The 72,089-nt window shown below is 36.9% G+C and overlaps 1 protein-coding gene and 1 pseudogene across 1 annotated transcript; both read left to right on the top strand.

The window, feature by feature from the left end:
- Positions 1-7,173: 7,173 nt before the first annotated feature.
- Positions 7,174-50,840, top strand: ZPLD1 (zona pellucida like domain containing 1). Its single transcript, XM_028119210.1, has 10 exons — positions 7,174-7,282; positions 21,418-21,638; positions 24,900-25,081; positions 26,573-26,645; positions 30,152-30,249; positions 31,586-31,666; positions 42,933-43,104; positions 44,352-44,460; positions 50,211-50,240; positions 50,665-50,840. Exons 1-10 carry the CDS (start codon positions 7,177-7,179, stop codon positions 50,838-50,840), a joined length of 1,248 nt encoding a protein of 415 aa, XP_027975011.1. The 5' UTR covers positions 7,174-7,176.
- On the top strand, positions 36,678-37,526 carry LOC114221095 (mediator of RNA polymerase II transcription subunit 6 pseudogene; annotated as a pseudogene).
- Positions 50,841-72,089: the final 21,249 nt, after the last annotated feature.

Below are 72,089 nucleotides of genomic sequence, written 5' to 3' on the forward strand. Positions count from 1 at the left end.
CAAAACTAAGGTGTTATAATAAATGTTTACGCTAAACACTGTAGATCACTTAAATTCTATAGATTACTCAAGAAAACCCTCAACAGAAAGACAAATGAGAGAAGTGGGCAAAGGTAACTAAATGAACACTCTGTGTCAGAGAAAATTGGAGTGGGTTTTTCTCTTAGGAACAGCCTTGAGCATTCATATTTTCTCATGGTATACATCAGCATCTTTAATCATAAAATTTCTGAGTATCTTCTTGATAGCTAAACATATTTCCTTCTTTGTTTGAGGCATTATTCTGCAAGTACACGGTACATTTTATTCTTTGTTTAGCAAGACAAGGACGCTCTATGTTAAAGAATGTATATGTATGTAATAATGGATATTTCTGATGAAAGTTTTATTTTTTCACTTTCCTTTTAATATATATGTTTCCTTTAATGTCCAAGTGGAACATGGAAATAAAGAGTACAGGGTTTCAGTCTAGACATCCCATCAGAAAATATGTTTTTTCATTAAACGGTCGTGGTTTCCAGCACTTTAAAACTGATGATTGTGGAGGGTGAACTAAAAACTCCTTTTTCTAGAGGCAGAACTGTGTAACACTTTGAGACTTCACTGAGCAGGACAGTTGCCTACCTGTACAAATTCAGTGCCTTTTTGCCCCAGCTCTTCCCTGGGTCGTGGTTGCTTCAAAGGGCTTAATTCCTTTAACTTAAGCTTTGATCTCTGCTAAAATACACATATTTCTTCTCCTCCCCTTTCCTGGGAACTCTTTAAACTATTTCCAGTCATTTAAAGTATAATGAACTGTTTCTGATCTCTTCTGAGGGTCAGGCTTGGGTGGGTGATACAGAAGCACCAGGAATGAGGTTATGCCCCCTATTGAAGCCAACAAGCCTGTGCAGAGCAGGTGGCTGATAAATTTGGAGGAGGGCTGACAATGAGAGAATTAGGGCAATCACTGATGCCAAAGGCCCATTTCGTATTTTTAAAATCTGTGTGATAAAACGATCAGCTTTAGTTTAGTGAAAAAAATGCATCTTAGCGTGATGATTAAACATGTGACAAGATGATGTTTGAATTTCTCATTTTTCTTCCCAACTAGAACAGTATCATATAGATGGTCTATATGAAGGGAATAAAATTAAGGAAGTACAAAATGGCTGAGCCCATTGGTTTCTGTAAAACTTCTTGAGAGTAGATGAAAGCACTTTGAACATGTTCACTTTTTCTCAGGTCACAGGGGTGCTATTTAATAAATTACTTTTCTCAGGCATGAAGGGCCAACTTTATTCATTTGAAAAGGTTAATGCAGTTGTTCAAAATGTCCAAGTTTTTCCCAGAGAATAATTTATGCACTGAAAGTCTGTTTTATTTGGGAAATGCCTACATTATGTAAAAAAAAAAACCCAAAAAACTGAAGTACAAATTAAAAAGAGGTAGATCTGGCAGTTCATAACTAAAGTAGTTTTTTCATTTATATGTATTATTTGTATATCCCTAAGCACCCCATTTAAAATTTTAATACTCCCATCCTTCCACCCCAGAACTTCCTATCATTCTTTTTGCTCTATTTTTCTCCATAGTGCTTATCACAAATATACTCTGTATTTTACTTATGGATTTTGTTTTCTTCCGACTTCCCTTACTAGAATGTAAGTTCTAGGCAGACAAAAAATTTTCAGCAGCCCCCCTCCCTGGATAGTACCAGGCATATGTAAACATTCAACAATATTTAATAAATGAATGCAGGAATAAATCTATCTTGATCAAATTTACTAAGTGATTGCCATTTTTCCTTTTGAGTAGTGTAGGATTGTTTTCTAGAAGGAAATGCCATGTGATAGTTGAGGGTGGTTTCTGGAGTCATTGCGCATCAAATCTTGATTTTAATACTGGTTGTCCGTTTAACCTTGGGCAAGTTCCTTAACATTTCTGTGCCTTAGTTTATTATCCCCAGAATAAGACAAATAAATTACCTATCTAATGGTTAGATAACATGTATAAAGTGCTTAAAAAAACACTGTGGTACACAATCAGTCCTTAAAACTCACTAGTATTATCATTAAGCCAATCTGTGAAAAGAATAATATCCTTTATGGCACTCATTGCCTAAGTGAAATAGTCATGACAATTATGTAGATATTAAAAATATTTTACCTTAATCATCAGAATTGTTTAGTTCAAAGCATATGTTAAGCATACATTATTACTATAATTTACTTTCTGAAAATTATCAGAACATTAATTTTATTTATTTGACAAACTCCAGTTAAATCAAAGAGTAGTGTAATAATTCCAAAGGTCAAGCTTGGTTTTGAATTCTACTCCGTCATTTACTAGATCTGTGACCCTGAGCAAGTCAATGAAAAACTTTAGGCTTCAGTTTCCACATCTGTAACATGAGCAAAAAATAGATCTATGTTAGTAGTTGAATATTAAATACAGCACAGTGCTTGGCACATAGCAGATCTCAGTAAGAGGAAGGTCAAAAAAAGACAATTGAATACGCAAAATTAGGGAACAGTATTTATGACAGAACCGTAGCAATTTACATAAAGTTGAGTGAGAGTTGAAAATTAAATTACATTTTTCTGACTCATGTTCAATCTTAAGCAAATAAATCAGAATTTATATTTTGGAAGAAGTTACCATTTTAAAAAAGAAAATTTAATATGAGAAACATGGACATATTTGACAGCAAATCATTTGGCCCAAGATTTCCTTTGTATTGCCATGTATAAAATACAGAACCTTTTAGTACCAGTTTAAGAAATGTGTCTCTTTTTAAAATTAACACTTCTAAATTCCTTAAAATTCAGTGTCGTACATCTAAGTCTCCTCTCCCTCCTTTATCCCCATCAATTTAAATTTATGAAGATACTAAGCTAAGAAACACATGCAAAAACGCTGTGCACACTTATCTCCAAGATCTTTGTTATCTAAGAACTTGTTATTAATATTTTGGATTATTGGCTGTGTTAGGCAGTCCTGCACACCACTGTTAGCACCGAAGTTGGGGCATTGGTTGCTGCACTTAGTTATGGTAGAGAAGATGGGAAATGCCTTTGCTCAAGCAGAGTTTGCTGGAGCCACGATGGGAGAGCAAGCACCACATGTCACACCAGAGTGGACGATGGAAATCAGCTTCTACTTTGTGATGTGAAGCTCAACTAAGCTTTTTTTAGCCAGGCCAGGACTGGAGTACACTAGAGTCTAGAATTATAGCTGCCTAGAGCTAGGGAGCCTGAGCAAACAGGACTTTATACATGAGTGAATGTAAAGAGTCTCAAAATAGTCCCAAATCCCAGGAAATCCCATTTCAGAAAAGGACTTTAGGAGCTGTGGCAAGATAGCATTTCTAAGCTTGCCTCTGTGAGTTGATGTTCAGGGTCTCTGTGTGCAGGGGACATCATGAGATGGGATTGAGGGTGGGAAGTTTACATGTTAATAGTTCATCATTTTGTTTTAACTTGCAGATAGACTATAAAGAGCCTCCCAAAGTCTTGACATGTCGTAGGAATCAAAATGTGGATACCTGCACAAGAGATGTGGATGTCCTTTGAAAATCTCCTGTTTAATGTATCTTAATATTAACACACAGATCAGTACAAATGCCATTATAAATATAATAATGTCATCCAACTACTCAGAGCTATTACTCGCCCATGGGACACCTTTGTGTCGAGCAATCTAGCTCCAGAGCATGTAGCTTCGCCGAAGAAGCACAGGCCCTGTCACTATTCCTTTTTATTGGAGGTACTTGTGAAAATTTCACTTGCATATCAATATGTGGTGACACTGAAACTGATATTTCAGTGCCTTCTGTATGTCCACACTATGCTATATTCTTTTTTCCCCTTTTTTTAATTTTAATTTTTTTATTATATTCAATTAGCCAGCATATAGTAGATCATTAGTTCTTGATGTAGGATTCAATGATTCATTGGTTGTGTATAAACCCAGTGCTCATCACCACACATGTCCTCCTTAATACCCATCACCTGGTTACCCCATCCCCCCAACTCCCTTCCTCCAGCAACCCTCAGTTTGGTTCCCAGAGTCCAGAGTCTCTCATGGTTTGTCTCCCTCTCTGATTTCTTCCCATTCAGTTTTCCCTCCCTTCCCTGTGGTCCTCCGTGCTGTTCCTCATGTTCCACATACGAGTGAAACCAGATGATAATTGACTTTCTCTGCTTGACTTATTTCACTTAGCATAATCCCCTCTGGTTCCATCCATGTTGATGTAAAAGTTGGGTATTCATCCTTTCTGACGGCTGAGTAATAGTCCATTGTATATATGAACCACATCTTCTTTATCCATTCATCCGTTGAAGGGCATCTCAGCTCCTTCCACAGTTTGGCTATTGTGGAGATTGCTGCTATGAGCATTGGGGTGTGGGTGCTATGTTCTTTATGCACTTAGAGTTTCTAGTCTTGCGATCATCATCCTGATTTTCAAATGTCAAATCTAGAGAATGACTGGCAGAGGGTTGAATCCATATCTGGTGATATAAAAATCAATGTATATTCTGTTGAAACAAACTTCCTTCTACCTCTGTCTTCTTTTCACCAAAAATATTTATGAAGGGTTTTAATCTTCACAACAGTACTGTGAGTCCTATTCAAAGTGTAAGGGAGAGAGGCATGCCACTTTTGGACAACCTCAAATCTGATCTAAAGTTGTAAAGCTAAGACTTTGCCACCACTATTCGTAGGCTGTTTTAAATAGCATGAGTTTCTCTTCCATTTTTGGTAAACATAGATGTGTCCAGTTTAGTCTATAGGAATAATTCTCACAGTTTTCACAATTAGGGCCTTTTCTTCATTTAAAAAAATAATTTTCTCCCTCATAATGCCCATATTATAAAATACATCTTCTAAGCAGATTGCATTCACTACATAAGAATTTCTTTATCCATTTCAGATGAAAAGATCTGTTAAAAATCAATTAATTCATAGGGTGCCTGGGTGGCTCAGTTGATTAAGGGTTGGAGTCTTGATTTTGGTTCACGTCATGATCTCAGGGTTGTGAGATCAAGCCCTGTGTTGGGCTCCGTGCTGGGCATGAAGCCTGCTTAAGAGTCTCTCCCTCTCTCTCTCTGACCCTCCCTCTGCTCGTACTCTTTCTCCCTCAAAAAAAAAATCTATTAATTCATAAATTTAAAGAAAAATAACTGATGATAGATAGTGACCAAAATAATGCTCAATTTATTTAATAACAGATGATATTTAGGTAGTGTGTGCAGCAATCACTGCTAGAAAGACCTGGAGTTGAAATCTGGTTTCTCCACATGTTTCCATGCCCCTTAAACTTCCTGAGACTTATTTGTCTCCCTCTGTACATGGAGTAATAACTGCAATCTCATCCAATTATTATAAGGAATATGAATGAGAGACAATAGGCAAATGATCTGGCTCACAGTGCCTTCTTCGTGCATAGTGTCCACTTGGTAAGTGTTATTTTTCTCCTATGAAAGAATATAAAAGCTAGAAAATGTTTCAGAATAAAAATCACTCATCAGTGAAAATTCCTGACTCTGTGAATCCCGAGGAGTGGAAAACATTTCTAGATTTCTAGATTAGAAGACAACAGTGTGAGTCTAGAGTTTCCAGTGCCTTGTGGGAATCAGTGGGAGCCATCATGAGAAAGGCATGGCAGGGTGTATACTAAGTTTGTGTGGGATGTGATGTACTTCTCGAAGCTAGCTGCTCTCTTTCCTACCAGTATTCCAAAAACTCCAATAGAGCAAGGCTTTCTTGTCTATTTGAAGTGCCTTGAGGAACTAGAGGATGATGCTGTTGATATGGCCAAGAGAGCCCAGGGTCTGGATCAGCTATTTGTGTGAACTTTCAGTTTACCAAATGTCCTAGGGAATCAGAAGTAATGAAACATGTAGGTGTTCTCCCAAATGTCATGAGGTTGGTGCCTGAATAGCATGTTATAACGCTAAAGGAAGGAAGCTCCTGTTGAATTAATATTTTTTCAGTCTATTTTTGAGAGTAAACTTATGCCTTCCTTTCCCACATCCTTATGAAAGTGACTTTGTTCACCATAAACTTGTTATTCTAAAATGATCGTTCAAAAGCAAGATGTATTTCCTTCCTTTTGCTGAAGACTTGATTAATTATCTAAGGGCAGGTCTTTAAGGGCAGCTAAAATACCATCCCCCAAACCCCAAGCTTTTAAAATGCACTAAATTATTTGAGTAAACCATTTACAATTTTATTTTATTTTTGTTTTTTACACAGACCAAAACCACCAACCCAAAGGATTTTTTTTTTCAATGCACAAACTGCTCTGAGAATAAGTTGGGTGCTTTTGGAAGACGTTTTAGCTTTATCTGGCCAAAAAAAAAGGGCATCCAGGGGAAAAAAATATTAAACGCCACACTGACTGGTGTTTAATTATCAAAGCCAGTTTATATTTATTTGTTCAACATAAAATGATAATTTAAAAAAAATCACTTTCCATTACTTTGTCCTAAGAATTCAAGATGTTCATTTATCTGTATCATTAGTCCTATTTACCCACCAATGAAGAGTCATTGGTGGAATCATGATGTCAGTCCATACATAGTATTTTTCTATTCTTCCTTTTGCTTTATATCTGTGTTTCCTAAAAAAACAAATGACACACAAACCACTGATTTTGGGAAGTAGCACTAGTCTAGAATTCCTTTGTTGAGGGGAAAATTTTCCTGACATTATTTAGTTATTAATAGTATGGAGAATTCTTTGAGAATCAAGTATCGAGTGTTAAGTCCCTCTTAATTTACTTATATTGCTTTTTAAAGTGTAAAGTTGTCTCTACATTGGTCAGTTTGTCTAGCTATGCTGTTCTAATCTGTTAAATACATGGTTTGAGTTCTTCTTATCTATAATACATTTTCTTTTGCAAACTTTATGACTTATATACTAATTCTTCCACTACAAAAGTCTGGATTTGTCATCCTTAGCAAACTGATGCCAAAGAATGGAAGTAATTTTCAAATATTGTAACCAAAATTTTTGCCTCATTGCTGATAATTATTTCTCATAATCCTTAGACTTTAAATGAGCTTTGCTGCATGGATACAGCCTGCCAGCTTATCCAACAGTGCGTTCAGATCAGCCTCAGTCTTTCCAGCAAGAAGGAGTGAAGGCTGGTGATGGACACATGATAAGAATTCTTTTCTAGGTTTTGCAATGGAACAAATATGGTTGCTGTTGCTTCTAACAATTGGAGTGCTTCTGGGGTCTGCTCAGTTTAATGGCTACAACTGTGATGCCAACCTCCACAGTAGATTTCCTGGTAAGTCTGAACCTAATCTTTTCTCTAATTGTATCTGCAAAGAGTGATTATGTTTGAATAGTAAGGCCCTTAAATATATATGGAAAATGGAGGGAGGGGATATCCATCTACATTAAGTGGATATTAACAAATGGCAAATGACAAAAGACATTTTTTTCTGGAGTTGTAATTTATATTCACATTAACATACAAAGTGTTCATCATAGTTAATATTATTATAATGGCTGCTCACAAATGTGAAAAATATTGGTTATTGGGCGAGAATTCGGAGAGGATAATTTCATCAAAACTTGCCTAATTGATGCCCTTTTTTTTTCCCTCATAAGTTAATTCAGACTTTCGAAACTGCCCCTATGTGCTAATAGATTTAACGATTGTGAACTATTGTGCATTACTCAAAAATATTATTTCAATTGCATGTTGGTCATTACCAAAGTGCACAGCCCAGTTTGCCTGTACATGGCCCAGCAACCATCAATGTTGTGACTGATAGGAGATTTTGACCAGATTGATGGACAAGTCCTATATGTTCCTACAATCTGCACCGAGTGAGAAGTAATTCAATATTTCATTTAAGTATTCATCATTTTATATCAGCTGAAGTTATAGAATCACAGTTAAACATTCACAAAATAAAGATTAGACAGCCTGAAATCACTTTTCCAAGTTTGCCATGCAAATTACTTTCTGTCATGTTTTACATTTTTCACACCGACCAGTACTCCTGTGTTCGGAGCATGCCAGATCGACAACTTGCATAGAGTAATCACTAGGTAGTTATGTTGTTGATGTGGGATTTCTAATTCACCCAAAGAGAGGTAATCTGGATTTCTCCAGAATAAAGATCCAAGTGTGTAGGAATGCATTCAGGAGCCCAGACCTGGTACACAAGTGCTTGGCAGGTTAAGTATGACCTGGGGTCAGGATGGGAATGTCTAAAGATAAGTCTAGCAAGGTGTTCTAAGGCAGGGTTGTTAATGATTTTGAGTAGCACAAAGGAGGGCTTTTAAAAAATATTTTTTGTTATGGAAAATTCAAATATATACAAAAGTAGAGATGACTAAAACAAACATTTGTAGTGAACCAGCAGCTTCATCAATTATCAACACATGAATTTTTCTTCATCTGTCTCTTCTTACCACCCCCCTCTCTGGAACAATTTAAAGTAAATTCATTATTTATGCTTCAGAATGTGTATCTGATGGAAAAGAACTTAAAATCTTTATACTTCATGTATATGTCTAATAAATTTAACAATAATTACTTAATATATCATCTAATACTCAGCTAAGTTGCCTCTAAAACATCCACATGGTACATTTGTTGACATGTATCTTCAGTCTATTTTAATTTATAACAGTTTTCTGTCCCTTGCTTTTCTAAAATGTTAAGTAATGTGGTCATTTGTTTTGTGGAATTCTGCCTTTGGGTCTGGTTGATGCAGCTCTGATGTGCCATTTAACATGTTCCTCTTTTCCCGTACATTCTGTCAACTAATTAGAGCTAGAGGTTTGAGTAAATTCAGGTTTGGTTATTTTGCCAAGAAGACTTTGTGGGTTATTTGTGTGAAGTATTTTGTCTTTGTTTTGTAGGCGATGAAGAGCCATTGTGTCCTTTTATTTTTTTATTATTTTTTTTAATTTTGTTATTGTTATGTTAACATTGTGTCCTTTTAAACATATTCTTTTAAGGATCTGACCTGGTCACATTTTGTTTTAGAAAGCCAATATAGGGAAAAGTGAAAGATAGAACAAGTTAGAAGAAACTAGAGACAGAGAGAAATGTCATGAAGGCAGTGTCTGTGGGAGCAGAAGAAGGAGACAGCTCTTAAGAGATACTTTGGTGGTGAACTCAACAGAGCTTGAGAGCTGGTTCAGCCGGAGAGCTGAAAGAGAAGATGTTGACCATGTTTTAGACAATGTTTTGAACTCAGAAAACTGGATGGTGATATTGCCAGCTGACACCAAAATATAGGGCACTTGCATGTTTTAGAAAGAAAGTTTGGGTTTGAAAATAATGAGTTTGCGGAGCTTCTAGAATTTATAGTGGCAGCCTCTGTCCAGTATTAGAAAAAAATGGACCTGGGTTTGAGGAGAGAGGTTGAAACCAGATAGCTGTGTAGGAGCTGAATCCCTGTGCAGTGAGTAAGTGACGAGTGGGGGACAGGAAAATAAAAGGTAGGAAAATAGACTACTATTTTAGATAACGTCAGTGGTGAAGGGAAGAGGAGTAACCTGAGCCAACAATTTAAATAAGAAGAGAGGATTTGGGGGTTAGAGAACTAGAGACCATTTATATACATGAGTAAAGGCAAAGTATGCAGAGATTGGGAATAGCAATAAAGAAATAATTGATGTGATGAGGAAAGAAAATATGGAAGAAAGCAAAGGTACAGGTGGAGGAGTTAACTTCAGGGAATTGGTAGCTGTTTCTCTGATGTAGCAGAGAAGGAGAAACAAAAGACATGGGTGAAGAAGTTGAGGGATGCTCATTGTGACATGGGAGGCAGAGGCAGAGGCCCTTAGGAGAGTGAGGGCCCAGAGGCCTGGTGGGGGCCAGGGAAGGTAGTCAAGCCTTCCCCTGTTATGTGCAGAGAAGAAGGCCAAAATGTAAAAAGATTGCTCAGCAGAGAGGATCTACCTGATGTTGTACTTACATACATGTAAAGGTAAATAAAACGTGAATGAGCCAGGAAGTGGCTAGGACAGGGTAGGGAAGTATTTTTCATATGGGAAATTTAAAAATTATGTTAAAACACTCATTTATAATGGTGCCTGCTGACCACCTGCATCAAAATCACCTGGGAGAGCCGTTAAAAGTTATTTACCCCAAAACTGTTTACTCCACTGTTTTACCCCAAATATGTAGTGTCCAAATCTCTGATAGTGGTCCTGAGAATCTGTATTTTAAACCCTGCGGATGAGTCTAATGCACTTTTATAGTTAGGAACAACTGACATAATGTATACTATTATTTTCTTCAGTCCATTATTCCAGTTAGAAGCACAGTCATGTGTTTGGGGAATAAAATTAAAAACAAAACCTTCTCGCAATCCAAAAATGCTCTCCACGAGGAGGGTAGAGATGAAAACACTTATCATTGAGTAAGCATTAAACCAGAATGTGAGGCTTATCATAAACAATCCGTCAAGAGATTGCAAAGACAGAAAGAAATCTTACTGTTTTATATAGGCAAGCAGATGCAACCCATTACATATGTTTTCAAGATAAACAATAACTAGTCCTCAAATAAGAGGACTTGACAGCACCATTTGTCACATATAGTTCATGCTAAATATACCTGGTAATTGGGATGACCATCTGTGTTAGCATATTGGCTTTATCTAGAGGAAAAATAAACTCCTATCTTTACAAAAGGAAGTACTTTTGGAATCTGGAGATAGGCTCCTTCCAAAGTTAGGCTCCCACCCTCCCACAGAAGCTGTGACATAGGGGGGCTATTTTCCTTGATGTTTACATTTCCAAGAGATGGTTCCCTGATCATTGAGAAAAATTCCTGGGTCATAAAGATGACAGCAGACCTATCTAGTCTTCAGAGGATTTATATACATTTCAAGGAGAGGAGAAAGTACTTAGAATTACAAGTTTTCTGATGTAAATGATTTAAGAAAAGGGAGGGAGAAGTTTCTGCCTTTATTTTAAACAAGGAGAAGTAAACCTCTTATTTTAATTTGTGTTTGTCCTTATACATGTTAACACTTCTAGTATTGTCAAGCTTAGACAACAAATATCCAGACCTTCCAAATGTACATGCACGTGCACGCACACACACGTATGCACGCACACGCATATTATTGCAATGGAAAATCTATATTAAAAAAAAAATCTAAGATCCAGATAACTCAGAAGTCCCAGGAGAGGCTTTAAGTTTATATGGGTATTATTTTCAAGTAAGCCCATTTTTGCAGGTCGTTTGCAGAAGAAGAGCAGAGTGAGCAAATAAAGCATGAAAGGTTAATTGCTCACTCCCCTCTTGACTTGTGTCTTCTCTTCCACATCAGGATCACCCTTGATGTCATCAGGAGCTCCCCAAGCTGCTCAGATACTAAGCAATGGGATAGAATGAGAATGAGTCTGGCAAAGGAGAGGGGCTATCTAAATGCAAAGTAATGTTAATAATGATGAAAGTAATCATCTCACCCTATCTGACCTTTGCTGTTTCGTGACATTAGAACTATTTTCCTTAATTTCCATGGCATTTATCCTTGGGCCAAGGGAACTGCCATGGTTTAATTCATTTTAAATTTAAAGGGACACCCTTTAATTTTAAAGGTAGTTAACTCTTGGCTATCCAAGCTGATAGCAGGGGACAGACTTCTAACCCACTGACATTATGGTAGTGCTCTTCCCAGAATAAAATTCAAACCGCAGTTGACTTTTAGAGTACCACAGAATTATTTGGTCTAAATTAAATATATGGATAAATGCATTTGGCCTCTGTGACTGACAAATACCTTTCTGAAACTAACCCCCCACCCCTTTTTGGGAAGATGGTAGCATATAAGGGTTAGCCTCTAAGAAGTCTTTAATGATAAAGGCACAATCAAGGAAAGATTAGGTTTACAGAACCAGAAACTCTGTGGCTCGACGCTGTCTTACAGTGAACTAACTACTCATGGGAAACTGAATATAAGTCAGTGTTACACAACTTGTCATTTTGTATTCTATTTAAAATAACACTAATAAGGAAGAAAACAATGGGTTCCATGTATTGAGTGATATGCATATTACTAATTCTTTCTTGTGTTCCTTATGACAAACCTATAAACTCTTTTAACATCATTTTACAATGGGAATATTGAAGATTAGCATCTGTTTAATGTTGCAAAGCTAGAAATTGACAGAGGTATAAAACTAAGACTCTTTCCATCAAACCATGATGCCTTAAAGTGAATTTTGAATACTAAATTTAAAAGAATCAAAATGGGAATTACCACATTAAACAATCTGAAAAAATCACATAGTAGGAAAACTTGTTTAGCCTTTTAAGTACCTGCTTGACTAAGGAAATCTTTTTTTTTTCCAGTGATAAACATCGGGGTTCCACAGGAAATAAAATTAAGAATCACCAATTTAATTGAATTTATGGGTGGGTCAAGCAAAATGAACTCTCTAATCTTGTGTTAGGCTCTGCTTAACTATTGCATTATCCTGTGCCCAAAGTAAGAGTGGATAATGGAATAATTATTCAGGGGAATATGTTTTGGACTTTCTGTGATAAGAAAGGCCAACTCTCCTGCCTTCCTATGTAGTAGTAGTGTTTTGGTCTTCAAGTTGTCCAGAGGATGCCTGCCTTCCGCTTTGCACCTGGGCCATGACTGCTAGACCAGATGAAGCAGAAGAACTCATCTAGGCAGCGATTGCTGATCGCTTCCTGATTAATCTAAGTGATAAAATGCAGTGGCAGGAAAAGCAATTAGTCAGCAGGCTCAGTGACTTAATAATTCAGAGTCCATATCCTTCTTTATTTCAATAAAAAAATTCTTTATTGCACAAATTTTTCACTTCCTCTGCTTGTATAAGTAAAATCTATATGCTTTTTCCTGCCTGAAAGAGATGACCAATCTCTTCTGGTTCCAAAGAATGTAGAGCAGCTAGTGCGAATATAAGTCTGCAAAATTTGCCTCAGACTGCATATGAATTTCCTGCAGCACTAGAAACAACAGCTTGTATTTGCTAATGAGAAACAGATGTGAAAAACCAAGGTGGCTAGAAACCTGTTCCATGTAGGAGGGAAACTTGAATCCCTAATCCACCTTAAATTCTCCATCAGCTGCTGGTGTTTTGTGTGGATGAAATATCAATACCCAATATCAATGACTTCTTGCTTATTTAGCACCAAAATCCCAATATTGTATAAAATCTTGTTGAGAGGAAAATCAGCTTAAAAAAATGAGTTGAAACAATGAACATAGCATCTGTTCTCTAAGCAATTTTAAGTTTATATAGTGCCAAATATTTCTACTCTCATTTTACAGAGATAGAAATGGAAATGATATACAAGTTACTCATAATCTGCTAAAATGGCATAAATTAGTTTTGAAATGTCTACTGGAGCTCGGGAAGCAAATTCTTTTCAGGTGTGATTTCTATGGCACTACAAAGCAGACTCTTCAGCATAGTAAAGACTCCTCCTATTATATTTAATAGGTTTTGGTTCACACTATCAGTTTCAACTCAATGCTACTTTGAAGGGTGTATAATCCAGCCCATGAATAGAGGTGGAGTCATATTCACAGGATTACCTACCCCTGCAACCGACCCACACAGAGCCTCCATCGGCTCACAACAGATACCTACCCCCACCCCATGTCTCCTTTGGTTTGGGGAGAGTGCCCAGGGCATACTTGTCATTTGAGGTGCCCCTCCATTTATTAAACTGACATGGTTTATGCATTGGGGGAGAGGTGGGGGAAGGAGAAGACCGATCCTATTCCCAGCTTTGTTTCATACACGGCCGCCTGAGCACCAAGATAGATTTTTTTGGACTCAGGTTCACAAAGCTTTTTATGAGCCCTCTTTCACTGAGATTCAAAACCAGTTATTTCCTCAGACAAGGAAAGGAGTCAGGATTCATCTCCTTCATGATTCCTCCTCCTTCTCTCTCTCTCTCCCCCCCCTTCCTTCCCCCCCTCTCCTTTTTCTCTCATCCTTTTTCATCCAAACTTCGTGTCAGCATGTAAATCATACAAATAGGCATTTGGTGGGAGTGCTTAATCCTACAGATAGAATCCACCCTAAGGGTTAGCTTCTGCCCCAAGTATATAGGTGTGACTAAGCAGTTCAACTAAGAAACTTGCAACATTGGCATCACCTGGGGGCTTGTGAGAAACACACAAATCAGCCCACCCCCCACCAAGATCTCCTGAATCAGAATCTGCATTTTAATGAGATTCTCTGGTAATACATATGCACAGTAAAGCAATAGAAGTGCTGATTCGAGCATGGTACTGGTGATGTCTTGCTAGCTTTATGTTGTTAGATAACTACACTATGTATTTCGACCCCAGGTGGCTGTCATGCACTTGCTCACTATTGATAACAACAGGAATCAGCAAATCTATCACTGATAAGGGAAAATAATTAAAAAAAATAATTATTAGCAATGAGGCAAGATAATTAGTTACCAAGACTAATGCATTTTAAAAGGTTAAATACCTAAACAAAAATAGAAAAAATCTATTAATTTCATATTATTTAATGGGTTGAATTTTCTCAGTTGGAAGTCAGAAAATATGTGACATTAAAGATATTGATGTCTGACTAAAACTCTAAAAACAGGAATCATCTCAGACACTTGGCAGAGAACAGATAGGAAATATGAGTTCTGGATGAACGGTCAAGATGACACTGTATTAATTGCACACATATTTTCCTTGTGAGTCTTGGAACTTATTAAACGTTAGAAACCATGTATGCTATTTGTGAAGGAATTGAATTAAGCATGTTTTAATAGACATTTGCTGCATATTTGTTAGGTACCTGGTGAAATCCAGAGCTTTCAGTGGGATCATAATCTACTCTGAAAGCAAATATCCACTCCCAGACATAATATAAGCAGTTCAGTAGCTTCACAATTAAAGGGATGCAAGATAGAGCACAAGAGAATGATTACCTTCCATTGGGAAATGAGGGAAAGCCTCATTAATAGACAACTTAGATATTATTTTTCTGTTCTCGGTTCATTTCTCTTCTTACCTAAATGCTGTCATAGGTATTTCATCTATTATTATTGTTTATTAGTGATACATTGAGTGTTTGGTGATTCTCAGATTTATATTTTTTTTACTCTTCTCTGTACTCTATTTCTGACCACCTGTTGTACATTTCTCCTCTTTTTCTTTCCTGTGTCCCTTATCTTAGGGAATGACCTAGTCACCCACTAAAGCTAGAAATCTATCAGTTTGACATCTCTCTCTCTTCATGCCATCACCTAATCAATTTCTTATAAGTTTAACCCATTAGAATGATTTCATTTCTATGTATGTATGGATGGATGTAATCTCCACACCCAACATGGCGCTCAAACTCATGACCCCAAAATCAAGAGTCGCATACTCCTCTGACTGAGCAGCCAGGTGCCCTGGAACGATTTCATTTCTTCTCAACAATCCCTTTCAAACACCTCTCCTTTACAGAGGCATGGTTGTATACAACATGTATATAAGCATCTATCATGTCTTTATCAGGCTGCTTTATAATTGTCTAATTTTTCTGTCTCCTCTAATCAAACATGAACATCTTGAAGTAAAGGAGTGTTACTAATGCCTTTATCTTCAGAGTATAGCAAAGAGACTGACACTTAATATGGATACAATAAGTAGTTTTAAAAAATACTTTGTTGACATGAAGTAGCATATAGTTTAGATCTTGAAAATAAATAGGAACAATAGCCTCTAGCTTGTATAAAACTGATGGCACTGATTTTGTTTTAAAGACTTTATTTCAGACAGAGAGAGAAAGGAAGCAAGGGGGAGGGGAAGAGGGAGAAACAGACTCCCCACGGAGCAGGGAGTCTGACATGCGGCTTGATCCCAGGACCCTGGAATCATGACCCGAGCCGAAGGCAAATGCTTAATTGACTGAGCCACCCAGGCACCCCACTGATTTTGTTTTAAACTTCTGTGCCCCTTGCCTTTTTTATTTTTATTATTTATTTATTTTTTTTAAATGCACTGACCCCAGAGTTGCTGATTTTCATGTGGAGGTTTTTACATTTTTCAGTAGTGAAAGAATATTTTGAGCCCCTGCTCTTCGGGGCTGAGTACCAGCCTACAGCCCAATTTTTTTGGAGGTGTTGTCACGTTTGCATCACAGAATATGTGTATGCAAATTATTTGAATAATGTATTGCTCTGTGCTCTTATTATTCCAGGTAATAATTAGAGAATGTTAAAATAAATATTCTGATGTTAGTGAAAGTAAATGTAGATCTCAAACTTAACAGTATTGAGATGAGATGAAGATCAGTCTATCAAAAGCTGGGGATCTTTAGTCTTATCTGGATGCCATTGGATTTAAGCTAGTTGAGTGTGCAATTGTTGAGAAAAAGGACAAAGATATACTTGTTAGATATATGAATGACAGGCTACAAATATTTTGTCAGTAATTGTGTCTAAAGGGAAGAGTGTAGTTAGGTGTTCTAGGAAGGAACTTTTTTGGGAATGAAGAAGTAGAATGAGATTTTTATTCATATATATATAGAATTGGATTCATCCCTTCTTTATCCCCATTTTATGGTAACAATACTGTATGAACTCCAAATCTGGACACTTTTTTTTCTATGTGGTGAGATAGATGGTTGATAGCGGACAGAATATTTAAAATTTGCATAATTTAAGAAAAGGTGAGACAAACTCATGGCCTAATTGATAGGAGAGAGAAGTGCAGAGCATTTCTTTATTTTTACCTGAATTTGATTTAATGTTATAAATCAAATTCAGGTAAAAGTAAAGAAGCTTAACTTTAACCAAGCTTAGCTTGGTTAAAATATCAGAGGAGGGACACCTGGGTGGTGAAGTTGGTTGGGTGTCCAGCCCATTGTTTTAGTTGCAGTTGTGATCTTGGGGTCGCGGGATTGAGCCCTGAGTTGGACTCTGTCGCCAGAGTGGAGTCCACTTGGTACTCTCTCCCCCTCTCCCTTTGGCCTCTCCCCACCTCTCTCTCTCAAATAAATAAATAAATCTTTAAAATAATCAGGGGCAAAATAGCTATTTTGGCAGTATAATTCCACATAAACTCTGTAAATTGGCCTGTCATTATAAACATGCTTAGTATCTTTAAACACAAAATACTAGAAGTCAAAAATCTAAAGGTATTTATTCCTTGATCTTGTTTTTAACTTGTACTCATTGAATTGTTTAATACTCAAGTGTTGTTCAAAAGCATATAACAATTCAGACCAGAGATTGGACAATAAAAAGCTGAACAAATTTAGTTGTTGAGAGCAGCTGTTATTCACTAACTCTGAGAAAAAAAATCTCTTCTTTTGGCAGAAATTGTCCTTTGGAAACTTTTAAAGTATCTTTTCTCCCTCCTCAAAGCCTCACAAATGGAAAAGTTGTGCTGAATGGATGTCTTTAGTATCTACAACCAGGAAAAAATGTGTTTCTCAGAAGAGATGGTGAAAAGTCTTTAGAAAACTGGGTTAGGATGGATTTGAACAGATCTCTTTTCTTCCACTGCAAAAAGCCTTTAGCTTGTTATCAGATCTCCTAGTGGGATCAGCTTGTAGCAAATTCAGTTCCATTTCAGGAGTTACAAGTCTTCAGTTAAAAGTAGAAAACTGAAGAGGGCTCTACATCTGGACAAAGTAATCTTTGCCATTTATTAAGCTATTTTAAGTATCCACTAATTTCTCTGAAACAAAGGTGAAGAAGCTGAAGTCTTTAGTTGTTTTAGATTAAGGGGAATGATATTTCTCCTTTGTAACATATTTAATGATATGTATTCACTTCAATACATTTGTGATATTCCAAGTAATGCAGTGATACTAATTCTCCATTCCACTGGACAGAATGAGAGTTCTTAGTAAAGTCACTGGTAGCTAAGAATTTGATCTGACATTAAGGTAGATATTTTGTTACAGAGACCATTTTGTATGAAAAGGCTTCCTGTGATTTTGCCAGTGTGTTTGCCACTTGGCCTCCTTTTCTGCCATTTCCTTCTGTGTATTTTAAATTCTTTTTTTTTTTTTTTAAGATTTTATTCATTTATTTGACAGACAGAGACACAGCGAGAGAGGGAACACAAGCAGGGGGAGTGGGAGAGGGAGAAGCAGGCTTCGTGCTGAGCAGGGAGCCCGATGTGGGGCTTGATCCCAGGACCCTGGGACTATGACCTGAACCAAAGGCAGACGCTTAACGATTGAGCCACCCAGGTGTCCCTGTATTTTAAATTCTAGTGAAAACAGAACTGTCCAGCTCTCAACCAAGCCTGAGCATATTTCACACTTGTGTCGTTATTCACACTCCCCTTTGTGTTATAAAGTTTCCACTCCTTTAAATCGCTAACTCTACTGATGCTTCAAAACTCAGGTTAGGGGCATCTTCTCTAGGAGACAGTTCCTAACCAGCTGGTCTGGGTAAGGTTCACTTTCTGTACCACCCTATAGCTCTTTGCCCAATCATTCCGTCAAATTGGGCTACATCTATCTCCTCTTATGGACTATGATGTACTTGAGAACAGTTATCACTACTTTGTAAATCCTCAGTATAGTCTATTGTTCCAATGCTTCATGCAATTAATTAATTAATTAAATATTCACATCAATGACTATTATAGCTTCCTGCTTTCTGGGACTTTCAGTTTATAGAGAAGACAAATAGACAAATACATATATGATTCTAAGGCAATATGACAGCATAATAGAGTGGCATAATTTAGATTTGAGATCAGGAAAGTCTTTGAGGAAAGGACAAGAAATTTGAGCCCTGAGGAATGAATAGGAGTTATCCAGACAAAGACTGGGGGTAGGAAGAGCATCCTACACAGAGAAAAGAGCACTGATTAAAGGCCTCATACCAAATCTGTATTAGGCTTTTTAAAATGCTCACAGAATTTTGTTGAGGAATAATTTATATAAAATAATTTTCTATATTTGTACCGATTTTAAGGGTGCAGCTTGCAATTTTGACATGTGTATGCAGTCGTGTAACTACGACTCAGATCCCCTTAATTTAAACCAACTAAAAAAAAAACATTTTTATTGCCCCACAAATTTTCCTTGTTTCCCCTATTCCAGACAGTTCCACACAATTCCACCCCTGGAGGTAACTATTCAGGTTTTCATCACTCAATGTGATGCTTTCAAAGAACTGAAGAAAGTTCAGTGAAACAAAGGTAGGGAACAAGGGGTATGGTGGAGAGATGTGAGTGCAGAGGTGAGAAGATGGAAGATCATGGAGAGTCTTGAGGACCTGGTTCAAGATTTGAAATTTTGGCACAAGTGAAATGAATAGCTGTTGAAGACCTGAGCAGAGGTGAAATGATTGGATTCATGTATTAATAGCTATACTAATTAGAGAGGGTTAAGAGTGGAAATAAAGGAACCAGCTAGGAAGCTAACATAATATTCTAGGGTAAGAGATAATGATGGCATGAGCCAAGGAATAGCATGTGGATGGAGAACAATCGATAGATATAAGATCTCATTTGGAGTTTGTAGAGACTCAAACATTTATTAAAACATCTATTATTTTAGTAAAGAGCATCATTAAAAGTTATGTTTGCATTCAAACAGCTAATGTTTCTGAAAGTTAATAGAGATATTCTCCCAATTTTAAGTAGTATTTATTATTTCCTGTGTACTTCATAATGAATTCTACCTACAAAGGGAATATTGCTTGGAGTTTTCTATAATAACTAGCCTAATATTTGCCTTTTGACCATGAAAAAGATTTTCTTTCTTTTTGTAATGAGTTTAAAACCATAACCAAACAAATTTTCATTTTTACCTATTTACATTCTCAAAATATGACTCACTTTGCCAGCAAAAACTAGTATGGAGAATGAATACTTCAAAGAAAAATGCTGTTGAACACTGTTACCCTTAGATTAGATTTGAGGTATTTAAGCCAATAATACTACGCCAAAAAATCTTGAATGACATTTATGTATTAGGTGAACATCATCTCATTTACTAAAAATATCTTTTAGTTTGCTTCTTTTTCCTTTTTTTGAACAAATGGGATTTCTCTAAATAGCTTAGTCAGTTTTTGTTTTGTTTGTGTCCACATTTTGAAAACCTGATGCTTGTTTTTGATTCTTTCAGTGGTAAAATGGAGTGTTAGAAAATGGTAAGGTTACTTATTAATTTGATAAGACTACCATAACAAAACGCCACTAAAAGGGTATTTAAAACAACAGAAATTTATTGTTTCAGAGTTCTAGAGTCTAGAAGCTGAAAATCCAGCTTTCAGCAAATCCATGTTCCCTCTGTCCTTCCTTGGCTCTTCCTAGCTTCTGGTGGTTTGCCAGCAATCTTTGGCATTCTTTGGTTTATAGATGCATCACTCCAATTCTGTGTCTTCACATGGCATTCCTTTTATAAGGACACAAGTCATTTTGGATTAGAGGCCCACCCTATTCCAGTGTGACCTCATCTAAACTAATTACATCTACAGTGACCCTTTTTCCAAATAAGGTCATGTTCTGACAGACTGGGGGTTAGGACTTCAGTGTATCTTTTTTTATGGTGGGGAAGGACATGATTCAACTTATAACAGTTATCAAAAACAATAAAAGTAAAAGCTTCTGTCACTGGGAAATTGCCTCCCAATCGACCTCTCCATTTGCTACATATATTTTCTTCATTACATGTAGAAAAATAACTAAATAGAGATATGAAAAGCTTGTGTGTGTGCATGAGCTCACCTCTGTAGACGTAGAATGGATCTCATCACTGATAACTCATGGAATAGTCATGGAAGTCGTGAAAATTGTGTTTTAAATTTCCATGTCTAGTTCATTCCTTTATTTTGGCATAGACGTTGGCAAAATTTTCTTAGAGTAGGCTATGCATTTTTTTTTTGTAGTATCAACACATTTGTTTTCATTTCTTTCTCTCTAAAGTGATTTAATATAGGCAAAATAAAATGGAATTCTGATGGACAGCTTTTGTTCCTCCATCCTAGATAAGATGGGTTACAAAACACCAAAATGCTCAGCCAGTATGGCTTACGATGGATTTTAACTGCTTTTTCCTTATACTTGGGAAGATGCATCATTTGTAGTGAGTCTCACTACTCTGGACAGGCTATCTGAATAATTCAGTTACTCCAGCTCTGAATTTTCTCTGTAACCTGATTTTTTTCCACTCGATTCTCTAATCATTCTGTAATACTCAGCTGATATTTAATGCACATCCTCTGTATACCAGACACAAAGAAATAGATATTTTCTAATTCCTAAGTAACTAAATCTAAGACTATTTTTCCTGGCTACTTTTCTTAACAACTTTCACATTGGCTTATGGTATATTCAACTATAGGAATCAGTTAAACAGACTGAAGGGATGAGTAAATACCTTAGGGGACATTAAAGTTATTCTTGTACCCTGTATTGTGCTTTTGTGACTAATGTTTATATATATATATATATATTTTTTTAATTTCAGCTGAAAGAGACATCAATGTCTACTGTGGGGTGCAGGCCATTACAATGAAGATTAATTTTTGCACCGTACTTTTTTCCGGTTATTCTGAAACTGATCTGGCGCTGAATGGAAGGCATGGGGACTCCCACTGCAGGGGGTTCATCAATAACAACACCTTTCCCGCAGTGGTCATTTTCATCATCAATCTCAGCACCTTGGAGGGCTGTGGAAACAACTTAGTGGTAAGATGAGTGTGAAATTGTGTGTTAGGTTTGGGGTCACGACAAAAAGTCTCCCCATTTCATGAAATAATCAGAAGCCCAATCTTTCAAGAAAAAATTTCAATAAAACTGAGCAAATCACTTTCTTTGCCTGTTTGAGGCTTCAGACATACAATTTTATTTCCCAGTAATGGTTCTGATTATTGTAGCTGAGAGTTGAGGGGCCTGAGATCAGCTGTGCTATCCTAAACAACATTATTTGTGGGAGTGACACTGATGAACATTTCCCTACAGTTTATCATTAGCTGTGCTTCTCATGCTTTTTATGGAATTATCTTATCATACAAAATTTGTTCTGGTGAGTTTGGCAATAAATCCCTTGGCCCCTTGCTTCTTAGTGACCTCATTCAGAAAGAAAGATGAAATATAGAATGGGAAACTCAGAATCTTCTAGGTCCATGTTTACCATGGAATGATCCACAGCAGTGTTTTGTGGGAGAGGGTGTCAGCATTTTCAGTGTGATATTCTTCACTGTGTGGGACTGTCTTTTGAATTTCCAAATGTTTTTCATATCCAATCTTATTCATGAAATCCCAGTATATTGTTCAAAAAAGGAAATCTCTCTAGTCATTGTGAAAATCAAAATACTGCTTCAAATATTTCCACCTTGAATGAGAACAAGTAGTTTATGTTATTCATTTATTTATACTTGCATTGAACACCAAAAAAAGAAGAAAGAAAGAAAGAAAGAAAGAAAGAAAGAAAGAGAAAGAAAGAAAGAAAGAAAGAAAGAAAGAAAGAAAGAAAGAAAGAAAGAAAGAAAGAAAGAAAGAAAGAAAGAAAGAAAGAAAGAAAGAAAGAAAGAAAGAAAGAAAGAAAGAAAGAAAGAAAAAAGAAACTGAATAAGGAATTGATTCTCCCAGGAATTAAAATTAATTGAAGTATAAATATTGTGATTTGAGAGGTGTTACACTGAAATTCATTGAGTACTGATTTTTCATTTTGCTTGTTTAAATGTAATCTTATTGGTAAATCCTAGCACAGACATAAAGGAGATACAGTGAGGATGACCACTTAGCCCAGTGAATGAGGAGAAACTGGCTTTTCCTCTTCATAAATTATTGTTTGGGATTAAAGGGGAAGGCTTAATTTCTCTAAGGGCAGGGTTTCTAAGACTTGATGGGAGATGGGAGCCGGGAAAGAGAGATTTCTTTGATCTCCTTCTTTATCTTTTCCTGGAGGGCAGTTAGAATATTGTGCCCATGACCGTTTCCAAGCCTGCAGCGTGAGTATTGTTGACTCTTTTTATTAAAAACATTTATTCATCTTTCTGAGTTGTGCACAGAGAGGTTATGGGGTGGGCCTGAGGGAGAGTGATGCAGGCTGATTATTACATGTCTGTGTTTCCTTGTGGAGGGAGGAGCCCATATGGAGAGCCAAGGTTTCCCTCCTCCCACCTTACCCTGGGGTCTATCCTTCAGGGCGCTTTCTTCTCTGGATTTAAGTCTTGCCCTGCTGCCAAGAAAATAGTTCAGGAGAAATGCCAGGTGAAGCATCTGTGTGTGTGTGTGTGTGTGTGTGTGTGTGTGTGTGTGTATGCATGTTCGCACATGCATGTGCTATTCACTTTTTTTAAAGCCGAATAACTTGGGCATAAAAATTGCTATCTATGTGTGTGTTGTGTTTGTTTTGTTTTCACAGAGTTGGTATGTTTAGTTAGCCAGTCAGAAAGTGTGAGAGGAGGGGATTTGCTTATTTTTTCATTTTTGCCATAAATGTCACCAACTTTGGAGCCTTCTCCAAGGATAATCCTACATGGGAAAAATTAAGTAGACTATGACATCACTGGATTAGAATAAAAAAATGTTTTCTTTTGTAATGATTCTGGCTCTGTTCATGAATTAGCTTGATAATTGCCTCAGCTTTACCCATGTACTTCTAGGTTCACGCATAAAGTTTATTCTATTGTTGAAAAGTAAGTATTACGGATTTCCATAATATCTGTTAAAAGTATTTATTGAGTGTTATACTGTCTTTGACATAATGGGAGAAGCTGTATTCCTCTATGGTGTTATGAAAGTCAAGAACATTATTGGTTATTCCTAAAATAGTGGTTCTTAAATTTTAGTGGGATTGAAGAATCCAATGAAAGCTAATCAGGCCCATGAAAATACACATATGGACAATATTTTAATATAACTTCTGGGAGTTCAGGATCCCCCTGAAGTCCATCTATAAACTATTGCTCTATGAACTATTGCCCTGGAAAGAGATGAGGGTCTTCATGTATGTACCACAGAGGAAAGCCCTCAGACTGACCCTCAGAAAATTTGTGACCTTAATTCATTTGTTCAGAATTTATCTCAGGGTTCCCAAGAGGCTGGTGTCACCGTGTGATGCAAACCGTGCAAAGGCAAACAAGACTAAGAGTACTCCCTACCCACAAGCGTCTCTGATTACGGTGAAGGGGACTGACAGTTCAGGAGACTGCTCATGCACCGTTCCTCCGCCTGTGATGGAGATGAGCACGGCCTAGAGGGCAGTCAGGAGCTTTCCTAGGGAACAGGAGATCCAGGAGAGAAGCAGGATATGTCATGAAGTGGGGGAGGAAGGAGGCAGAGGGATCATGTGCGAAGCCACAAGGGACTTTTGGCTGGGGCATCATTTCTTCTTCTTATTTTTAAAGGATTTTATTTATTTGTCAGAGAGAGTGAGAGAAAAGGAGCGCACAAGCAGGAGGAACGGCAGGCAGAGGGAGAAGCAAGCTCCCTGCAGAGCAAGGAGCCCGATGGGGCACTTAATCCCAGGACCCTGGGATCATGACCTGAGCCAAAGGCAGACAGACACTTAACCTACTGAGCCACCCAGGTGTCCCAGTGGCTGGGGTATTATTAGGCAAGAGTATGAGTCTGGAGATATCAAGCCAAGTGGAAAACAAGATCAGATTAACAGGGATCTTTTAAGCCAGGCCACAGAATTAGGACCTTACTCATGAACATTTTTGCATTACTTGTTGTAGCCCTCTGAACATGTAATCCCTCTCCTTTCTTATTTATGAATTATGAATAAAGTGTCTTTGGTGAATATGAAGTTTCCTTTAGTTAAAAGACATATGTAATCACTTATAAATAGCATTATGTGTATATAATCTCAAAACCATGGCATGTTGTAGTTGAAACAGACCCTAGGAATGATCTGGTCTAATGTTTTATTTTGCGTATGAAATGCCTAGATTTACATGTAGCTTTTTAATCATTGAACTTGATCTACCATTTTAATAGGTATCCACAATTCCTGGAGTCAGTGCTTATGGAAATGCAACTTCAGTACAAATAGGAAATATTTCGGGATACATTGATACTCCAGACCCACCAACAATCATCAGCTATCTACCTGGGCTTCTTTACAAATTTAGTTGTAGTTACCCACTGGAATACCTGGTTAATAATACTCAGCTTGCCTCGTAAGTTCACATTCTATCCTTGCTTTCACATTCTGTCTTCATGTTTGAGTCATTTTTATATCCTCAAGGGACTTATAAAAATAGCAGGATTTGTTGAGAATAGCCAAACTCAAAGTAATGGAAACCATATTAAGTCTTGTCTTTATTGATCGATCAATCGATTGATCTGACATTGTTATGACCCATATCAACAGATCAGATATATACATATATATATATAAAATGACCCATATCAACAGATTATATATATATATATATATATATATATATATATATATACACACACACACATATGTATTTCCCCCCAAATTAAAACTGGCTCAAACTGGCCAGATGTCTACCTGGGGGTTCTCCTCATGCCCTTTAGAATTGCCCAAGAAGCTAAGAACTCTAGGGTGCTGATGCAGTCCAGGAAGACTGTCCTGTTTCCAGTGCATAGAATAGTTACTGCATGTTGAGTCTTGCTTGGCTTCAGTCTCTGCCATAAACTCTCACTGTTGGACTCTACTGCCTCAGAATCTGGGGACCACATGCCTCTTCTGAGGTGTCAACTGCACAAGTGCCGATGGTTCCCAAAGAGAGGTGACGTCACTCAGAGCCAAAGAGCTTCAGATATGGACTGAGGTCATAGCCTTTTGCTTATAGTCATGAATTCATTCATTTTTCCCAAAGCACATACTCCAAGACAGGGTTATGTTCACCTTATAACATAGTCTTCTGGATTTATCAAATAGTTTTGACAAAATGGGATAATTGAGTGAAAACTTTGTCTCCTCAGATCTAGGGTTTGCTTTCGCAAAGGTATAGTGATTGTTTAATCTTAGTCATGAGGGAATGTGGAGGCCACATTCTGTTTCAGTTAAAAAAAAATGATCACAGCTGATTTTAATGGCACAGCGATGATAAATACCTTGGTGAAAAGCAAGACTTGGAAAACAAGAAAAGAAAGGTTTTGAGTCAAAACGATACAGGACCCAGAGGGAAGTGAGTCATTAGGGTGTCACAGACTTACTCTGCTGCCCCTCTCTCCGCCAGTACACACATTCCTGAGCTCCAGTGTACATGGAAAATCATTCATTTATTCAATAAATATTTATTATACTTCTACCATGTGCCATGCAATGTTCTAGCTGTGAACAAAGTAAAACAAAATCCCTAATCTCATGAAACTTCTCATGGGATTGATGAAAATGTACTTATATCAGATTCAAATTATATTGGAATGACATTTTTCTTTAAACAGTCCCATATATGCAATGCAAAATGCAAAGATGCCTTTGTAAATAAAAAGATCATAAAGAACAGTCTGTCTTTATTTGGTCTCTCTCTTTATCTGTTCAGTGATTTAAAGAGTGTGCCTACTCCAGGCCTAGTTAAAAGTATATCAAGCTTACTCAAGAGTTTTAGTTCCTTAAATCCAACATTAATGTATAACTGAAACTTTTAATTTAAAATCTCATCAATGCTTTCCTTTCTCTAAATCTATTTTAGGTCCTCAGCTGCTATTTCTGTGAGAGAGAACAATGGTACATTTGTCAGCACTTTGAACCTGCTCCTTTATAATGTAAGTTGATGGGTGAAGGATGTTATGTTCCCTCTCACTGTTCTGAGGAGCCATTTATGCGGATGGCTTTTATATCAAAATCCACCAAAAGCCACATTAACCCTGTTATACTTTGGTAACATTTAAAAATCTTTACTAGCATTTTTATATATCTTAGTGATAAAGGTATACTAAAAACTCCATTACTTTCTAAAAGTTGGTAAATGACTTCGATTTTATTTTGTAAATGTGATTCTACATAGTTACTCCAGCTGTCTATCTACATTTATATGTATATATTTATTTGTGTGCATGTGTGTGTAGCCATAGTCAGGGTCAAGATTTTGGAAGTAATATTTTTGTGATAAAAAGATAGGAAAAGTCCAAATGATACTTTTCTTGGTGATGAATGTGTTAATATTTTCAATATGGGTTTTGGCTGATGACAATTATGTCACATTTGAAATAATTTGGGTTAACTACATAGTATTGTCTAAACTCTTGTCATGTAAATATCGACAGTGGCAGCAAGACGTGAAAAATACATGGATTTCTATTTATAACTCTAACATTAATCCCCCAAATGATATTTTCATGTTGATTAAAAATTTTTATTCATACATTTTAAATGCCTGATTTAAATATCAATTTTTCAATCTATCAACCAACATTTTTGTAAATTATGAATCTGATTTTTACATTATTATTCATGTCATCATGGCACTGAGTTATAATTCATGCAACTGATTTAAAAGTCAGTGCTTTATACTTTGAATATAATGAGCTATAAATATTGTAGTAGGACATTTTCCAAAGGCATTTAAAAAAATCATGTTTATAAGTTTGTAGTCTGACACCACTGAGTTCTAAACGACAAATTGAAATGTGTTGGAATGAAGATTGCCTTTCTGTCATTTCCAAACTTTCCTCTGCAAGAAGAAACTGCCAAGTTACTCGGTTCCACAATGCTCAGCAAATATGTGCCAATATTCATTCCCAATATGGCCAGATATTTATTATTGTTTTGATCAAAATTTTTAAATTGGAAAATTCCTATCTGTTGATTTGTAGGTGTAAGCTCCTGGGGTAGAATTGAGGTGACTGGTTTGGATTCAGTATTATTTGTTATATTTGAATGAAACAAAGATGAACCTTCCTGATCCTAAAATTGAATGAATTTTGGAGTATGTTTGTTACAGTTGATGAACCCATATATATATTAACTGAAGTCCATAGTTTATATTTGGTTTCACTCTTCATTTATATTTTGCGGATTGTGATGAATGTTGATAACTTGGATCCATCATTACTGTATCATATAGAAGAGCCTTACTGCCCCCAACTACTTTTTTAACATGGCATGGATGTAATATTTTGCCATGATACAGGATATTACCAAACTAGTAATTTATGCAAGCTTCCAGTTTTAAAATAAATAAGTCACAAAGGTGGAAAGTACAGCCTAGGGGATACAGTCAATTATATTGTAATAACAAGGAAAAAAACCTAGTAATTTAGACTAGAAAAAAAAATTGGTTTCCTTTCACTAATTGATCCAAATCATACTTATCATTTGTTTGGAACACTAACATTTAGTTGTCCATATGTAATGTCATTGCAACATTTCAAAATGAGTATTATTTTATAACCATTACTGGCCGTATCTTCCTATTTCACATGCAGAGTGTTTGATTTTTAGCCCATAGGAATAATGAAAAGTTATATACCTACTACTCTCATTCTTTGGAAAGGAAAAGTTGTACCTAGTTTGCATTCATGCAATTGTTTATATTTATGTGTTCTGGAAGTGCAGTAAATATACTTAGGAAAATTTTATTTATAAAAAAGGATGACTTTTATTGACTATGAGATTTCCATAAATGTGGATTATTTTAAGTTGAACTGTGGCCTTATTTTTGTGTAATATAAATGTATCAGTTTTCTCCTCTGTGGAAATGGAAAGTGAAGATGACTTTGTGAATTTGAATTGTACCTGAATACTAGTCTCTTCTGAGGAAATACAGAAAGAGTAAATCTGAAATAGTACTACAGTAATTATGAACGTTTTTTAAAAGTTGAATAAAAAAATCTAAAATAAATATAATTGACTTTACAGACAATATTGTACTAACAAGAATAAAAAAGCAAATATACAAGACAAAGTAAAAAAAAAAAACCTTTAGAAGCAATTTTAGGAGGAAAAATGTGATAATTCATGATTAAACCACAGCTGAGTCACATCATTTGCAAATGACTTAGCAGTATGATACTTGTAAAAAAGTAAACATTCTTCTGGACCCTGTTGATGCAAGTATAAGATATGTATATTTAATGAAGTGGAATACTTGGAGAAGTTTGCAAAGGGAGCCAGAAAGATAAATAAAAATACTACCTATTAGAAATGGTTGGAGGAGCTATTATCATTTATCACAGCAATAGAGAAAATAATTTTATCTCATTTATCTGACTTTATTTGGGAATGAAATGTTTCAAAAGTAAAGTGTCCAAACCATAATTTAAAAAATTTATAATTTCAAAAATTCAAAATCTGTTGCTTTCTTTCTGGCCTTCTTAAACAGAATATGCTCTGTATTTTGCCTTTGCTTGATGTCTTTGAAATTTCATAATGAACATTAATATTTTTCCTTTGCTGCAAAATATCACTGTCTTCAGGGTTACTAAATTTGGGGGAAACAATTTGCTTGCATGCTCAATGATTTGACAGCTTACATTTTTATAAGTTCTTTTCTTTTTTTTCCCTACAATTTTTTTCTGTTTTTTTCTTCATTATCAAATTAAAGCTCTCACCTCTCAATTTCTAACCTATTGATTTAATATTGTAAGTTGGGCAGTGATATAAATAAGCTCTTGAGAATTGTTATAAAATAAGGGTAAAAAGGTGGAAGTGAAGCTCTGAGACACCCTTCTATAAGTAACTGCCAAGGAATTCAGTGAAGGAAATCCATGGCATGCATTTTGGCAACTTAGGGGACATGTTGGTCTCTTTTTTGGTTTTCAAATACATTTTGGTACTTTCAAATTGCCAGATAAGTGATTTTGGGCAAATGAGAGATTATCAAGAGCATAAAGACCTATAACTCCAATGGCAAAGGGCTTAAACTGAAGTAGATGTAACTTAAAGAAACTGAGTATTAGCCACTAAGTAATTTTAGTAAATGAAGTATTAATTTAAATAAACTCTATTGACAATTGATTATTAAACAAGTTAAGTATTAACCACTGACGATTAACCACTGAATGCAATTTAGATACACAGAACACTAACAATTATATATGATAAGCCATGGAAACAAAAAGATTTATGCATGGAAATGAATTTGTTACTTGGATATGGTTTAAGAACAGTTCTTCTGAGAAACTAAAGGATTAACTAGATCCTTTTTGGGGTTGATTCTGTATATTTATGTTCATTTGCCCCCTTTTTTATATGACATTATTGTTTTAAGTGGTAAATGTGCTGTTTGGAAGACAATGACAGATTAATTGCTCATTTTTTTCATCATTAGGATTCAACCTACAGTCAGCAGTTAATTATCCCAAGTATAGGATTACCTTTGAAAACCAAAGTATTTGCAGCTGTACAAGCCACTAATCTGGATGGCAGGTATTTTCAAACTCTTTTCTTTTTTCTGTTGGTTAAAACATTTTGACTACATAAAGCCTCATGAATCATCAAAATAGTACGTTCATTTTTTAATTTAAAAAATACTGTCATTGCCACACCATTTAGGAATGCTAATAAGTAGAAATAACAAGTTACAAAGATTAGGGAGTGACCCTTACTTTGTGTCATTAATTGAAAAATAACAAGTCTTTCCATAAAGAAGGAGGGAGAATTACTGGAAGTGGCAGATCTTCTGGGATACCACAATGTTCTAGTCTTTCATCTGAAAGATGATGAATCAGATGTAGTCATTTTGTGAACACTCATGATTTGTGCACTTTTTTATGTGTATGTTATCATTCAATACAAATTTATTAAAAAAGCAAGAGGACTCTCCTCATAATGACCTGGGCCAAAATTATATAAAATGATCCTCAGAAACATCTCCATAAGAAACCCCAAATTGATCAAGTTTCATATAATCAAGTTTCATATGATCACGTTTTAGATAATCCAGAATGTTCAAAATTGAAAGGGAATTGACAAGCTGAAGATCCAATATTATTATAAAGATCCAATCACATATTATTACATAAACTTTTCATCCTGAAGAGTATTCTCCAGTATACTCTGGAAATTTAGTTCTTTACCTTCTCCCTTTCTTAGTATTGCTATTCTTGGATATATATGATACTTTAAAATTATCTTATCAAATGTAGGATTTACAAAAATTATTGTCATTTACTTCCTATAGACTGGTCATTTTTATAACACCAGAGTTAAAATGAAATAATGTAGGCACAGTATGGCCTTGTGGAGGAAGGCTGTGTATTTGCCTCATGGTTTTCTTTTACCTAAAGCAGTGTCTATCATGGACTCGCATTCTCACCACCACTGATTCTGGCATAATTTTCAGTGTATAATTTATGCACCAAACTCCTTGCTGTGTGTGGCATTGTAATATCTTCCGTCATTTGTTAGAGATAGTGTCTGCTGGAAACAAAAGGTGTTGTTCATAGTGAACATAGAAGCATCTCTGTAGCTCACTTTTGGCTTTTGCTTCTTCAGACTTTGAACAGCTATCATGTACACAATTTTTTTGTGTGTGTGATATTAGCCTTAACCCCACTTGATGTAGGATCGCAATTTGCTGCAGATTTTTAAACACTTTGAGCTTAGGAGAACATTTTAAAACAAGAAGCCTCTGAAATAACTAACAAAAATATAGTCCTATCCTGTGGGGGTAAGACATTTGTCAATATTTACTTCCCTTGGATTAGTAACTAGTACTCAAAAGGAGATTCTGATTCTGGATTATGCTTACCTCTTTCTGCAGATGGAATGTCTTAATGGATTATTGCTACACAACCCCATCAGGGAACCCAAATGATGATATTCGATATGATCTCTTCCTTAGGTAAGTCTTGTATTGATAGAGAAGACCCAGTTGTAGATAATTGAAATGAAAACTCCAAGTTACATAAACAAATTGTGGGACACTTCTGTAGCCTTTAAATTTAAAGTTTTACATTGTGAGCTTTTAGTCCTTACAAAGCTGGAAGTATAACAGTTGAGAAGAGTTTTCAACACAAAATGCTGATAAAGCTATTGTTGAATGAGAATTGCAAGTCAGTTAGGTCCATCAAAGATGTTTTATTCATGTTTGGGACATGTGGGAATATTTCACTGTCTTGGAAAAAGCATGGTTAGGATATTATTGGCAATCAGAGAAAGGCAGTGGGAGGTACTATTTATTCGCAGCTAGATTTTCATCGTATGTCAGGGAGAGTAAAATTAAAGCAATGGTCTGGATAATTTAGACCCCCAAATGCTTTTCTTCATTTATCAGTATTTAATATGAAAGTATGATATAGCCTACTACTCCTTTTTTTATCAGAGCCAATAACTTCAACTTCATTCTCCAATAGACACTGATAGAGTGAATGTAATCTACATTTAGGGAAAGGGGACATTGATCATAAAAACATTCAATCATTCCAGTTTCCTTTCAGCATTTTTATCTGACAGCAGAGCAGACTTGAGAGTCAAGCAATGGCTTCTAATCATGCTTATAAAATGCAGCTGGCTCAGATCACTGCTGCTTATCGACACATGATGGGAGCAATATGATGGGAAACCAAAAGAATATGTTTTATTGGCTAATCAAGGTTAAGATGATAGTCAGAGGCTAGGTCAAACTGATATTCTTATATCCTATTGCTGTAAGTGTTAATTTGGGCAACATTTTTGGGAAAAAATGTTAGTATGTATCAAAAGCCTTAAAAAATTCCATATTCTTTGATGCTACACCCACAAATTTGGAAGAATATTCTAAAATATTTATCATATCTGATCTATCATTGATATTTAAAATACTAAAACTTAGGAACAAACTGGATGTTCAGCAGTGAGGAAATGGCTAGGTGAATTATGGAGAACTAGTGATTTGGGAGCTCATACAGGCACTAAATTATATAAAGTTATTTATAAAACAGAAAAAAAAGATTGGTTCTATTTTATCTTCTACCTTTCTATCTTCTTGGTATTTTTATCCTTGGAAATATGTGATTCCTTAAAATTTAAATGATTTGAAATATGAAGTGAAAGAATCAGCATATATAATTGTATGTACAATGAACCTCATTTGTATAATATATGATAGACTGTAAGGAAATACATCAACAGGTTGACAGTGGTTATTTATGCATGGTAGGATTGTGAATCATTTTGTTTTGATGTTTTTCTTATTTTCCAAAATTTCTATAACGATCACATGCTGATAATCTGGAATATGATCATCAGACTTCTAGTATGACTATGGTTTAGGGCTGAATCTCTTTAGTGTTCTAATTAGAACTATAGAGAGTGAAATGAGTAACTAAATCAGTTTCTCAAATGGCAGTGATAGTGAAAGTAGGTGAAAAAGAAAACTGAGAAATCCCCAAATATGTGTTTGTGTTGATAAAAATAATTAAGATCAAGAGCAAATGGTGCAGAGGGAGGCCTGCAGGAAGCAGTGTGGGGAGAGGTGGCAGGAGAAACAGGGAAGAAAAGTCAATGTTGAGGGGTCCCGGTGGTAGCAGATTTCAGAAACAGCCAGGAGAGATGCACACCCAGAAGGAGAGGGTACCACTCTGAGTGGGAGTTGCCAGGAACAAGGCTGAAAACCAACAAGCCAACAGCCCTGGAGGATGTGGAGAATGAAGGGATAGAGAATGATCAGAGCTTCAGAAGTGGCAGAACTCAGAAAGTACCAGGAAAATATACCTTCTAAAAAGTGAAAGATTCACCTGGGAAGACAAGGGCCTTGGTGGAAAAGGCTTGTAAATGAAGCTGAGGAACATGGAACTGATAGTAGAACTCTTGAACATCTTTAGGTTCAGAGAGGCAGGGAAAACTCAACTATACAATTAGTGCACATTAAATGGAAACTTGTCTGTCTCTGTAAAACAAAGGCAGGGTAACCTTGAGTTGAGGAAATCCTTGAGGAAGGTCATTACTGTTCCACATTGCCCAAAGAGTCCTCAGAAAAGGACAGGTCTAGGGAAATACAACTCTTTCAAATGTGAATGGTAAGCAATGAAGATACTGCTTACAGTGTTCCAATGTACTACACGAGAAATGTAAAAAAATAGCTGAGAAAAAAAATTTAAAGATAAAGTAAACTCACTGGAAAAGGTTGCTATGAAACAGATAAGATTTGCAATTAGACATTGCAACATTAATTTTTTTACTGAAAAGTAACCATAAAGCAACAAAAGCAAAATTAAACAAATGGAATTATATCAAGCTAAAATCTTCTGCACAGCAAAGGAAATCATCAACAAAATGAAAAGGCAATCTACTGAATAGGAGAATAGGACAAAATATTTACAAAGCATATATCTGATGAGAGGCTAATATCTAAAATATATAAAGGAACACCTGGGTGACTCAGTTGGTTAAGTGTCCAATTCTCGATACCAGTTCAGGTCATGATCTCAGGGTCATGAGATTGAAACTGGAGTGGGGCTGTGTACTCAGTGGGGAGTCTGCTTGAGATTCTCTCTCTCTGTCTCCCTCTGTCCCACTTCAGTAAATAAATAAATCTTAAAAAAATAAAATATATAAAGCACTCCTATAACTCAACAGTAAAAAAACAATCTCATCAAAAAATGGGCAGAAGATATGAATAGATATTTTCTAAAGAAGACATAGAGATGGCCAGCTGGTACCTGAAAAGCTGTTCAACACCATCAATCATCAAAGAAATGCAAACAAATACTAAATAGAGATATCACCTCACACCTGTTAGAATGACTACATCAAAAAGATAAGAAATCACAAGTGTTGGTGAGGATGTGGAGCAAAGGGAACTCTTGTGCACTGTTGGTGGGAATGTAAATTGGTACAGCCGCTATGGAAAACACTATGGAGGTTCCCCAAAAAATTAAAAATAGAATCACTATTTGATCCAGCAATTCCACTCTTGGGTACTTATGCAAGAAAATGAAAACACTAACTTAAAAAGATATATGCACCTCCATGCTCATTGCATTATTTAAAATAGCCAAAACATGGAAACAACCTAAGTGTCCATTGATTGGTGAATGGATAAAGAAGTTGTGAATGGATATCATATGGGAAAAAAAAAACACCTCTCATAGATATCATAGATACAGAGGACAGATTAGTGGTTGTCAGACACGGAGACTTGGGGGTGAGAGAAATGGGTGAAGGAAGTCAAAGGTTAAAAAAAAAAGAAAGAAAGAAAGAAAGAAAAGGAATTGAAACGGGCAAACAGAGAAGAGAAGAACAATAAGGGAAGGAAAGAAAGAATAAGGAGGCAAGGGTGAAGAGAGGAGACAAGGGCAAGGAAAGGAATGGAAGGAAAGGGAAGGAAAGAGAAGGTAAGTAAACAAGAAAAAAAGAAAAATTGATTTCCTTCTTTGTAGTAAAAATAAATGACCTGAAAACATTCCTGGGAAGATTGAGTAGATAGAGTTTTGCCTATTCCTCCTGCTAAGTACAAAAAAATCCCTTAATATTATATACAAAATAAATATAAAAATATAAAAAGATGTAGATTAGGTTCAACCAGCTAGGTACTTTGAGACCTGATGAATGATATGTGGTGAGTTCCCTGGGTTTTCTTTTTGTCTCATATATTCCAGACTTAGAGCTGAAGAAGTTAGTAACTCAGAAATATCAGGGGGCATGGATATAAATGAATGAATGGGTGATAAACCTGTCCAAATGAATGAATGAATGATGATCAAGCCTGTCCCCTCAAGCCAAAGTAAAACAGAAAACTTACACAATAATTGTACTACTCTAGTTTAACACCACAAAATAAAACCACAAAATAAACTGTGGCTTCATTCCCACCCAGGCCAACAAAGACTGAGTGGACAGCTAAATTTCCAACCTTGTCTGGCTGTAACAGGGTATCCCAATCTCCCCTATGGGATGATTTCAGAGAAGGCGAGTGGGGATTCTCTACTTCTACTCTCACCTGGCAATAGTGAAATACCCTTACATGCCCCATTGGGTTGATGTCAAAGGAGTCCCAGTGGAGAGTCAGGCATTTACTATTACCCCACAGTAACAAGACCATAGTCCTTGGGGTGTTGGTGGAAGGCCACTCCTACCCCAGCTAGTCAAGGAGATATTAGTGGGTGCCTAATGGGGAGTAGAAACTCCCACCCTACCCAGCATTAACAAGATCCCCACTCCTTGGGGGTCAAGAAAGTCCAAGAAGGAGTCTGGATTTCTACTCCTATTTGGCAATAATGACACAGCATCCCTCCTTCCCTGATGAAGCGTTGGCAAAGGAAACCAGCTAAAATACAAGGTTTATATAAGATCCTGAGTCTCATAAAATAATGGTCCAAATGTCCTAGGTTCAGTAAAAATCACTTGTCACAACAACAATCAGGAAGATCTCAAAATGAATGGAAAAAGGACAAAAATAAATGTGACAGGGAGTTCAGAATTATCTAAAAAAAGATTTTAAAGCAGTCATCATAAAAAGTTTTAATAGGCAATAGCAAACATGCTTATAACAAATGGAAAAATAGAAAGCCTTAACAATGAAGTGGGAAGTTTCTGAACAGAAATGGAAGACATAAAGAAGAAACAAATGGAAAATTTAGTACTTAAAAATACAATAATAAACAAGAAAATTAAATATGTAGCTACCCTACAATCTAGCAATTGCATTCCTGGACATTTTTCTCAGTGATTATGAGGTTTATATAAGAGACTCACACACAAAAAATGTGTAAACAAATATTAATGATAACTTTATTTGCAGTAGCCAAAAACTGGAAAAAAATGGATATTCTTCAATAGGTAAATAATTTAACTGTGGTATATCCATGGCATGAAATACTACTCCTAAATAAAAAAGAATGGGTTATTGAGAACCTGCGAGCGCTTTTGGAATTATGGCGGCGGTAGATATCCAAGATAATCTGCTGGAAATCTCTTGGGTTGACAGTTCCTGGATCCCTATTTTGAACAGTGGAAGTGTCCTGGATTACTTTTCAGAAAGAAGTAATCCTTTTTTATGACAGAACATGTAATAATGAGGTGGTCAAAATGCAGAGACTAACATTAGAACACTGAAATCAAATGGTTGGAGTGGAATACATCCTTTTACATGCTCAAGAGCCCATTCTTTTTATCATTCGGAAGCAACAGCGGCAGTCCCCTACCCAAGTAGGCTGATTACTATATCATTGCTGGAGTGATCTATCAAGCGCCAGACTTGGGGTCAGTTATAAACTCTAGGGTGCTTACTGCAGTGCATGGCATTCAGTCAGCTTTTGATGAAGCTCTGTCATACTGTAGATATCATCCTTCCAAAGGGTATTGGTGGCACTTCAAAGATCACGAAGAGCAAGATAAAGTCAAACCTAAAGCCAGAAGGAAAGAAGAACCAAGCTCTATTTTTCAGAGACAGCGTGTGGATGCTTTACTCCTAGACCTTAGACAGAAATTTCCACCCAAATTTGTGTAGCAAAAGTCTGGAGAAAAGCCTGTCCCAGTGGATCAGACAAAGAAAGAGGCAGAACCTATACCAGAAACTGTAAAATTGGAGGAGAAGGAGACCACAAAGAACGTCCAACAGATAGTGAGCACCAAAGGCCCCCCTGAAAAACGAATGAGACTTCAGTGAGCAATGGGTAGGAGAGAAGCTTGCAAGACTCCTCTTGCCCATTATTGATACCTCATTACTGTGACAGGCTCTTGAACTTTAAAACTCTTCGTCACAACCCTTCCATTTGTATGAATGTGCTTGTTCTTTAAAAAAAAGATTGTAAGGATCCTCATGCTTTTGATATGAATATTTTTTATGTATGTTTTGTAACCTTTCCCCTATTGGACTTGAGCAGCCTCCTTACTCAAATGTATACTGCTATATACATCTAAAAACAAAATAAAGGTATTTGTGTAAATCAGAAAAAAAAAGAATGGGTTATTGATACACATAACACAGATGTATTCTAGATAATTACAGAGTAAAAAAATCAGATCCCAAAAAGGTTACAGATTGCATGATTCCATTTATATAGCACTTTGAAAAGATGAAATTTTATTAGGAAGGTTATTCTAATGTCTAAATGAAGTTCTCTTAAAAAAAGAATCATAGTGATGGCATGGTCCCTGGGTGGCTCAGTCGACTGGTTAAGCGTCCACCTCTTGATTTTGGCTCAGGTCATGATCTCAGGGTCATGGGATCAAGCCCTGCTTTGGTCTCCACACTCAGCAGGGAGTCTGCTTGAGATTCTCTCTCTCTCTCCCTCCCGTCTGTCCCTTCCCCCACTTGTGTGCTCTCTCTCTCTCTCAAATAAATAAATAAATCTTTAAAAAAATTGTAGTGATAGTGATAGAATTATAACTCATGTAGGACAGTAAAAGGGAAGGCTACAAGAATGAGAAAGGGGAAATGAAGGGGGGGAATCGGAGGGGGAGATGAACCATGAGAGACCATGGACTCTGAGAAACAAACTGAGGGTTCTAGAGGGGAGGGGGTGGGGGGATGGCTTAGCCTGGTGATGGGTATTAAGGAGGGCACATATTGCATGGAGCCCTGGGTGTTACATGCAAACAATGAATCATGGAACACTGCATCAAATACTAATTATGTAATGTATGGTGATTAACATAACATAATAAAAAATACTTATTAATTACTAACAGATTGTGCTGATAGACATTTTTACTAAAATTGAATATAAAAATTTTGAGTATAAATGCATATTGAAAGTAAAGCATATTATCTTTAACACACACATACGTATGATATTATGATAAAAACGTAAGTCTATGGGGATTAAGGAGTGTATTTGTTGTGATGAGCACCAGGTGATGTATGGAATTGTTAAATCACTATATTGTACACCTGAAACTAATTTAACACTGTATGTTAAATGGAATTTAAAATTAAATATAATTAAAAAAAAAAGAATGAGGGGAACTGGAAGAATTTAATGTGGAATAGGAAAAAAATGTGTTACAGAAACATTTCTGTAAAACAGGAGGAAGACACAATTAGGTGTTCTACGGAAAATAGACACAGCAGAAAGCACAGTATGGGACAGAGAAAATAAAAGTAGGAAGATGCAAATTAAAAGAAACAAATATAAAGGGAAAGACAAAAAGGATTAGAGTAGAAAGGATAGAAATAAAATGTAGGCCAAGGGAATCCAATACATGTCTAATATACATAATTGGAATTCCCCCTTTCCCACAAAGAATCCAAAATAGTAGAATAGAACAAGCAATTAAAAATATATTCCAGGAATACTTCCCTAAATTGAAAGAAGACTTACGTCAACATAAAGAAAGGATGCCCTGGATGAAATCAAAGGTTTCATCAAGTGAAAACAAGGGGAACTATAAAAAGACATAGTCAGAAATATAATAAAAATGGGAGACTTTAATTCCCCTCTCAGGAAACTCAGATCTGGTAGCCAATAATTAGGTAAAGGTATAGACGATCTGAATGACATAGTCAGTGAGCTATATATTAAGAGCTGACAATGCTTAACAATATGAAAACAGAAAGTCACCACTATGTAGAAGTTTAAAACACTTAAATAACACTTGGATCAGAATTGGAAATATGAAGCAAAATTTTGCAATAAATAAAGTTCTTTGAAAAAACCTAATCAAGAAAAGGGATGAACAAATCCACAAAATACCCCAAAACATGGAAATGGCCCTACCAGATATTATAATGAATAATAGTTCTAAAATTATTCAAGAAATGTGATATTATGCAAGATTAGCCACATAGACAAAAATTAGAATAGTGAGTTGAGAAATAGATCCAAAACATATGGGAATTTATGATATGATAGACTGTGCTATCACAAATTGGTAGAATAAACAGATTTTAAAAATAGTGTTGGACAGTGCATAACCATGAGGAAAATATTGTCCTGGATCTATAGTTCATTTAATATACCATAATAAACTTTAAATAGATTATTAATTTAGATGCAAAACTACAGCTTTAAAAGTGGCAGAAGAAACCATATTAACATAAGAAATATTTTTAAAACTTTGGAGTAAGAATGATCCATCTTTGGTTCAAATACAGACATACCTTGGAGATATTGTGGGTTTGGTTCCAGACCACTCCAGTAAAGCACATATTTCAATACAGTGAGTCAATTGAATTTTTTGACTTCCCAGTGGATATAAAGTTATGTTTAAATTATACTGTAGTCTATTAAGTGTGCAATAGCATTGTGCCTAAAAAACAATGTACATACCTTCATTAAAATACAGTTTATTGCTAAAAAAAATGGCTAACCATTGTCTGAGCTTACCTGTTTGTTGGTGGAATGTCTTGCCTCAGTGTTGATAGATGCTGACTGGCCAGGGTGGTGGTTGCTGAGGGCTGGGGTGGCTGTGGCAATTTCTTAAAATAAGACAGCAATGAAGTTTGCCACATTGGTTGACTGTTCCTTTCACTAACGATTTCTCTGTAGTATGCAGTGCTGTTTGATTTTATCCACATTTTACCCACAGTAGAACTTCTTTGAAAACTGGAGTCAATCATCTCAAACTCTGCTGTTTTAACAACTGATTTTATATAAAATCCTTTGTTGTCATTTCAATAATCTTCACAGCATCTTCACTGGGAGTAGTTTCCATATTAAGAAACCACGTTCTTTGCTCATCCATAAGAAACATCTCATTTGTTAAAATTTTATCATGGGATTGCAGTAATTCAGTCACATTTTCACACTCCATTTCTAATTCCTAGTTCTCTTGCTATTTTCCCCACATCTGCAGTTACTTCCGCCATAGAAGTCTTGAACCCCTCCAAGTCATCCATGAGGCTTGGGGTCAACTTCTTCCAAAGTCCAGTCATTTGATATTTTGACCTTCTTCATGGCATCCAGAATGGTGAATCCTTTCCAGGTTTTCAATTAACTTTGCCCAGATCCGTCAAAGGAATCACTATCAATGGCACCTATAGCCTTACTAAATGTATTTCTTAAATAATAAGACTTGAAGTCAAAATTACTCCTTGATCCTTGGGTTGCAGAATGGATATCGTGTGAACTTGCTGGGTAACCTGCTGCAGCTTCTACATCAGCACTTGCTGCTTCACCTTCTACTTTGATGTTATGGAGACGGCTTCTTTCTTTAAACCTCATGAACCAACCTCTGCGAATTTCAAACTCTTCTTCTGTAGCTTCCTCATCTCCCTCAGCTTTCATAGAACTGAAGAGATTTAGGGCTTTGTTCTGGATTAGCTTTTGGCTTAAGGGAATGTTTTGGCTAGTTTGATCTGCCCTCCAGACTGCTAAGACTTTTTTTCATATCAGTTATGAGGCTGTTTCACTTTCTTATCATTCGTGTCTTTACTGGAATAGCCCTTTTAATTTCTTTCAAGAACTTTTCCTTTGCTTTCACAACTTGGCTAACTGGTGCAGGAGGCCTAGTTTTCAGCCTGTCTCAGCTTTCAACATGCCTTCCTCACTAAGCTTAATTGTTTCTAGCTTTTGATTTAAAATGAGAGATGTGTGACTCTTCTTTTCACTTGAACAATTAGAGGCCATTGTAGGGCTATTAAATGGCCTAATTTCAATATTATTGCATCTCAGAGAATAGGGAGGCCTGAGGAGAGAAAAAGAGATGGGGGAACATCTGGTCGGTGGAACAGTCAGAACACACATTTATCAGTTAACTTCACTGTCTTATAGGGGCATAGTTTGGGGGGATGCAAATTACAATAGCAACATTAAACATCACTGATCACAGATCACCGTAACAAATATAATAATAATGGAAAAGTTTGAAATATTTTGAGAATTACCAAAATGTGACACAGAGACAGGAAGTAAGCAAATGCTGTTGCAAAAATGGTGCCACTGGACTTGCTCGAGGCAGGGTTGCCACCAACCTTCAATTTGTAAAAATCACCATCTCTGCAAGCACAATAAAGTAAGCACAATGAAACAAGATATGACTTACTAAAAGCCATACGATAAAATATTGAAAATTTAACATAAAAATAAAGCTCCTGTGTATGTATGAACACAGACACACAAGCACACTCAAGAAATGTCCAAAGCTAATCAACAAAGTAAAACAATTTGCAACTTATATAACAAACAAGGCACTAGTATTCCTAGCACATAAAGAACCTGTAGGAATCAGAAGGAAAAAGCCAACAACAAAATAGAAATTTAGGCAAAGGACATAAACAATTTTCAGATAAAGAAATACAGATGGTTCTAATGTATATGAAAAGGTGCACATAGTCATTTCCACTGACAAAAATGCAAATTAAAATTATATGGTGACAGTTTATTTTTCCTACCCAATAGTGAACAATCCAATTTTTTTCCCCATATACTCCATTGGTGTAGCTCTGGGGGAAATAAGGATTTTTTTTCATACATTACTGGGGGAGTACAAAATGCAACAATATTTATAGAGGGCAATGTGGCAAAATCTATTAAATGATATTGTACAGATAATTCTGCATATGTTCAAAATAATGTCTTATAAGGCTATTCATTATTACTTTGTAAAAAGCAGATTTAAAACAATGCAAAGTTATGTAAATAGGGACCTGATTAAGTAAACACTGGTGTATGTGTGTGATGGAATACTGTATAGTATGCAAAAAGAATGAGGTGGCTTGCTAAATACTCATATGGAAAGATCCCTAAAATACCTTGCTAAATTTTTTAAAAGGCAAGGGACAAAACAACGTAGATAGTGTGCTATTTTTTTTTTTTTTTTTTTTAAGGAGGAAACAAGAAGAATTCATTGCTTCAGCTTCTCTATGTATATACCCTGGGAGGATGCAGTAGCGAGTGAGGTCACCTCTGGCAGATCTGAATGTGGAGGTGGAATGGTGTGGACAGAGGCAATGGTGGGGGGGAGCCTTTTCACTACATATATTTTATACTGTTTGGATTTTTGAACCTTATGAAAGTATAATCCCTCTAAAATTTGATGGTACTATTATAATCAGAAATTGATCTGTTTAAACTTTACTATCTAGGTCACTCTTGTCGTATTTGTTGAGTTAGCTTATGCTCTTATTAAATATCTGTAACATGGCATGATTTTGTTAGCTCTTAATACTGCAGAAATTAGTTTACAATTTCCAGTGGGTTGGTAATCTCCAGTAATATCCTGTTTTCATATTCCCTAAAATGTAGCTGTGACAAAGATCCTCAGACCACCGTCATTGAAAATGGCAGAAGCCAGCAGGGCCGGTTTTCCTTTGAAGTGTTCCGATTTGTGAAACACAAGAATCAGAAAATGTCCACCGTCTTCCTGCACTGTGTTACCAAGCTCTGCAGAGCTGATGACTGCCCCTTCCTTATGCCTGTATGTTTCTTAGCAACTTTATTCTAAATTGTCAAATTGATCTAAGCTGAAAGGTTATCCAGTGTTAGGGACTAATTTCTATATGGAAAGTGAATATGCATCAGGCCAAACAGTTTGAAGTAGGGTTTATTTATTTATTCATGCAGTAGAGATCTATTGAATGCCTACTTTGTGCCAAGCATAATACTGGGAAAACAGACATGTGTGCATAAATTCTGAACTCATTTAGCTGATCTTTGAGGACCATGAAACAGTCATGGAAGAAAATACGACAAAAATGTTATGGTACAAATGCAGACGCATGCATGGATTGTTGTAAGAGGCAGTATTGGCCATTGTGAGAGAGCTAGAACAGGGGAGATCGGGAGGCTTCATGGAAGACATGAAACCCGGGGTGTGACTCTGAAGATGGATGAACCCCAAAGGGACAAAATCAAGAGTGTGAGAGACACCCCATTCCAAAGGCTGACCAAATTCACAGACACATAAGACAGAATAACCAGGGAACTACCAGACCTTCAGTAAGTTTATGGGACAGAGTAGAGGATGATTGGAAAACCTAGGGAGGGGGTAGGGCTGGCTCTAGAAAGGTAGATTTGGGACTGACAGCCCAGGAGTCCCTCGGATTACGAGTGAGAAGTTATAAAATACGTGTGGATCTGAATTGCATACAGCCATCATATTAATCCATTTCCTAGTGAATAAAAAAAGATATCTATTTCTGACAGTCCCCCTAAGGTCACATCAATATTAACCTGAGAAAAATGAAGGCACATTTTAAAATTTGAAATAGCTTTAATACATTTTTATTTATGCTCAAATTCATGCATTTCTTCACAACAATTGATTACTTTAGTCCTAACTAGCTATAGCAGATGGGGTTAAATGGCGAGTCCACATTACCTTGACTGCGCTGACCAAAATTCCAGAAAAAGATTTATTAAAGTCTTGAGAGAAATAAAAGTAGAAAAGTTTGATAAACACAGCTCTTTTTCAGGAGAATCATTGAGCTATGTAAATTAATGGGGCAAAGCACAATTATAATAGAAGGAAATAAGAAATATGGCCCAAGCCAGAATAAGGAACACTGTAGCAGTTATATGCAAAGTAATTAAATAAACGCACAGAAGTAAATGAATAAAATTAAACATGTGGTATCTCTTCCAAAAGAATCTGCTTTCCAAATGGCCATAAAGAACCAATTTTGTGCCGGTGTGGAATTTCATTTGTTTTCGTTAACACCTCAGATTTGCGGCCACAGAGAAAGGAGAGATGTGGGGAGGAGGTCCACTTGGAGCCCCCAGAGCACGTCTGGAAACGCCGTCCTCTCTGCTGGTCCCATCATTACTCGGAGTGGTAGGAACATTCCTCTTTTTGTGTGTAGTAATAGATTGTTCCAAAATGGCTTATTACTTGGCTTCTAAGGAGAACTCAAAGTGGTTTCTAAACAGCACTAATTAACTGTGAAACAAGATAAACTGCTAAGCAACTTTAATTTCACAGTAGTTTCCTGTTTACTCAACTTTCACACAAAGGGCAATATTGTCTTTACAGTATTTCCCTTTTTACACACACACACACACACACACACACACACACAAAGTATACAAATTTACCATGCTGGACATGTTTCATTCTCCTTTTTCCCTGCCCTGCTCTCTGCCCCTGAAGACTGGCCTGTGTGAACTGCACCCCACTCCCCCAACTGCTTTGCCATCCGGCGTTTGGTTGGGTTTGGTTTGGCCAGTAGGTGGTGCTATCAGAGGATGGGAGTGAAGTTCATAGGGTTCCTCCCAGACAACTTTTTCCACAGGGCGAGAAACCTTCCCATAGCCCAGGGAACTTGACTTTCTCTGTGAATTCCCTATATTTTTTAAATAGTCCTATTAAACTTTTCTTAAAATGCCCAGTTTGAGTACCATTTGTTTCTTCCCAGGATCCTGGATATTACATACCCCTTCCAGTGCACCCAACCACGGTCATGAATGTAGTAGACACAACTGCTTATACACATATAGTCTCGTATATACAAATATTTGTGCATGAATGTACATGCGCACACACTCTCCAAAGGGATATTGCTTTATATCAGTGTGAACCCGGAGACATTCAGAATCAACTGGGTACAACAGACAGGCAGGGTAAACAACACAAAGTTAAGTCCGAAAAGCTGGTTCTAGCTCCAGTTTTTGTCTAAACAAGCTACATGACGTGGGGTTTTATGTCACCTCTCTGGGCAAATATTTCTTCACTTTTAAAACGAAGGGTTTGAAGAAGTTGCCTTTAAGATTCTTACTCTATAACTCTAAATTTGTCTTAAGAAAAGCAGAATAGATTATCTTTACTTTTTCTCCCATGCGTCCTGTTCCACAGTGAAAAAGAAAGTTTTGCCTGAAATAGGTAATGAAGCAAAAAATGGTTTTGGCCTAAAAAGTTCAGACAATTGATTGAATTATTCACTCCTCAGTGTTTGTGTAGACATAGCATTATTTAAAAACAAGCTAAAGTGTTTTTAAAAATAATGCGGAAATTTATTAAATATGAAATTTCCAACTTAGTCTGCACTCCCTGAGGTTTGGTATGTGTTTTGAATGGTTTAAAAATGACCGATTTGTGGTTTGTGAAAGGCCCAATTCTTATCTCTGTCTGGCTGTCAGAAATAGCTCATAGAATTACACTGCATGGAAACTCAACTCTGGTTGCCAATAATTAGGAATGCTTTTGGGTAGGCCCAATAAAAAATATTTTTATATCTGTGGAGCATATCTAGAGTCAGTTTTATATAAGAGAAAAAAAAAACCCTTGAAAGTGGCATCTCTCTGCCCATGTTGAGTAGATGGCTTTTCCTCCTTATTTAACCTCCTTGCTTCCTTACCTGGGCCAAATCAAATTTAGATATTACACATTTTAATTAATTTGTTAGTGTAAGAAGGGTCTTTTGAGCTATGTAAATTGTTAATGTAGGTCTTTTTACAAAGACCAACATTTTTAAGATCACCAAATCCCAGTAAAGATTAACCAAGTAGAAGTTTCTAATTCTACCATAGCCAACCCGCCGTGCAGGTTTGTAGGTTTCACCTACACCATACTCCCTTGCCCCAGATATATGTGCTCAAACCTCAAACAGCTAATGCCTTGATCACAATGCCTCTGATGTGATGCCTGAATTTCTTCCTTTCCAATTTCAATCCATTCTCACCTCAAGGATAACATTCATTTTCCAGCACACTAGTGTTGTCTTAGTAACCTCAGTCTCCTCACCAGCAAAGCCCCCAAAGAATCATGTTCACACATTCCAGATGCCCTTCATTCCTCTCTTACTTTCTGTGGATTTATTTTTTATAATTTTGATAAATAGCCATATGATGGTGTTCATTTCTGGGCAATCATGGTGACCTCACTGTGTAGAGGACCATGTATAACAATGTTTACATTATGATACTATAGTATCATAATTTAAAAAATTATTTTTTTAAAATCTATATAAATACAGAACTCAGAAATCAAGCCATATCCAGCCACAGGAAAATCCCATGTAAACATAGCTTAATGACCAGGGCTACTTTTTTTTCTCAGTTTGACTTTATTTTTACCTTAGGTCAGCTAGAATTTATCTCTCCAGGTCCTGTGGCCGATTTTATATAGACAAGTCCAATTTCAGGCTTGATTTACTCTCTTCAAAGCTCTCTGGTACTTGGAATTTTTGCTCTGTTTACTCATTGAACCACTCCTTTCCCCTAGACATCCAACTTAGGTCAAGTTTAATAAGTTGTTAAAGCTCAGTACTTTTGTTTTGTTTTAATGAAATCAAAGACATTCTGGTTATTTTACCCAACATTGTAAATCCTTTCGTTGGTTGATTTAAGAAAATATTCACATCTTCAAAGTTTCAAATCCTCAAAACTCCTGAAGTGTTCTTATTTTACACCTCCACATGGTAAAACTATTCAGTAGGGAAATGCTTATCATGGGGTACAATTCTGGAAATTCACAATTGCAACTACTGGAAAGCAATAGTACCTAATTGTTTTATTACATAAATTCCAATGGAGAAGTCCAAGACAAGCTATTCAACTCATGTCATTGAGTTTTATGGGGAGTTAATAATTCATTCAAACCTCCACATGAGACAGGCACTCTGCTAGGAACAGGGAATACACTAGAGAACAGGTCATAGTCTTTGCTCTTAGGAATCTTAGTGTTCAAAAGTAGACCTGGATTATTAACAAACATAACACAATGCAGGGTAAAAAGTTTGGAAATTCTCAGGGTGCCTGAGTGGGCTCAGTCAGTTGGACTTCTCTTGAATGGATTGCTCTGGTTATGATCTCAGGGTTGTGAGATCGAGCCCTTGGTCAGCTCTGTGCTGGGTGTGGAGTCTGCTTAAGATACTCTCTCTCTTGGGCACTGGGGTGGCTCGGTTGAGCTTCCAACACTTGATTTTGGCTCAGGTCACGATCTTATGGTCCTGGGATCGAGGCCCGAATCAGACTCTGCAGTCAGCGGGGAGTCGGCTTGATGATTATCTCCCTCGCCCTCTGCCCCTCCCCCTGCTCTCTCTCTCTCTCTCTCTCAAATAAAATAAATAAATCTTTTAAAAAAGTTCTCTCTCTCCCTGCCCCTCAGCCCCTTCTCCCTTCCTCTCAAAAAAAAAAAAAAATTGGAAGTTCTGAATTTGAAATATGTGGTTCATTTTACTATATAGGTAGGTAATTGAGGATTAAAAAATAGTTTGCTGGTGCTAAGAAAGAAAAAATATTTATTCTGTACATATCTTTGCACTAATGTTTACTTTTTCCATTTCTACTACTTATATAAGGGAAAAGCAGAGAAAAAGAATTTATCTGCTCCTTCTGGCTTTCCAACAGCCATGGTATTGCTCCTGTCACTTTCCTCCTATGGGTCCTCAGCTAGCTGCATGCTTTTTGAAGAGCCCACCAAGTTTAGTATTCCAACCTGTTCTAATTCCAGAAGGTTTCTTTTAGGATATATGTACATGGTAAGACCAAGTGCGTGTAAGAGAAAAAAAAAAAACAAAAACAGAGTGTGTGGTGAAAAAAGTCTCCTAGAAAATGTCTACCTCCCCTTTGGGGCTCGATCAAATTGCAGGATACTGGAAATTGAAGGAAACCGGAAATAGCAACTAGATAAAGTGATTCTCTCTACCTTTATCCACTATCAAATGCAATTCCAAATAGTATTCAAATAGTACATGCTTTGGTTTTAGCCGCCTGCCAGAGGTAGGACGCTTGCAGTTTTTCAGAGTCCTGGAACCTGTGGCTGGTATGGCTCATGTGACAGTTTGTCTCATGTGAAGATTTTGTCCATAGCCCCGTCATCGTGAGTGACACCTGGAGTAGTGTTCTTACACGAGTGTTGGTGCTAATATGGGAGAGGAGGGAATATTCTGACTTCTTTAATTAACTTCAGGATGCAGAAAATAGTGCAGGCAGCCAGTCCTAGCACTTTCACCTAATTTGGGACACGTAGGAGGAAGGAGCTTTCTAGTCTTAAAAATAAATAAATAAATAAATAAATAAATAAATAAATGAATAAACAAATAAATAAGTAAATAAAACCAAATAAGTGTGATTTGTAAACAAAGAATAACTTTGAAAAAGGAATTTTAGAGCATTATATATTCTCCTCCATGTTCCAGAGAGGCAGCTTATCTTGGGAATCCTTTGGAAGAATTGATCACAGTTCATTCATTCTATCCATTTCTATGAGAAACAAATGTCTTTATAAAATGGTGTTTGTTCGACGTTAGGGTTTTCCTAAGGGTGTCCTATAATAAAAATTTGTGCTTTTTTTTTTCTTTTTGTCCTATAGTGGTGTGCTACACCATTCTAAAGAATACTATAAATGAGCACTCTATTAATTTGGAGCATTGTACTTCAGGCTCAAACAGCAGAATCATCATTTTGCCGAGACTCATATGTCTTAAAAGAAATGGTATCAGATGGCTTATAAATGTCACACCAGGTTCTCCCAATCAGTTGTTTCAAATACTAATCCTGGGGTTTCATAGCTTGATATATTTATCTTTAAAAATATTTTCCATACTTGGCTAGTTTATATTATTTTAGAAAAAGGAGTCTGAAACTGAACTTTTATTTAAACATATGTTTACTTCATCATGGAGCCTAGGACAGATGGAAGTTTCTTCATCTGTAAAATGGGGGTAGCAATAATGGCGAAACCATATGGCTGTTACACGAGGACAAAATGTAATGACATGAAGCAGCACTTTGTAAACTGTATGGCATTACACACATGTTAATTGTAATAATATTTATACTCCCAAATCAAACAGTCAACTGCACATGTTTTATAGTTCAGATAACGGACACTCAAACACACATACACACCCACATATTTAAGAACAAAAATGAAATCCACTAATTGTAGAAGATCAGGGGTTAATGGCTATACAATTAGCAAATGGGTTTAACACAAGTTGGGAAACCAGGCGAATGCATTCATTACATCCATTATTATGTTTGCCAGGGATAAGGAAAATATCAACAGCTTTCATCTTTAACTTAACAGACAAAACCCCCTACAACTCAAGATTAGGAATCATGTTTTCCTTTCATTTAGTTACTAAGTGTGAATTTATCTTTTTGGAAGTTAAAATGATGTTTTTGCAGATTATGATGGGCAAATTGGCAACACTTAAAATAGAGCGGCACTAAATAATGAATACTTCTCTAAAACAAAATAACAAATGGCAGGTTATAGGCCTATAAAAAATATAATAGCTGTTAACAATTACTGCCCCCACTAACCTGACTAAAGAGATAATGACAAAGCAAGGTTGGCAGGAAAGAATATCGGATAGTATATTTTGTGATTTCATTTGTACGTCCAGGGCACTGGCAGGGTGTGGGCTTGTGGAATGGATAGATAATAAAATCTCAGACACGTGGAACAGAAAATGGGAAAGCATAATGGTTTAGGAAGATTTTCATGATTCCCTTACCCATGGATCTTGTGGGAGAAGGTGAGGCCACATGTAGGTAAAAAGTAATCACAGAATTATAATAAACATAAGTAAATATTTAGATTTACAATATCACTTTTCTTTTTCTTTTCTCTCCCAGATGAGACTCCAACCAACAATTCACAGCTTGGTAAGATAATGAACATACACTGAAAATAAAAGTATGATTTTTAAAAATTTTAAGTATTTTTGATGATTAGTTGCAAAACTCTAAACAACTAAATATGATGAGTTCTGATTTTACCAGTTTGTTATATTTTACATAACAGTTCACTGAGGACTTCTGAACTCATATGTGACCTGTTGGTCAATTTTTATAGCATTTTATAGATGAATTTTTTTTTTTTTGGCAGCCCAAGGGATACCAGACCTCTAAACTGCATGATCCTTTGGTTATTGGATTGAATTATAGTCAAATAGATTATAGCATGAATCAATGTCATGCTGTTACTTTACAAGATACTAGAGACAGATGTTTTGCAGGTATAAATTGGGATAAGGTGAGATAAATCTGATATTGGATGTTTCCACTGTGTGTATTTTATTGCTTGCAGGTTCTCCAAGTGAACCTCCTTTCCGACTGAATGCTGTCACCAGTGCACTGATATCAGGAATGGTCATTCTGGGAGTCATGAGCTTTTCCCTTCTCCTGTGCTCACTGGCCCTTCTACATAGGAAGGCATCCACAAGTTTGGTGTTGAATGGCATAAGAAACCCAGTCTTTGACTGATTGTAACAGGTCCCTCCTCTTGGGAGAAGGATTCACTGACCATACCATGAGTGACTGGTCAGTGTTTCATCCAAACTGAATGCCAGCCAGCATTTGATATTTGTAGACTTGATAGATTTCAGTGTAGCTCGTTAGCATGATGATAGTGAAAGAATTTTGATGATATTGTTCTTGTCACTTATGTATTTGGTCAGCCCGATTTGTATGGCACCAATGGGTATAATGACAATAAGCAAACAATATTCAGGATTTAGATCTTTCAGGATCAGTCATATTTCGTTTTATTTCAATTTTCTTTTGATTATTGGTTGTTATAGAGATAAAAGATGGGCATAGAAAAAATACATTTGTTATATTTTTCCCCCTAAACATTGAAACCCAATGTGATGGCATTTAGATTTGTATATGTGGTCCTAAAATGAAAGTTACTTTTTTGTTTTATTCCAGATAATTCCAGCTTGGGGATATGTTTTAATTGGACTGGCCAATTTGGACACCTGAGATTTAATTACTTATTCTATGACCTGTGTTTTTGGCTGATTTCCATGTCTGATGACATTCATTAAAAAAACAAAACAAAACAAAACAACAAACTCTTGGGAAATGTATCTTAACCTGGAGCATCTACTTGTGTAGCAAACAGTAAAAATAATCATTAACCTCTAACGGATACTAGGTGACCCTAGATCATTAGTCATTTGGATAGAAATGGCTGTGATCAGTTTTCTCCTGGTTCAAGGGAGAACATCAGCACATGTTGACTCTCCTCCCAGGTAAACAGCTCAGCTGTTTTTGCAGCTGTGCTTCCAGCAGGGAGGCAACTGTAAAGATCATTATTCTTCATTCAAGAGCCATTACATGGGAAAACAAACCATAGCTGTGGGAGAGGACAGTGTCCCCACACATACACATAGGGTTCCCATGGGGGTTTTTAACAACCTAGCTTCCTTTTTTTCCCCCCCTGTGACAAAGAGGAAACAGGGTAAGTGTGTTTTGAAGAACACTGTTGGAGTCTTTATGAAAAAATGTCCTTTTCCCACAAATTTCTGATGCTGGCTAAACAAAGAATCTGGAGGAGCCCTACTCATTCAGGTGTCTTCTTGAAAGTATCATGATTGCCATGGAATAAACAGTATTTTCCTATGTAGTAAACTGTAGGAAGTATGTGGTCCTTTATCAGTTTTGCAAAAAATTTTTAAAAGCCAAGTTTTAAGCAGCCTATGTTTTTACAAAAAAAAAAAAAATCAACCTTCCCTTTTTTCAGCCTATGTACACAACTGAATAGAACAATTCAGAGACAAACATCAAAACCTAGAATGTGTGGCTACTTGAAGTGCTATGTTACCTGTAACCACTGCTGTAGAGACTAATTTCTATTCACCATTTGTGACCCATTATTCAGAACTTAATTTACTATATTATATGCAAATCACTATGCAATTTTAAATTTGTTTCAAATGAAGTAACTATGCTCTGAAATTAATAATTAAATCAATCATCAAATCAAAAAACACCTTTTCTCCAATTTGCCTGAACAGATCAGAAGAAAGTGTTTATATTATAATCATTAGCTATATGATTGCCTCAGCTTTCTCTTTCAAGGTTTAGATACAGTCAAAGTGAAATGGGATCTGGAAAGTCTTTGGATAATTTATCCAATATTACAAAAGTCTAACACTTAAAAAGCCAAACTCCTCTTCCCTGTGTTACTTCAAAATCCCTTTGAAGTGACCATTCTGAACTTTATCTGTATTAAAAATTTATTTTCTACTTTAAAGGGAAAAATCTTACAGAAAAAAAAATATGGACCATGGATGCTACTTATGTGAACTTATATGTACATGGATAGTGTTAAAATAGTCTGGTAAATCTATTTCAGATACTTTAAGTGAATTCCCATTAATCTGAGGATTAAGGCCTGTGAATAGGACTTTATCGCTGAAACCAGTTGGTCAGTTTGATTTTGTGCTTTGGGGATGGCGACTGTTTCAGGTGTTGACCTTTTACATTCTATATACCATTTTTTAAAATTGAATAATGGACACATCATTTTGCAAGCAACTTACATCTCACATTATTTTTTTGCCACCCTGTCACCATAAATGGGGGAATCAGAGCTATAATGAGACAAACCAGTTTTGTTTTATATAGCTTTGTTCTTCTCAACCTGCAATTATATGTAGTATTTAGTTGCACTGAATATTTTGGTTACTGTAGTGTAAAAGCCTTACAAAATATGTGCAAATGTTCCTTCAGTTTTAATACCTCAAACTGTTTTTTGTTTTTGTTTTTGTTTTTGTACTTCAGGGGTAAGGTCTGATTACATGTAAAAGATGATCGTTTAATAAAATAATTACAAATGAATATCTTTAAAATAGTCACCTGGTTTTTTAAAAGGGATTTCTCTTTCCTACTCTCAACATTCTCTTCCTACTTTCACAAACTTTAAGAAAGATTGAACTTAAAATAAGCTACCTAATGCAACAGGGTAGGGCAGTGATCTCTGAAGCTAGATGAAGTTTGTTCTCTCCATACTGAGCTTCCTGGTTACGGCTCTGTGTCAGGAGACATATTCAGATCAGCTGACGGTAAAGAAGTGCACTTTACCTTGAGTTTGAGTACTGACTAACAGTGAGCCTAAAATTTTTAAAACTTTGAGGGGAAATTCAGAACTGGAAAGACAAGGAGCTCAGCCTCTGCCTAGAGTTTCACAGGCTCTCATGACAGTTCCCAGGGTCCGGCTGTCATCCCTTGTTTTGGGAAGTGACACAGAGTTGAGGAAAAAAGAATTTCCTGACCCAGGAAGAATCTAATCTTACAGAAATGAGTACTCTCTGGGTCTCCAAGTGCTGGCGTTTAGCTTTGGGAGCATCACAGAAATGATGGTTCAGGAAGGGACATTGTCAGCTGTGGAAAATGTAAGGTAGTAAACTTCTAGAAGTGAGAAAAGAGCAGGAGAAGAAGTCCATGGGAGACACTCGTTTGTGAACACACATGAGGCATAATCTGAAGGATTTCCAGAGCACTTGGAGAGAATTATAACAGGATGGAGAGCCTTCTATTATGACTGTGGAGGCTATTAAGCTAGTACACATTGGCTTTCATTCCATATTTATAAGGGAAAAAGCAAGTCGATCACAGATCAATTGCTTTTGAGAATGAGGTTCCTCAATTATTTACAAGTGGGGAGACATTTAATATAAAACAATCCAAACTTGTAATTTAGAAAAACAAGTAGTTAGATAGTAAATAAAACAAATGCCAGGACTACCTGTTGTATTAGTCAGCATTCTCCAGGAAAAAAGAACTAATGGGATATATGTACTGTATATAAAGAGATTTATTTTAAGGAATTAGTTTACATAATTATGGAGGCTGACAAGTCTCACGATCCGCAGTCATCAAGGCCCAGGAGAACTGGTGGTGTAGTTCTAGCCTGGGTCCAAAGGTCCCAGGAGAGCAGATGGTGTATTTCCAGTCTGAAAGTTAGCATCTTAAGACCCCAAAAGAGCTATTATTTCCATTCAGTTTCAAAGACAGGAATAAACCAGTGTCCCAGCTTGAAAAACAGTCCGGTGGAAACCATTCTCTCCTAGTCACAGGATGTTCAGCCTTTTTGTTCTAACCAGACTCTTTCAAATGACTAAATGAGGCCACCCACATCAGGGAGGGCAATCTGCTTTACTCATTTATTCAAATGTTAGTTTCATCCAGAAACACCTCACGGGCACACCCAGAATAATGTTTGACCAAATACCTGGTGACCTGTGATCCAGTCAAGTTGATACAAAATAAACATCACAGCTGGTAAACTTGCAAACCCACCGTCCATATGTCCGGTACTTCTGAAAACCAAAAGTCCTAATCAATCTAGTAACAGTAACAGAATGAATTAATAAAAATACTACAAAATTTGGCAGTCTGTGAGTGCAATGATTTTGAAACACTAAATGTCTAAAGGTAGGGACTTAGGAGCAGAGGGTCCTCTTTTATGTTAGCTAATAATATGGATCAAATAGATAAAAGGGCCATGAGTAGGTGGACAGTGATGAGCTCCAAAGTCATGCCAAATTATCCTATAGCATCAGGAGAAACAGAACAGAAGGAGGCTTGGCATCAAAGTACTGAGGGGCCCACATTCCGCAGGGCTGGCCCTGGAGCATAGTGAGTGATGACATCAGCAGGGACAATAGGCCAGAGCAGTAAAGAACATAAAACAGCAAAGCAGAGATACTGGGAGCAAATGTGGCAAAGGAAGTACTGGAGGCTGGGAGGAGAGGCACCTCCTTAGTGGGAATGAGTTCACTAGTGGGAGACAAAGGGAGAATCTCTGATAGCTGTTACCCATATTTCTCCTGATGGTGGCCCATCTCCTTCAGAGGCTGAAAGGAAGTGGAAACTGGATAAACATGTCACCTTTTCATGTTTGTGAGAATGTCTTGCCTGATTGTTTGTTGGTAAACAGCATCAGTCTCTACAAATTTGAATAACACAGGAGAACTGAAAAATAACCTTGGTTAATGCCACTTTTTGCTGAGATAGCTGGGAAAGAATTAGTTTGGGGCTTTCTGCTCACAGGTACTAGACAGAAGATTTGGAAATCTCTGCTCAGTAAACTTCATTTGTAAAATGCTTCGTATTCTTGAAAAAGTGAGATCGAGAGCTCAGATTGTTATCTCTGCATAGTTCAAAGCTCCAGTTTCCTTTGCCTCAAGTATCTGGATATTTTCTGTTTTACTTAAATTGCTGACATAATTACCTCAATTTTCCCTTTCATTTTCCATGTTGAAAGATGAAGTGCCATCATTATATGGAGGTTTAGTGAAAATCAATGTGGCCCAAATTTTGAGGTTAGTTTTCATCAAGAGTAGAGCTCTATTAGCATTGCCCAAAGAGGAATCCATTACTGAATAGTCCTGCTAGTTTGGCTAATCAACTAACACTGGAAGATCCTGGGAGAGTTATGGTTTGACAATTTCATGCAACCTTGCCTGAAAGCTATACAGGTCCCTAAGCTAGTTCTCCTCTTGTATGTAGTTGGTAACTTTTTCTTTTTTCCAGTAGTGAACAATTGACTAAAATGAAAAATTAATCAAGAAGAAATATAGTACTTTTTAGAAGTTATTTACCACTTGGGAATTGGAAATGATTCACTTTTTAAAAGGTATTGTTTTCCTAACATATATTTTGATGTTGCTAAAATGAGGTGGCAGAGAATAATGCACAGTTCCCACTGGTGAGAGAAAGGGGACCCGGGAATCTCTCTTAAATCCTACAGAGATAAATCACCTTTTTGGCATCACCCTCACTCTTGAAATACAAACTGGAACAAAGGTGATTCACTATCTCTCATCAAGAGATTTATTAAAACTTTAATCCTTTTTTTTCCACTTTGTCACTGGTTATGTAATGAAAATTTCTCTCATTTTACACCACCATCCTTGATCTGTAGCCTTTATCCCATGATCCAAAATAGAGGTCCAAAAACAGAGGCAAAGGGCATCAGTAATGTAAAGAAGTTTCCTGGGAGCTGCCACAGGACACTTTCATATTCCACTGGCCAGAACTTAGTCGCATAGTCACACTACCGGCAAGGGTGTCTGGGAAATATACTGTGGCTGTCCACGTGCCTAGGGTTATCAGAGGATCTGACTTAAGCCTGTATTACTCACATAATGTCATCATTTACTCATGACCTTAGAATGGTAGTTATATTGATTTATGTACAAGGATGTTTATCACTGTATTATTTTTAATCAAAAAGTGTTAGATGCCACTTAAATGTTCCCAAATGCAGAATTCTTAGATGTACTGTAGTACTTTTCTGGGAAATAAGAATATGTAGACCCTGAAAGTCGGCTATAAAAAACCTTTACCAAATAAGAATATGCTGGAATATGAAAAGAAAGAACACCGAACCGTATCCATAATATAAGCTCACACAGAAAAATGACAGGAAGGAAACTGATAGAAATGTTAACTAAGGTCAGTAAGGAGAAGTAATTGGTTTTAATTTTAACCTTCTTATATGGCTATCTAGCATGTTTCTTTTTCTGAGAAACTATCCAAGTAACTTAAACAAGAAAGTAATTTTAGTTTTCTAGTAATTTAGAAGTTGAAGAAAATGTTTTGTATATATTATTGAGATAATTGTCTCAATTTTAAACTTTATTTCATTTCAGCTACTGAAAAAAAGTACATATTTAATAAGCATGCACATAAAACCCAAATCTTTTTTTATTTATTTTTATTATTATATTATGTTAATCACCATACATTACAACATTAGTTTTTGATGTAGTGTTCCATGATTCATTGTTTGCGTATAACACCCAGTGCTCCATTCAGTACCTGCTCTCTTTAATACCCATCACCAGGCTAACCCATCCCCCCAACCCCTCCCCTCTAGAACCTTCAGTTTGGTTCTCAGAGTCCATAGTCTGTCATGGTTCATCTCCCCCTCCGATTTCCCCCCCTTCATTCTTCCCCTCCTGCTATCTTCTTCTTTTTCTTCTTTTTTTTTTTTAACATATAATGTATTATTTCTTTCAGAGGTATAGGTCTGTGATTCAACAGTCTTACACAATTCACAGCACTCACCATAGCACATACCCTCCCCAATGTCTATCACCCAGCCACCCCATCCCTCCCACCCCCCACCACTCCAGCAACCTTCAGTCTGTTTCCTGATTAAGAATTCTTCATATCGGTGAGGTCATATGATACATGTCTTTCTCTGATTGACTTATTTCACTCAGCATAATACCCTCCAGTTCCATCCACGTTGTTGCAAATGGCAAGAGTTTATTCCTTTTGATGGCTGCATAATATTGCGTTGTATATATATACCCCTTCCTCTTTACCCATTCATCTGTTGATGGACATCTTGGCTCTTTCCACAGTTTGGCTATTGTGGACTTTGCTGCTATAAACATCGGGGTGCACGTACCCTTCGGATCCCTACATTTGCATCTTTGGGGTAAATACCTAGTAGTGCAATTGCTGAGTCATAGGGTAGCTCTATTTTCAACTTTTTGAGGAACCTCCATACTGTTTTCCAGAGTGGCTGCACCAGCTTGCATTCCCACCAACAGTGTAGGAGGGTTCCCCTTTCTCCACATCCCCATCAACGTCTGTCGTTTCCTGACTTGTTAATTTTAGCCATTCTGACTGGTGTGAGGTGGTATCTCATTGAGGTTTTGATTTGGATTTCCCTGATGCCGAGTGATGTTGAGCACTTTTTCATGTGTCTGTTGGTCATTTGGATGTCTTCTTTGGAAAAATGTCTGTTCATGTCTTCTGCCCATTTCTTCATTGGATCATGTGTTCTTTGGGTGTTGAGTTTAACAAGTTCTTTATGGATTTTGGATACTAGCCCTTTATCTGATATGTCATTTGCAAATATCTTCTCCCATTCCATTGGTTGTCTTTTGGTTTTGTTGACTGTTTCTTTTGCTGTGCAAAAGCTTTTTATCTTGATGAAGTCCCCATAGTTCATTTTTGCCCTTGCTTCCCTTGCCTTTGGCAATGTTTCTAGGAAGAAGTTGCTGTGGCTGAGGTCGAAGAGGTTGCTGCCTGTGTTCTTCTTTAGGATTTTGATGGATTCCTGTCTCACATTTAGGTCTTTCAGCCATTTTGAGTCTATTTTTGTGTGTGGTGTAAGGAAATGGTCCAGTTTCATTCTTCTGCATGTGGCTGTCCAATTTTCCCAACACCATTTGTGGAAGAGACTGTCTTTTTTCCATTGGACATTCTTTCCTGCTTTGTCAAAGATTAGTTGACCATAGAGTTGAGAGTGCATTTCTGGGCTCTCTATTCTGTTCCATTAATGTAGGTGTCTGTTTTTGTGCCAGTACCATACTGTCTTGATGATAACAGCTTTGTAATAGAGCTTGAAGTCTGGAATTGTGATGCCGCCAGCTTTGCTTTTCTTTTTCAACATTCCTCTGGCTATTCAGGGTCTTTCTGGTTCCATACAAATTTTAGGATTATTTGTTCCATTTCTTTGAAAAAGGTGGAAGGTATTTTGATAGGGATTGCATTGAATATGTAGACTGCTCTAGGTAACATTGACATCTTCACAATATTTGTTCTTCCAATCCATGAGCATGGAACGTTTCTCCATTTCTTTGTGTCTTCCTCAATTTCTTTCATGAGTATTTTATAGTTTTCTGAGTACAGATCCTTTGCCTCTTTGGTTACATTTATTCCTAGGTATCTTATGGTTTTGGGTGCAATTGTAAATGGGATCGACTCCTTAATTTCTCTTTCTTCTGTCTTGTTGTTGGTGTATAGAAATGCCACTGATTTCTGTGCATTGATTTTATATCCTGCCACTTTACTGAATTCCTGTATGAGTTCTAGCAGTTTTGGGGTGGAGTCTTTTGGGTTTTCACATAAAGTATCATATCATCTCCAAAGAGTGAGAGTTTGACTTCTTCTTTGCCAATTCGGATGCCTTTTATTTCTTTTTGTTGTCTGATTGCTGTGGATAGGACTTCTAGTACTATGTTAAATAGCAGTGGTGATAGTGGACATCCCTGCCGTGTTCCTGACCTTAGGGGGAAAGCTCTCAGTTTTTCCCCATTGAGAATGATATTCGCTGTGGGTTTTTCATAGATGGCTTTTATGATATTGAGGTATGTACCCTCTATCCCTATACTTTGAAGAGTTTTGATCAAGAAAGGATGCTGTACTTGGTCAAATGCTCCTTCTGCATCTACTGAGAGGATCATATGGTTCTTGTTCTTTCTTTTATTAATGTATTGTATCACACTGATTGATTTGCAGATGTTGAACCAAACTTGCAGCCCAGGAATAAATCCCACTTGGTTGTGGTGAATAATCCTTTTAATGTACTGTTGGATCCTATTGGCTAGTATTTTGGTGAGAATTTTTGCATCCATGTTCATCAAGGATATTGGTCTGTAATTCTCCTTTTTGATGGGGTCTTTGTCTGGTTTGGGGATCAAGGTAATGGTGGCCTCATAAAACGAGTTTGAAAGTTTTCCTTCCATTTCTATTTTTTGGAACAGTTTCAGAAGAATAGGTATTAATTCTTCTTTAAATGTTTGCTAGAATTCCCCTGGGAAACCATTTGGCCCTGGGCTCTTGTTTGTTGGGAGATTTTTGATGACTGCTTCAATTTCCTTAGTGGTTATAGGTCTGTTCAGGTATTCTATTTCTTCTTGGTTCAGTTTTTGTAGTTGATACATCTCTAGGAATGCATGCATTTCTTCCAGATTATCTAATTTGCTGGCATATAGTTCCTCACAATACGTACTTATAACTGTTTGTATTTCTTTGGTGTTGGTTGTGATCTCTCCTCTTTCCTTCACGATTTTATTTATTTGGGTCATTTCTCTTTTCTTTTTGATAAGTCTGGCCAGGGGTTTATCAATCTTATTAATTCTTTCAAAGAACCAGCTCCTAGTTTTGTTGATCTGTTCTACTGTTCTTTTGGTTTCTATTTCATGGATTTCTGCTCTGATCTTTATTATTTCTTTTCTCCTGCTGGGTTTAGGCTTTATTTGCTATTCTTTCTCCAGCTCCTTTAGGTGTTGTGTATTTGAGACCCGTCTTGTTTCTTGAGAAAGCCTTGTATTGCTATATACTTTCCTCTTAGGACTGCCTTTGCTGCATCCCAAAGATTTTGAACAGTTGTGTTTTCATTTTCATTTGTTTCCATGAATTTTTAAAATTCTTTAATTTCCTGCTTGACCCATTTATTCTTTAGTAGGATGCTCTTTAGCCTCCATGTATTTGAGTTCTGTCCGACTTTCCTCTTGTGATTGAGTTCTAGTTTCAAAGCATTGTGGTCCGAAAATATGCAGGGAATGATCCCCATCTTTTGGTACTGGCTGAGACCTGATTTGTGACCTAGGATGTGATCTATTCTGAGGATGTACCATGGGTACTAGAGAAGAATGTGTATTCTGTTGCTTTGGGATGGAATGTTCTGAATATATCTGTGAGGTCCATTTGGTCCACTGTGTCATTTAAAATCTTTATTTCCTTGTTGATCTTTTGCTTAGATGATCTGTCCATTTCAGTGAAGCTGTGTTAAAATCCCCCACTATTATTGTATTGTTGTCGATGTGTTTCTCTGCTTTTGTTATTAATTGGCTTATATAATTGGCTGCTCCTATGTTAGGGGCATAGATATTTACAATTGTTAGATCTTCTTGTTGGATAGACCCTTTAAGTAGGATATAGTGTCCTTCCTCATCTCTTATTACAGTCTTTGGTTTAAAATCTAATTTATCTGATATAAGGATTGCCACCCCAGCATTTTTTTGGTGCCCATTAGCATGGTAAATGGTTTTTCACCCCTTCACAGTCAATGTGGGGGTGTCTTTGGGTCTAAAATGAGTCTCTTGCAGACAGCATATCGATGGGTCTTGTTTCTTAATCCAATCTGATAGCCTGTGTCTTTTGATTGGGGAATTTAGCCCATTTACATTCAGGGTAACTATTGAAAGATATGAATTTAGTGCCATTGTATTGCCTGTAAGGTGACTGTTACTGTATATTGCCTGTGTTCCTTTCTGGTCTATGTTACTTTTAGGCTCTCTCTTTGCTTAGAGGACCCCTTTCAATATTTCTTGTAGGGCTAGTTTCATGTTTGCAAATTCCTTTAGTTTTTGTTTGTCCTGGAAGCTTTTTATCTCTCCTTCTATTTTCAATGACAGCCTAGCCGGATATAGTATTCTTGGCTGCATATTTTTCTCATTTAGTGCTCTGAATATATCATGCCAGTCCTTTCTGGCCTACCAGGTCTCTGTGGATAGGTCTGTTGCCAATCTAATGTTTCTACCATTATAGGTTACAGATCTCTTCTCCCATGCTGGTTTCAGGATTTTGTCTTTGTCTCTGAGACTCCTTAAGTTTTACTATTAGATGTTGGGGTGTTGACCTATTTTTACTGATTTTGAGAGTTGTTGTATGTGCCTCCTGGATTTTGATGCGTTTCCTTCCCCAAATTAGGGAACTCCTCTGCTATGATTTGCTCCAATATACCTTCTGCCCCTCTCTCTCTTTTTTCTTCTTCTGGGATCCCAATTATTCTAATGGTGTTTTGTCTTATGGTATCACTTATCTCTCGAATTTTGCCCTCGTGATCCAGTAGTTGTTTATCTCTCTTTTTTTCAGCTTCTTTATTTTCCATCATTTGGTCTTCTATATCACTAATTCTCTCTTCTGCCTCATTTATCCTAGCACTTAGAGCCTCCATTTTTGATTGCACCTCATTAATAGCCTTTTTGATTTCAGCTTGGTTAGATTTTAGTTCTTTTATTTCTCCAGAAAGCATTTCTCTAATAACTTCCATTCTTTTTTCAAGCCCAGCTAGTATCTTTAAAATAATCATTCTGAACTCTAGTTCTGACATGTTACTAATGTCCATATTGATTAGGTCCCTTCTAGTGGGTACTGCCTCTTGTTCTTTTCTTTGAGGTGATTTTTTCTGTCTTGTCATTTTGTCCAGAGGAGAATAGATGAATGAGAGCCAAAATGCTAACAGGGTAACAACATCCCCAGAAAATATACACTAAACAAATCAGAAAAGACCTAAAACCTGGGGAAAAGAAAAGGAAAGAAAGAGAAAAGAAAAAAAAAAAAAAGAAGGAAAAGATAAAAACAAATAAACAAAATCAAAACAAAGCAAAAAAAAAGAATATGATCAAATATGATCAGGCTGATGAATAGATCAGTGCCACACACTAGATATTGGGTGTATTTTGATCTGTTAGAAGAACGTGCCTCCCAAAATTTTAAAGAAAGAAAAACTTATATATGTACAAAAATATATAGGGTTAATATGATGAAGGGATGGAATATGACTGTAAAGATGAAAATTATAAAAGATTTTATAAAAGGAATTGATAAGAAGTTAGTTGAAAAAAGAATGAATAGGATTTAAAAAAAAGGGAGAATGTGATCAGGCAGGAGAGTAGAACAGAGCCATACACTAGAGATTTAGGGTATATTTTTATCTGTTAAAAGAAACTGTATCCCAAAATTTTAAAGAGAGAACAACTTATATATATATATATATATATATATATATATATATATATATACCAAAAATAAGGTTAACTACTATGATGGGATAGAATATGACTCTAAAAATGAAAAATAAAAAACGATTTTTTAAAAAAGGGATTGATAAGATGTTGGTTGAAAAAGGGAAAAAGAAAAATTCAAAAAAAAAAGTTAAAAAAAATTAACTTTGAAAGACTAAAGAATCATGGGAAAAAAGCCATGAATTCTATGTGCAGTATTCCCCTAGCACTGGAGTTCTGCTGTTCTCCTCGATCGGTAAACTTGGTCTTGGTTGGCCGTTCTTGCTGATCTTCTGGGGGAGGGTCCTGTTGCCATGGTTCCCAAATGTCTTTGCCGGAGGCGGAATTGCCCCACCCTTTTCGGGGGCCGGGCTAAGTAATCTGCTCAGGTTTGCTCTCAGGAGCTTTTGTTCCCTGCAAGCTTTCCATAGAGTTTTGGAGGACGAGAGTGAAAATGGCGGCCTCCCAATCTCCGCTCTGGAGGAGCCAAGAACTTGGGGCCTCACTCCTCAGTGCGCCCCCAGAGAAAAGCAGTCAATCACTCCTGTCTCCCTGGTCTCCGGCCGCACTCCATGCTCACCCAGCCAGTGACCAAGCGTTTCTCTCTCTGGCACACGAACCCATGTGGAGTCTCCAAACCCAGCAGATCCCTGTGGTGCGCTCCCGTGCTGTTCCCCCTGGGTGAGCAAGGTGAGTCTCCCTGGATCTGCCGCTTGTTGGGTCCCTGCTGGAAGAGCAGTGGCTCAACTGTGCCACGGATCATGGTTTATGGCAACCCTGAGCTGAGAGCCCGCTCCTTGGCTCCGTCTCTGCAGCCGCCTTCCCTGCTCCGATACCTGGGAGCTCTGCCGCATTCAGGCACCCCCGGTCTTTCTGTGACCCCGAGGGTCCTGAGACCACACTGTCCCGCGAGGGTTCCACCCCCAGCTTAGCCACCGGAGCAACGTCCCTAGCGGAGCCGACTTCTAAAAGTTCCGATTTTGTGCTCTGCGGGTCTATCACTTGCCAGAAGCGGCCGGCGGAGGCCCCCTTTCCCACTGCCTATCCTCCCAAACGTCACCTCCCATTCACTTCTTCGCATGTCCTACCTTCCCGAAAGTGGTGGCTTTTCTGTTCAGAGAGTTGTTGCTATTCTTTTCTTTGATCTCCTGTTGAGTTTGTAGGTGTTCAGAATGGTTTGATCCCTATCCAGCTGAATTCCTGGGACCAGACAAAATCCAGGTCTCCTACTCCTCTGCCCTCTTGTTCCTCCCCCTAAAACCCAAATCTTTCTGAGAGACAGTTAGAATGTAACTGCTTTGCTTATTCCTATCATTTTACTCAGTTGTTAATTTTAACATTTTACTCAATATGCAAATGGTCTGCAATCCTTCAGATTATACAATGCCCCATATTAAGTGGATTTGGGGGAACTCTGGCTTCTATTGACAGCAGTGAATGAGCTATCAGACTCATTGTTTTTCATTTGTGCATTTGTTTTTCCCACATCACTAGCATTCATTATGGTTAGCTGGGCTTGCACTGAAAATGGGTTTATGCTCTGGGAAATGGTTGAAAAGCATCATCATCTTCATTATGTCAACAATGAAAATTATGTTTGTCCATGGTCTCTGGAGTTGATGGCTGGAATGTTTGAAAACAACACCCAGGCATTTCCCCTCTCAACCTGAGGGGAAAAAAAAAAAATCCATGCCAGCATTGTGTTTTTACTTCACAAATAATCTGTTTTCCCCTTGCCCTTTAGATCTGAGGAAAAGCTGTGTGTAATGAATGCTATTTGAACATAACGGCAATTTCCAGAATGAGTATGACGCCACTGCCTGTCGATTCTTGAGAGAGATGGCATGTGAAAAAGATACGGAAATTCTCCAGATTACCCCTTTCAGTTGAACACTACCCATATTCTGAAGTAAAGAAATAACTATTTTCTCTGCGTTTTCACCTCACCCTATCTCTTCTTCAGAACAGTGATAACAGCTTTGTTGATGCTTCACATTTCTTCCATTACCTCTTAAATATTCCTGAGAATGGGTGGATAGAAATTCATTACAAATATAAGGTCCGAATTCTTACAGGTCTGAGGAAAAAGCGGCAGCTTTCCTCCACTAATTTATTAACTCTTTGGGTTAAATTTTTTTCTCAACAATGGATCTTTCCTCAAATGGCAACCAATGAAAGTAACTTTATACATACCCAGAGGGTTTGAAATAATGCCTTAAGGACTGTGTGTTTTTTCCTAAATTGTCAACTGTACCATTCAAAAGATACCACATTTTGCCTCAGCTTAAAAATCAACCTTTTTCTCTCTTCAAATGGGATTAAGGGAATAACAGAGCCAAGGATAACATGTAAATGTGTATCTTTTGCTCTTCAGTCTAAATTACCTCCCCCAGTAACTAAACTCTGTGCTAACTCTAAATGGAAGGCAAGAAGTAAAGAATAATGTGCTGTCTCAATGTAGATGGAAGATAAGATGTTGAGACTAATATTTAAAAACCACACCAAGATATATTCATTCCACTCTCACATTTAAATAATGCTCACATTAAATTATTGTTCCAAAGGAACTGTCAAAATGAAACAGTCATAGCTTTCCCTAGCTGATCTCTGACAAATATAAAAGTCTAATGCTCACAGTGAAGCTATGAACATTATTTTTTTAAAAATCATCTGCAAAACATGAGCAAAACTTTATTTCTATCTGATTATTGGCAGAAAAAATGAACAAGTTCAAAAATATTGATAAGGTGAAACTTTCCAGATTATATTGATTATCAGGGCTAACCCAAGGAATCGAAACCATGTAGGACAAAATTGAGTTTGGAGGACCTATGCAGAAATTGCAGAGGTATAATAAGCACTATGGTTTTTAACTTTTATCTTAGTTGTCATCTATATCTGTACTTTCTGTGCTCAGGGAAAATGTGGAACTTATCATAAAATGCATAAGCTCTGCAAATCAGTACTTAGAACTTCCTGGGGGCCTTATACTTAAGGAATTGAACACTTTGCTTTTTTTAAAAAATTTTATTGTTATGTTAATCACCATACAATACATCATTAGTTTTTGATGTGGTGATCCACAATCCATTGTTTTCATATAACACCCAGTGCTCCATGCAGTATGTGCCCTCCTTAATACCCATCACTGGGCTAACCCATCCCCCCACACCCCTCCCCCTAAAACCCTGTTTGTTTCTCAGAGTCCATAGTCTCTCATGGTTCATCTCTTCCTCTGATTTCCCCCCCTTCATTTTTCCCTTCCTTCTCCTAATGTCCTCCATGCTATTCTTGTTCCACAAATAAGTGAAACCATATGATAATTGACTTTCTCTGCTGGACTTATTTCACTTAGCATAATCTCCTCCAGTCCCATCCATGTTGATGTAAAAGTTGAGTATTCATCCTTTCTGATGGCTGAGTAATATTCCAATGTATATTCCACAAATAAGTGAAACCATACGATAATTGACTTTCTCTGCTTGACTTATTTCACTTAGCATAATCTCCTCCAGTCCCATCCATGTTGGTGTAAAAGTTGGGTATTCATCCTTTCTGATGGTTGAGTAATATTCCATTGTATATATGGACCACATCTTCTTTATCCATTCATCTATTGAAGGGCATCTTGGGTCTTTCCACAGTTTGGCTATTGCAGACATTGCTGCTATAACATTGGGGTGCATATGGCCCTTCTTTTCACTACATCTGTGTCTTTAGGATAAATACCCAGGAGTGCAATTGCTGGGTCATAGGGTAGCTCTATTTTTAACTTTTTGATGAACCTCCACACTGTTTTCCAAACTGGCTGTACCAACTTGCATTCCCACCAACAGTGTAAGAGGGTTCCCCTTTCTCCACAACCTCTCCAACATTGTTGTTTCTTTCCCTGTCCATTTTTGCCATTCTAACTGTTGTAAGGTGGTATCTTAATGTGGTTTTGATTTGAATTTCCCTGATGGCTAATGATGAACATTTTTTTCATGTGTCTGTTAGTCATTTGTATGTCTTCTTCAGAGAAGTGTCTTTTCATACCTTCTGCCCATTTTTTGACTTGATTATTTGTTTTTTGGGTGTTGAGTTTGAGAAGTTCTTTATACATCTTGGATACCAGCCCTTTATCTGTAGTGTCATTTGCAAATATTTTCTCCCATTCTGTGGGTTGCCTCTTTGTTTTGTTGACTGTTTCCTTTGCTGTGCAGAAGCTTTTTATCTTGATGAAGTCCCAAAAGTTCATTTTTGCTTTTGTTTCACTAGCTTTTGGACATGTATTTTGAAAGAAGTTGCTGTGGCCAATGTTAAAGAGGTTACTGCCTATGTTCTCCTCTAGGATTTTGATGGATTCGTGTCTCACATTGAGGTCTTTCATCCATTTTGAGTTTATCTTTGTGTATGGTGTTAGAGAATGGTCGAGTTTCATTCCTCTGCATGTGGCTGTCCAATTTTCCCAGCACCATTTATTGAAGAGTCTTTTTTCCATTGCATGTTTTTTCCTGCTTTGTCAAAGATTATTTGACTATAGAGTTGAGGGTCCATATCTGGGTTCTCTATTCTGTTCCATTGGTCTATATGTCTGTTTTTATGCCAGTACCATGCTGTCTTGGTGATCATAGCTTTGTAATATAGCTTGAAATCAGGCAACATGATGCCCCCAGTTTTGTTTTTCTTTTTCAACATTTCCTTGGTCATTCAGGGTCTTTTCTGATTCCATACAAATTTTAGGATTGTTTGTTCCAGCACTTTGAAAAATGTCATTGGAATTTTGATCGGGATGGCATTGAAGATATAGATTGCTCTGGGTAGCATAGACATTTTAACAATGTTTATTCTTCCGATCCATGAGCATGGAATATTTTTCCATCTTTTTGTGTCTTCTTCAATTTCTTTCATGAGTGTTCTGTAGTTCCTAGAGTATAGATCCTTTACCTCTTTGGTTAGGTTTATTCCGAGGTATCTTATGGTTTTTGGTGCTATTGTAAATGGAATCGTTTCTCTAATTTCTCTTTCTACAGTTGCGTTGTTAGTGTATAAGAAAGCAACTGTTAACCAAAATGAAGTGTAATGTTGATAACAATATGTTAATTGTAGGAGACCTCAATACTCCACTCTCAGCAATGGACTGATCATCTAAGCAGAAAATCAACAAGGAAACAAGAGCTTTGAATGATACACTGGACCAGATGGACCTCATAGATATATACAGAACATTCCACCCTGAAACAACAGAATGCTTATTCTTCTCGAGCGTACATGGAACTTTCTCCAGAATAGACCACATACTGGGTCACAAATCAGGTCTCAACCGATACCAAAAGATTGCAATTATTTCCTGCATATTCTCAAACCACAATGCTTTAAAACTGGAACTCAATTATAAGAAAAAAATTGGCAGAAGTTCAAACACTTGGAAGCTAAAGACCACTCTGCTCAAGAATGTTTGGGTCAACCAGGAAATCAAAGAAGAACTTAAACAATTCATGGAAATCAATGAGAATGAAAACACATTGGTCCAAAACCTATGGGATACTGCAAAGGAGGTTCTAAGGGGGAAATACGTAGCCATCCAAGCCTCACTCAAAAAAATAGAAAAATCCCGAATTCACCAGCTAACTCTACACCTTAAAGAACTAGAGAAAAAGCAACAAACGATGCCTAAGCCACGCATTAGAAGAGAAATAATTAAGATTAAAGCAGAGATCAATGAATTAGAAACCAGAAACACAGTAGATCAGATCAATGAAACTAGAATTTGGTTCTTTGAAAGTATTAATAAGATTGATAAACCACTGGCCAGACTTATCCAAAAGAAAAGAGAAAGGACCCAAAATTAATAAAATTATGAATGAAAGGGGAGAGATCATGACTAACACCAAGGAAATAGTAACAATTATTAGAAATTATTATCAACAACTATATGCCAATAAACTGAGCAATCTGGATGAAATGGAGGCCTTCCTGGAAACCTATAAGCTGCCAAGACTGAAAGAGGAAGAAATTGACAACCTGAATAGGCCAATAACCCAGTAATGAGATTGAAGCAGTGATCAAAAACTTCCCAAAAAACAGGAGTCCAGGGCCTGATGGATTCCCTGCGGAATTCTAGCAAACATTCAAAGAAGAAATAATACGTATTCTACTGAAGCTATTTCAAAAAATAGAAACAGAAGGAAAACTTCCAAACTCATTCTATGAGACCAGCGTTACCTTAATTCCCAAACCAGGCAAAGACCCCATCAAAAAGGAGAATTTCAGACCGATATATCTGATGAATATGGATTCCAAAATCCTTAACAAAATCCTAGCTAATAGGATCCAATGGTACATTAAAAGGATCATCCACCACAACCAAATGGGATTTATCCCCGGGATGCAAGGGGGGGTTCAACATTCGCGAATCAATCAATGTGATAGAACACATTAATAAGAGCAGGGAGGAGAACCATATGGTCCTCTCAATTGATGCAGGAAAAGCATTTGACAAAATACATCATCCTTTCCTGATTAAAACTCTTCAGAGTATAGGGATAGAGGGAACATTCCTCAAGATCATAAAATCCATCTATGAAAATCCCATGGCGAATATCCTCCTCAATGGGAAAAAGCTGAGAGCTTTTCCCCTAAGATCAGGAACATGTCAAGGATACCCACTCTAGCCACTATTGTTCAACATAGTACTAGAAGTCCTAGCAACAGCAATCAGACAACAAAAAGAAATAAATGTATTCAAATTGGCAAAGAAGTCAAGCTCTCTCTTTTCGCAAATGACATGATACTTTATGTGGAAAACCCAAAAGACTCTACCCCCAAATTACTAGAACTCATACAGCAATTCAGTAATGTGGCAGGATCCAAAATCAAAGAACACTTTGCTTTTAAAGTAGATTGCTCATTCCTGATAGCTGATATCATAATATGGTCATCATTGGTCTGCATTAAAAAGAAATACGTGCACTGGGTGTTATATGCAAACAATGACTCATGGAACACTGCATCAAGAACTAATGATGTAATGTATGGTGACTAACAACATAATAAAATAATATTTAAAAAATTAAAAAGATTATTAAAATCACTACTGCCCTTAGATGAAAGCAACAGATTTGGTCCTTAGGAGGCCACACTATTCTCTATATAATGAGCAATGCAAAGGGCCAGGAGGAAGTGTCTTGCTGGGTCTGACCCACAGAGACCAATTTTCACCTACCTGGAACTCCAGAATGCCTAGTTCAAATGACTGAGTCCATTTCCAGGACAAGTCTTCATGCAGATGTGTGCACCCCTAGACCTGAAGGGTAGCCAAGAGGTAGCTACTGGGGGAAGATGGGGGTTGTGGAGAGAGCCTGGACATTTTACCACAATAAAAAAGATATCTATATCAATATCTCTATCATCTATATCTCTATCTATCAATCTATCTATCTATCATCTATCTATCTAGCTATCATCTATCTATCTATACATGTAAAGAAAAAAAGAAATACATTGGAAACTAATAGTCCTTAAAGTATGGTCCCCAACTAGCACCATCAGTCTTATCTGGGAACTTGATAGAAGTGCAACTTCTCAGGACCCAGTCCAGACCTACTCAGTCAGAAACTTTGGGGGTGGAGCCCCATATTTTCTGTTTAGCAAGCTCTTCAGTTGACTTTGCTGCCTGCTAAAATTTGAGAACCATACTTCTAGAATAAGATTGAAGGCAGTTCCAGAAAGTTGAAAGGAGACCGCCATAGATATGTGGCAACAACTGTATCCTCCCTAATAGAAAGAAGGAGTCATGCTACGTAGTGTCTAGAACTGGAAATGTAATTGATTACACTTGCACTTACTGATCACCAGAACTGATCCAGCTGACCTGGCCAGGGAGATGTGTACTTTCTCCCTCATACCTCTTTGTTTAGTCCCTGGAGGCAGTAATTTGTATGCTTAGCTAAAGGGGATGAACTTTCCAGTTAGAGAAAGTCTGTTCTTTGATCAAAGACATACACATATGGAATTCCTCTGCAGACAGAGACTGCTCCTGTACATGGAAAATTTCTTTTGTCTAGAGTGTATACATTTGGTCTCTGGCAATATTGTATAATAGAAAAAAAATATATGTGCTTTGGAATCAGAGCTGATTTGAATCATAGTTCTGTCATTTGTTAGCTGTATGACCTTGGAGAAGTTATTTGGTTTCTTTGAACTTCAGCTTCCTTATCTCTGAGGAGAAGATTCTCACATCAACCTCTTGGGTTGTTGAAAGACAAAGGGAGTCTGTTGGCCATTTGGATGTCTTCTTTGGAAAAATGTCTGTTCATATCTTCTGCCCATTTCTTGATTGGATTATTTGTTCTTTGGGTGTTGAGTTTGATAAGTTCTTTATAGATTTTGGATACTAGCCCTTTATCTGATATGTCATTTGCAAATATCTTCTCCCATTCTGTCAGTTATCTTTTGGTTTTGTTGACTGTATCTTTTGCTGTGCAAAAGCTTTTTATCTTGATGAAGTCCCAATAGTTCATTTTGCCCTTGCTTCCCTTGTCTTTGGCGGTGTTTCTAGGAAGAAGTTGCTGCGGCTGAGGTTGAAGAGGTTGCTGCCTGTGTTCTTTAGGATTTTGAGGGAATATTATGCAGCCATCAAAAGGAATGAAATCTTGCCATTTGCAACAATGTGGCTGGAACTGGAGAGTATTATACTGAGCAAAATAAGTCAATCAGAGAAAAACATGTATCATATGACCTCACTGATAGGAAGAATTCTTAATCTCAGGAAACAAACTGAGGTTTGCTGGCGTGGTGGGGGGTGGGAGGGATGGGGTTGCTGAGTGATAGACATTGGGGAGGGTATGTGCTATGGTGAGCGCTGTGAATTGTGTAAGACTGTTGAATCACAGACCTGTACCTCTGAAACAAATAATACATTATATGTTAAAAAAAAAAAAGAAGAAAGTAGGAAGGGTAAAATGAAAATCGGTGGGCAGATGAACCATGAGAGACTATGGACTCTGAGAAACAAACTGAGGGTTCTAGAGGGGAGGGGGTGGGGGGATGGGTTAGCCTGGTGATGGGTATTAAAGAGGACACGTACTGCATGGAGCACTGGGTGTTATATGCAAACGATGAATCATGGAACGCTACATCAAAAACTAATGATGTAATGTATGGTGATTAACATAACATAATAAAATTAAAAAAAGATAAAGGGAGG

The sequence above is a fragment of the Eumetopias jubatus genome, unplaced genomic scaffold (genome assembly GCF_037043125.1).
Source record: "Eumetopias jubatus isolate StellerSeaLion01/CBP00866 unplaced genomic scaffold, mEumJub1_p1.0 scaffold_1, whole genome shotgun sequence".
Classification (NCBI taxonomy): domain Eukaryota; kingdom Metazoa; phylum Chordata; class Mammalia; order Carnivora; family Otariidae; genus Eumetopias; species Eumetopias jubatus.

Bases quoted from the DNA above. Each gene is read 5' to 3' on its own strand.
- ZPLD1 (XM_028119210.1), top strand. From the start codon at position 7,177: ATGGAACAAATATGGTTGCTGTTGCTTCTAACAATTGGAGTGCTTCTG. The intron at 21,639-24,899 runs GTAAGATGAGTG...CCATTTTAATAG, and splicing joins GCTGTGGAAACAACTTAGTG to GTATCCACAATTCCTGGAGT. The intron at 25,082-26,572 runs GTAAGTTCACAT...AATCTATTTTAG, and splicing joins AATAATACTCAGCTTGCCTC to GTCCTCAGCTGCTATTTCTG.